At 37.9% G+C, this 71,628-nt stretch overlaps 3 protein-coding genes and 1 long non-coding RNA gene across 10 annotated transcripts in view; 1 reads left to right on the forward strand and 3 right to left on the reverse strand.

Annotated features, from left to right (window-relative positions):
• Positions 1–26,938, reverse strand: part of LOC112161270 (myocyte-specific enhancer factor 2A) — a 47,223-nt gene extending 20,285 nt beyond the window's left edge. For both annotated transcript variants that reach the window (XM_024296336.2, XM_024296335.2), the window contains exons 1-4: positions 26,809–26,938; positions 20,180–20,268; positions 4,943–5,127; positions 1–4 (exon numbers count right to left, since the gene is read on the reverse strand). The exon at positions 1–4 is cut by the window's left edge and continues 200 nt beyond it. In XM_024296336.2, the coding sequence (XP_024152104.1) occupies positions 1–4; positions 4,943–4,996 (58 nt within the window). In that variant the 5' untranslated portion in view covers positions 4,997–5,127; positions 20,180–20,268; positions 26,809–26,938. The remainder of the gene's footprint in view (positions 5–4,942; positions 5,128–20,179; positions 20,269–26,808) is intronic.
• Positions 26,939–31,384: 4,446 nt separating this feature from the next.
• Positions 31,385–58,960, reverse strand: abcc12 (ATP-binding cassette, sub-family C (CFTR/MRP), member 12). Of its 3 annotated transcripts, none has more exons than XM_024295830.2 (32): positions 58,531–58,960; positions 54,160–54,386; positions 53,918–54,069; positions 53,705–53,851; positions 53,391–53,538; positions 50,523–50,759; positions 49,136–49,309; positions 48,813–48,960; positions 47,138–47,286; positions 46,963–47,070; positions 46,718–46,900; positions 46,587–46,658; positions 46,385–46,509; positions 42,966–43,038; positions 41,256–41,459; positions 40,756–40,890; positions 40,584–40,674; positions 40,433–40,483; positions 38,558–38,656; positions 38,386–38,489; positions 37,226–37,435; positions 36,928–37,154; positions 35,789–35,926; positions 35,522–35,711; positions 35,089–35,178; positions 34,822–35,011; positions 34,483–34,642; positions 34,337–34,415; positions 34,124–34,237; positions 32,473–32,637; positions 32,307–32,401; positions 31,385–32,267 (listed from the first exon to the last, which is right to left on the reverse strand). In XM_024295830.2, exons 2-31 carry the CDS (start codon positions 54,289–54,291, stop codon positions 32,309–32,311), a joined length of 4,188 nt encoding a protein of 1,395 aa, XP_024151598.2. In that variant the 5' UTR covers positions 54,292–54,386; positions 58,531–58,960; the 3' UTR covers positions 31,385–32,267; positions 32,307–32,308. The 3 variants fall into 3 exon arrangements, with proteins under 3 accessions (XP_024151598.2, XP_024151595.1, XP_024151596.1); XM_024295827.2 differs by having other exon boundaries at positions 31,385–32,401; positions 54,160–54,216; positions 54,311–54,386; positions 58,531–58,959; XM_024295828.2 differs by having other exon boundaries at positions 31,385–32,401; positions 54,160–54,216; positions 58,531–58,959.
• A 1,967-nt stretch (positions 58,961–60,927) lies between these two features.
• cep89 (centrosomal protein 89) overlaps positions 60,928–71,628 on the reverse strand; it is a 75,751-nt gene continuing 65,050 nt past the window's right edge. For 2 of the 4 annotated variants that reach the window (XM_024295579.2, XM_024295580.2), the window contains one exon: positions 60,928–61,203. In XM_024295579.2, coding sequence (XP_024151347.1) covers positions 60,990–61,203 — 214 coding nt within the window. In that variant the 3' untranslated portion in view covers positions 60,928–60,989. Of the gene's footprint in view, positions 61,204–64,052; positions 64,157–66,802; positions 67,069–71,628 lie in introns of those variants that run through there. The other 2 variants (XR_002921733.2, XM_036211362.1) reach the window with 2 other exon arrangements.
• On the forward strand, positions 63,945–68,884 carry LOC118598611. Its single transcript, XR_004947656.1, has 2 exons — positions 63,945–64,158; positions 67,881–68,884. It is a non-coding gene; the product is annotated as an uncharacterized LOC118598611 (long non-coding RNA).

Here is a 71,628-nt window from a genome sequence, read left to right on the forward strand (position 1 = left end):
TCACCTGCAAAAGCAAAGAGAAAGAACCGCCGTCAAACTGTCTTTTTCAGAATGAACTCCATAAACCAAAAATCAGCCGACTTTTAGTAGATGTGGATGAGAGGAGAGAGTTGATCTTAAGCTCTTTTCCTGACAATCTGGACTGTGATTACCAGGACCCAAACCCACAGCCTGCTAATGAAGAGCCCAGTGCCAGAAAACCCGTTAGAACTCAATTTAAATAGAATGAACTGAATTTTTTGGCTTAAACGGGACAAATAGAAAATGTTCTGAAAGACGTTGATGAAGGTTCTCATTCATTCAGGAGACGTAGCTGAGTCTCTCTTATTGATTCAAGATCAGGCAGGCAGAGTCAGGATCAGGCAGGCAGGGCCTGGGTCAGGATCAGATCAGGATTAGTATCAGGATCAGGCAGTCAGAGTGAGGGTCAAGGTCAGGGTCAGGGTCAGGCTAATGAGCTGACAAAAGTTAGAGAACGAGCAGAGAGATGTTGGAGAGAAGGATACAAAGGGAGCAGAACAGGCATCTAGCTGCGTTTTCATTACACATTTGAGCAAAACTTTATCAAAATTCTAGGAATTCAGAAAAAACACAGTTTCATAATAACAATCAAAATGCAACGTTTTTTTAAATTGGTGTATTTCCATTAAGAGAATTTATTATCGAAAATACAGTTTGCGAAATTTCAGAGTTAATGGAAACGCAGCTTTAGATAAAGTTGATAGCAGTGCAGGAACACTGATAAATGTTGAGCTAAAATATGCAAAAAGTCAGATGAAATTCATTTTAAACCAAAAAAACAAACTAAAAAAAAAACAGAATTTGATCAGAAATAGACAATTTTTTTAAACAAAATGGAATCTGTTCATTTGTTCAGTTTTTCAAAGCAACATCAAGACCAGCAGCTGATCAGGAACCTCGAGGAAATAATAAACTCTCAAACATTCCTGTCACTTTGGAAGTTTGTGAATTAACATTTACTTTTTCTAAAATAGTTAACTTTCATTGTTTGTCATCATTTATTTTTAACTGAATAAGGACTTGAAATTCTGCCACGGCTCTATTGTTCCTGATAAAGTGGGAGGGAATCTGTGATGTGAGTGAATTCTCCCTCCACGATTACAAACTGAAGATGTTCAGCCTTCAAGCATTCAGGGAGGAGGATTTATAGAAATCAAACCGAGCCAGGCATGTGCCGTCACTCCACCGCGCCATTACACAGATCTCAGTCATTCGTGTTCCTGTAAAACAGCCGGCTGGAGTCGGCTGAGTGGAAGCGTCAGCCCACACACCGCTGATCACACGCTCTCAAACTCCCTGCAGTGAATCATCTGCATCTCTCTCCTCCTCCCGTCCTCCTTCCAGAGCTTCTGCACAATCGTCCCGAGGCTCCCGGACGTCTCCCTTCAGAGGATCAGGTGTTCTGGATTTCACGGGTCTCGTGTTTTACTGGATTTCCTGCAGCAGCGCTCTTGTTCAGGGAGCAGTTTGAGCATGAAGTGATGATATGCAAATGATATTGTCTGACATAATTAGATGCAGTGGCAGGTTAAAAAAAAGAAGAAGCAGAGTTTAAAAATTCAAATGTATTTGCTCATTTTTTCATCTTACATTTATATATTAAACTTTTAGTGAATACAATCTAAACTAGAACAGTTGCATTGCCTGTGTTAATGCTAGTGTGAATGTTTTTTGATGAAAGTAGTTGCTAAAGCTTTTTTGCTAAAAATGGTAAAGCAATTTACTTGAATTGCTGAAGGGATTTGCTGAAAATGCAACAGCTATAATTTGCAAAACGATAAATTTCCGAAAAAGACTGGAAATTTTGTGAAAGAATCCTGAAGTTAACCTAAATTTTTGAAAAATTTCTAGTAAAACTGCTTAAAAAACCCTAATACATGCTAATTTTGAAACAATATTTAGTGTGTTGCTTAAATATGAGCTAAACTCCAAATTAGTCACAAAGAAACTTGATTCCAAATTAGCCGAAAAAAAACTAGCTTGTTACTTAAATAGTAGCTAAACTCAAAAATAGCATAAAATTTCTCAGTAAACAAAATTATTCAAAAACGTTAGCATGTTACCAAAAAAGAAGCTAAACTCTAAATTAGCCGGAAAAACCTCAGTAGATAACAAATTAGCCAAAAACGTTAGCATGTTGCTAAAATATTAGCTAAAAATACATTGCTGACTAAACGAACATCTTTAAAAACTCACATTCATGTATTTTCGAAACTCTTTTAAGGAAAAAAAATGTAAAGTTGCTTATACTTCTTCTTCTAGAATAAGGTGTAACACTTTAGCACGATCGCCACCTAGTGGCAGAACAATTGTTGAAGCTTCTCTGTTCGAGAATCCATGTAATGCTGTGTGCTACAAACAATCTCATTGTAATTTTACGAATACATTTTACAGTATGTGAACTGCATCAGATTAATATGAATATTTTCAAAACATATATAGATTATTACTGTATTTCTAAACAAATCTGTCTAAATGTGCAAACTCATAATTTAAGTGAATTGAGTGGATCGAAAGAATCTAAAAAATGAATTGAATTTTATGCTATTTTTGAGTTTAGCTAGTATTTAATCAACAACAATTTTTTTTGGCTAATTTGAGGTTTTGGTCATATTTAAGCAACACACTAAATATTATTGGCAACAACAAGGCTTAATTTATCGTGTGCTCCTGATTCACAACAATATGATAATGAAATACTTAGGAGTGCAATTTTAAGCGTAATTTTCTTCATCAAATGGATAAAAACCCAGTCGGTGTGGGTCTTTAGGTGCAGACTTCTGTGCTAACCGAAGCTTCAACAGCATCATTGATCTCCTGAACATTAAAGGACCTTCTCAGTTCCTGCTTTGCAACCATTTCTCTGCTCTGCTGTATGTTCTGCGTGTTTTGCGGCGCAGAATTAAAAAAAAAAAAAAAAAACAGCTAAAAACAGTCGGTGTGTTTGACAGATGAAACGAAACCACAAGCCAACGTCCAAAAATAGAAGCTGAGATTCTAAAAATACAGCAGAGCCGACCGGACAGCTGAACTAGTGTCTATCTGAGGAAACTCAAATCAACCCAACATCAAATACAAACATTTTCACAGATATTTATTTTCCAGCCACATCCCTAAATCCCGAGCGCGCGCCTTTCCCTCCAGACAGGCTGGTATTTGTTGTGCTGTTGGGGGGGATATATTTAGAGGAGACAGACAGCGCGGGATTCCAGTGGGCAGCCGTGTGGCTGAACGAGGAGACGCGAGGAGACGCGAGGAGACGTGAGGAGACGCGAGGAGACGCGAGGAGAGAAGGCCGCTGTGTGTCCCCAACGCTGACCCACCCTGCTAATCACAGGGTGCTGTCCGAGGCCAGCTAACCCCAAATTACTGCCCTCGCCAAACGGTTCTGCTCGGTGAACGAGTGAAACAGGCCAGGAGAGGCTTTCTGCAGAACGTCAGCGATTGAAGACTTCTGCAGAGCTGTAATAAACCTGTTCAACTACTGCCGACAATCTGCAACGGACCAGAACCAGCAACCGGACTTTATTTTCACACATCAAGCAGAGAAAATGATTAGATGAGCAGCTACACTAAAAATTATTTGATTTTGAGTCGCCAAAAGGTTCAAAGTTTATTGTTTTTGACACCGATAGAGAAAAAAAGCTTCACAAGATGCTCCACGTCTTTCATCTTCAAACACAATGTTGGTGTTTTTTCCTGTAAATTTATGATTCTATTCTCATAATATAAAGACTTTCTTTCTTGTAAATTTATGACTTTAAAAGTGGTAAATTAACGACTTTTAAAGTCAGACTTTCAAACACGCAAATTTATGAGAAAAAAAGTCATACATTTAGCCTATGATTTTTAAAGTCGTAAATCTACACTTTTATTCTTGTAACTCTATATGACTTTTTTCTCATAAATTATTTTTTTTCTTGTAAATTTACGACTTTTAAAGTAATCCATTTATGACTTTAAAACACGTAGATTTATGAAGAAAAAGTCATAAATTTAGCCTATGATTTTGAAAGTCAAAAATATATGACTATTTTTATAATGTAACAGTTATGACTTTTTTTTCACTTTTTTTGTAACATTTATGAGTTTTAAAGTCGTTGATTTCCTACTTTAAAAATAAAATAAAAAATACAACTTTATTCTTGTAATTCAACAGTTGCGACTTTTTTCTCATGAGTTTATGGCCTTTTTTTCTTTAATTAAAGACGTTTTTTAGATTTATTTACGTGTTTTAAATGGGTAGATTTACGATTTTTAAAGTCATAAATGTATTACTTTAGAAGTCTACGATTATGACTTTAAAACAAATTTCCAATACATAAATTTAGCCTTTGACTTTTAAAGTCATAAATATACGACTTCATTCTTTAATTTAACAGTTACAACTTTTTTAATCACAAGTTTACGACTTTAAAGTGGAAATTAAAACAATTTTAACTGCTGCCACTGTAAGAAAATTACACAGTTTTTAAAGAGTTTGGCTAAAAACAGCATAATCATAACTAAAAGACAACTAGGAAAGCTTCTCAAATAGATAAAAAAAATATCTATAAACAGATTATATATCATGATGAACATGTTTAGGATTTATTTGATTAATAGAAGTGAAGTGCCGATTTATTTGAGACCCATTTCCAAAGAAAAAAGTCATTTTTTAAAAGATAAATGTTTCCCTTAAACTTAATCTGTCAAATGCTAAATACAGTAAATGATTTTAACTACAAATGAGAAAAATAAATAAACTCTGACAAGAAGGTGCTGCTCAGGATTTTAGGGAAATCTGATTCACATTTTGGACATTTCCTCAAGAATCTGCTGAACCAACAGTTGGAGTCCAGCGAGGCACAAAACACAAACACGAGTCTAGTACACTGGAGTCTAAATCAACCAGGTGATTTCTGGAGAAGGAGACACTCACCTGTCGGTTCCTCTCGTCCACAATCCGCGTGATCTGGATCTTCTTCCTCCCCATCGCCAAAAACCAGTTTCTCTAACAGCTGATGAGGAGTTTGAGTTTGATTCAAGGAGGACTGAAGAGACGATCTTTAACACATAGCTCCACCATCAGCCGCCGCTCCGCTGGCATCAGCTCGCCATGACTCCCTGAAACGGTGAGCATCAAGACTGTTCAGGAAAATGTTACCCAAAATCCTTGAATAAAATTTAGTTTCCCAAAAATCTGATGACACAAAGAGAATTAAAACATTTCAGCATCAAATTCTTTCTTCTGTGACTAAAATGTGAGAAGAGATTCTCACAGAAACAAGATCAAAAACTTCCAAGTTTTGGGGGTATCAGCGTCTTCTGAAGGTTTTCGTTCCACATGACAGTCTGACAAAATCACAAGAAGCTTTAGATCGTTTCAGAACGTAAAATAAAGACAATCTGACCACTAGAGCTGCATCAGAGAAGATCCGGAGAAGCACCGGCAGAGCCCTGCCATCCTGCCCCTCCGCCGAACCGCCCACCTGCCCCGCTGCCTCCTCCCCTGAGCTCCTTAGCACCATCCTAATCTCATCTGATCTGGGAGGAGGCAGCGAGTGAGACGAAGCCGGGGTTTATCCTAACCCCTCCGGATTATTCCCAGAGATGGAACGGGGACATTTCCCCTCATCGAATGGACATTATTGCCCCTTCTGCTGATTTACATGAAGTCTATCTCCTAATACAGCGCAGAGTCTGTCACATGAATTCCACATAAATAAAATTAAATGGGGAAATAAAAATCCTCTTTTGATTTAAAATGCATCTAAAGCTCCTCTGCTTCCACCCTGAAGCTCTTCTTGGCTTGTTAGGATCTTGTTCCATTAAAGTGATTATTTAAAAGCCGACATTTCATATCACGCATTTTACCCCGTATATATAGTTAATTCCCGCTTTGCCGTCTTCTGAGCAGGTCTCAGAGGAACACGTCAGGTCAGGTCAGAACTTCCTCCTCGGTGGAGGCAGACTTCTTACATTCGACAGATGTGGAGGTCACAGAAACCAGGATGATTTGATGGAAAGACAAAATAAATATTTTAAGGGAGGAGAAATCCTTTCGACCCCTCAGATCGAACACCGATGAGTCTGGTAATATGTCATCACTGTTCCTTAAAAGTAGTTTTAAATTAAAAAACTACTGACCAATTCTACTTAAATTAAGCTAAAATGCTGTTAAATCTAGTAAATTTTACCTTTTTAAAATCCTAATTAAATTTAATTATTTCAATTCTGACTCATTGAACTGTTTTAAGCTTTTACTCAAACTGAAATTTGTTTTTCCTGATCTTAAACTTCCACTCTAAAGAGAAACAAACACATTTTGCATTTTGCTCTCGATGCAAATCATCTTCCATATTGTGCAATATTGTTTTAGTAACTTCAAAATGCAAAAATGAAATGCAAAATCTCTGGCAGAGTCTTTGCACCATTCAGAGTTATCTAAAAAAACAAACGTGGTTAATTAGATCCACAAAGAATCACAGAGTTTTACTGTGGGAGAGACACCGGATTCAGGAAATTTTGTTTTGTTTTTTTAGAGAAAAATACAATTTTAAAGCATAAAGTACCAACACTGACACTGTTATCCAGAAGAGCTGCACATAAACAATCACAAAAGTGAAATCTCTTAATGTTCTGTTGCTGCTTTAGTACGGCAGCCTGAAGGGGCCATGAGAAATCCAATCACAAAACCAAAAGCACTACTTTAGCCTAACAAAATATTTTCTTTATAATTAATTTATTTATCACTCCACTGTTTACCAACAAGCATTTTATATAATTGATTTCTCTAATTACAATTAATCTGCATTTATTTTTTTAAAACTGATCTGAATATGGTGTAATAATTTCTGAAAGAATGTTATGTCTATTTACATAAACATGCTTTTATCAATGTCATGTGATTCATTGATGTTTAAAGATTCTTAATGACCTGAATCTGTGTTGGTAAAGTATAAATATCTGATCAGAAGTTAAGAACCAGATAATAATCATTTTGGTAGAGAAAATAGAAAATTTAAATTGACGAAGGGAGAGGAATTATACAAGTTCGCTTCCTTAAACTCCTTTTCAAGCTATCCATTAAACTTCTTGTGACAATCTTAAGAGTTAATAGTTTGATTGTGTTAAAAGAAAAAAAATGTTTATTTAGGAGTTAGAGTAATAATTACATTCATTAATTAGTGAATGTATGAGTATTCACTCAATTTTTCACCTAATTTTCCTAAGTTGGGATGTTTTTTGAATAGATATCTTGTTTATGCGTTAATCCTTTTAAAATTGCTTAAAATAATTAATTTTCTATTCCATGTTTCTAATGTATATCCTTAGGAATCTCGATTCTTTTTCCAGTTATTCCATTTGAATTTTTCCAGATTTAAGAAGATTTCTGTATAAAAAGTAAAACATAATTTAAAAAAAAGATGAAACCCTTTTTTTTATTTTTATTTGACTTTTTAAAGTGAGTCTTTACCCCCTTACTCACACACTCTCCTGTATCTTCATCAGGAGGCGTAAACCCCCCTTCTTAATCTCATCCGTAAAATCCAATTCCTCTGGATCTCTGGGCCTGTGCGTACGCCGTCACACTTTTCTAGGGATATTGTTTCCCTTAACAGAGTTCACGTCAAAGTAAGTTCATTCAAATTTTCCCAAACTTTTTTTCTTTTTTAAACATAAATTTTAATTTTTTAGGACTAAAAAAGGCTCGTCTGCATGCAAGAACAACTATCTGTTATATTTTGGAACAATTAAAAAATATTTCATCTCTAAAACTAACAAGAAAGAGCTCTGAATCCCAAAAACACGATGATAGATTTGTCTTCAGGATGAAGGAAACTCTTCAAAAACCTTCATCTTCTGTCCAACAGGGAACAAATTCAATCCAGCAACAATAAAACTCACTTTCAGTTTCAATCAGATTGAATTCTTTAACTAGAATTGAGCAAAAACTGAAGCAGCACCCAACTAAAAGAGAATTTTAAGTAGCGAAAAACTGAACTTTTTCTTTTTCTGAGTCTGATAGAAAAAAAAAATAAGGCTGGCAGAAAAAGCAGAAAGAAAATTTGTAAAAAAAAAAAAAAAAAAAAAAAAAGGATTATATTAAATATTCCAGGGCTATAAAAACTACATTTGCTGGAAAATACAAATATTTAAGCTTGCTCCGTCCATCTCATCAACCAAAAATGTCTGAAAATGTGAGACAAAGTGAGAGTTTTGGCCCACCAGGATGTACATTTTACATTTATTTACAGTATTTTTTTAAGGTCAATGGAAATTCTGACAAGAGCCTCTAGTGGTCATTGGGGGAATTGCAACGTTTGACACATCCTGGTTTGTGTCCATTTTAGGAGAAGTCTTGGAATTAACACAATTTCACTTATAATCCCATGAAATTATTAATCTTCCAATATGACAGGAACTCACAATAAATATAGACGAAAAAAAGTTTAAATATATGGTTCTGGTGGCGCTAAAGAACTCTATTCATAGTAAAAAAAAAGTGAAACATTGGATCATTTATAAATATTTGTTTTTATTAAATACAATTTTTGAGTTGAGAAAACCATCAAAATTTCGATTTGATAAAAACAAAAATTTAAATGTAACAAATTACAAAATTTTTGTTGGTTGATCCAATGCTTCATTTCTTCAGTGTAAGATTTTAATCCTCGGCTTCAACCAATTCCATTTAGCTTCACCACCAACCACCATTTCTTGCATTCTCACTTAAATGAAACAAAACAGAAAATCCTCTCCGATGAGTTTCCTTCCACTGGAATGACGTACAATTATAAGAAAAGATTTCTGCATAAAAGCTGACTCAGCGACTCATTTGAGGAAACAGAGACTTTCTAAACGTCTGAGACATTTGGGAAACTCCCTCCCGGCTTTGCACTGCAACATTTCAGCAGCAGTTGCAGCAAAGAGATAAAACATTTTTATACCAATGAAACCGTTCTTTTCTACGTTTGAATACAGTCATGAAACCAGGCGTGTTTCCTGAGATCAAATATTTCAGAGAAAATTCCCTTTATGCCAGAAATAAACTGAAGTTGAGCAGTGAAACAAACAAACAAAAAAACTGTTCAAGGTCTTCATTTGTGATCGACAGATTTAAATTTGAACATAAATGAAACAGAATAGAGATCCAATAAAGATCTGATCTGATGAGCTCTTTCAGAAATCAGTCAGTGAACATTTTTGAGTCAAAACAACCTGTACTCTGATTGTTGGCATGGTTTACATGAATTATATTTATTTTTCATGAGTTATAGCTTTTTTCCAGAATAAGAAGCATAACTTATGATCAGAGCAGCATCATTGTGAGGTTTCAGACCACATAAGTGATAAGATTAGATAAAAATACAGAAATGAAGGGTGTGAGAAGAACTGACTGTATATGAGAACCGGACTGAGTGTCCCCTCCCCCTAGCATTCCAAACAGGAAGCCAAAATCCCAGACTTCTATAGAGAAATAAACAGCTGTTATTCAGTCATTCTGTTTTTCAGAATGACCATTTTTTCTCTAATACTTCTTTGAAAAACATTTTCTTGCTAATCTTTAATTTTTTTCAAGAAATGTTTGTCTGCAGTTTAAGTTACTCAAGTAATAAACTGACCAATCAGATGCCTCAATAAAAGTAGGTGGAGCCTGCTGGTCCCCGCGTCCAACGTTTGAAACATGTGATTAACAGATTTTGTGTAACCCACTTTCAAGTACTAGGGGTGTGGCTTTCCCACAAGCTCCCCCCTGATTGGTGAGAGTGGTTGCCATAGAAACGTTGACTCAGACCAATTTGGGCCAATCACTGCTTATTAACAACATTTGGTTCCAACATGGCGTCCATATCATGAAAAAATGGGGCCTGAATTGACTTAATTTGGCTGGAGCAGAAGGTAAATAATTTTTATGGATGGCGTCACGCAGACTCTGTCCAGTTCTCATATACAGTCAATGGCTCCACCATGTGCTAGGACCCTGGTTGATCATTTTGGTAAGGACTAACCAATCACAGCTTACTGATGATTTCTGGTTCCAACATGGCGACATTTCTACTACGAAAAAAACGAGGACTAAACTGTCTTCATATAGTTGGAGCCAGAATGAAGCCATTTTCTATGAATGACAGCGCACTCACCTGCTCCAGCTCTCATATACAGTCAATGGCTCCACCATGTGCTAGGACCCTGGTTGATCGTTTTGATAAGGACTAACCAATCACAGCTTACTGATGATTTCTGGTTCCAACATGGCGACATTTCTGCTACGAAAAAAAACGAGGACTAAACTGTCTTCATTTAGTTGGAGCCAGAATGAAGCCATTTTTTATGAATGACAGTGCAGGCACTTGTTCCAGCTCTCATATGCAGTCAATGGACGTCAGATGAAATAAAATCAATTCAGTCGCCATTTTTTAAGTAATGTAGACGTCAACATGTAAGCAATGATTAGTCAGTGTCAGTCATCCTTTCTATGGGAACCACTCTCACCAATCAGAAGTGAGATTGTTGGAAGACCACACCCCTTCAGCTTGAAAGCATGAGAATTGATCAATTAAATGTTTTGAATGTTGAAATTCTATTAAGGCATCTCATTGGTCAGTTTATAACTTGCACTACAGAAAAAATTAATATAATGCCTAGTTGTTTATTTTCTGTAGAAATCCGAGGGATTATGACTTTTTGGAACCAGCAGGCACTTCCTGTTTGGGATGCCAGGGGACAGCCGGTCCAGTCCTCATTTACAGTGAGGAGACGTCAGACGAAACAAAGTCAATTCAGGTTCCACGTTTTACAATATAGACGTCACCACTCTGGAGCCGGATGCTTTCAGTAAGCAGTAATCAGTCAGTTTTAGTCATCGTTTCTATGGCAACCACAAAACCAGAGGTGAGCTTTTTGAAAAGCCACACCCCTGCAACTTAAAAGCGTGAGAATTTATCAATCACAAACATTTTGAATGTTTACATTTAGGCATCTTAAAAGTTGCCTAAATTTCCGTGCTCACATAATCATTGTAAACAGAGCAAAAGTTTTGAAAGCTGAAAATACACGGCTCGATAGCTGCTCTTGGAACCAGCAGGCACTGGAGGGGACGACCAGTCCAGTTCACTTATACAGTCAGAGGTGAAAAGTCAAAGATTTACTTTGCTGATGTGACCGGCGTGCCACCCATCCATCCTCCCATCTGCAGAGTGAGGGCGGCCTCTGCGCTCTCAGTGGCGCCCGATCCAAAAGCGTCTAAAGTCAGAAGGCCATCGGCATGTACGTCCCCTTTAACGCCGCGCCACCGACCCCAATAAACCCCAATTAAGAGGCCAACACTTAAAGTGCAAAAACAGCCAATTCTGAAAAACAGCTCGGACATGGAGGACAATCCTTCCTAACCCCCCCTCCTAGGAGTTTCTCCTTTATGGAAAGAATGAACAAAGGTAGAGTTGTTGAAGGTTAATCAGGCTGGGTCTTTACAGCCCCAGGTTGTTATCAGTACAAAGCAGCCCGGAGTAATTGGCAACCCTTTCATCCCCCCTGCTCATTAAAGACCCTGGCTCCATCTCTAATTGGAATGACCCCACCACGATCTCAGCACCAGCCGGCCCAACGGCGAATCAATGAGGCTTCAAGCTGCTGCTACAGTGCACGGACCACTAGTTAACCCGCCCCACCCATCAACCCCGGCTGAATAAAGACACCAGTGTCTCCGGTGGGAGTGGGAGAACGACGTTTTGATCCCGCCGGTGCAGAAACAGCCATCCTGAAATTGATGATTTCCTGCGAGATGAAAGAGTTTCTGTCTGGTTGCTGAAATGTTAAAAGTGATGACAGACATTTGAAGCTCTACCTTCCCTCTAGCTTCACTTTTACCCCCCTTCTATCTGCTCCCTGCGCAGCATCCCTCCCTCCTTCCAGCAGTTTATTTGCATGGTATCCATCATGAGGGAGAGAGAAGCTCGTTTGCTGCGGGCGTAATTAAGCAGGATGATAGAAGATAGTTTTCCTCCCCTTGGCAAGTCTGGACATTCTTTGAAGTTCCTGTAAATGGAGTTTTTGTGAAACTTCTTGGGGGAACGTATGCATGGTAAACAGGCGGGCTGTGAGGTGGACCCGCTCCCTGAGGGAGGAGGAGAGAGATCGGGCTTGTTTACTGGTTGAAGTGTTAAATACTTCCCTGTTTATGCTACCATCCTCCTCACAGGCCGGCTCCTGAATCAGGACGCTCTTTGATGCGAGGAATGATGTTAAACGTGTTGGAGCGACATAAAAGAGGCAACAAAGCTCGTTTCCACGGAGCGGTCCATATAAAACCTACCCGTTAAGACGGACCGAACCGTACCACTTCTGGACTCCAGTTGGTTGGAGGTCCGGCACATTCTCACTCCTGACTCGTCATATATGGACGCATGGTTCGGGCCCCCTCCACGACCCTTGAAGTTTTGGGTGTCCCCAACTCGTCGTTTTTTAACGTGCTGGCTGTTCTCATTAAACTAGGGGTCCTCAAACCTCGAGACACAGTACCAGAACAGTACTGGGTAAGGGTAACAGGACTGGACAGTCTAGTTCAGGTTAGGGTTAGGGACCCGGTACTAGACGTGGAACCCAGTTAGGGTTGGAGTTCTGCTACCAGGTAACTAGTACTGGTACAGTAAACCTAACCCGGTACTGGGTCCCGAGTCTGGGTCCACTGGTATTGGGTCAGGATTAGAGTCACAGCACTCTAACCTGGTGCTGGGTACATTGTAGTGCTGCCACAAACGATTATTTTAGTAGTCGACTAATCATTGATTATTTTTACCGGTTAGTCGACTAATCGGGACATGCATTAAGTGGATGTAAAACACACATTTTAACCAACATTAGCTTTAAGCTAACCAAAGACTGTATATATAGCATTACCTGTGATAATGCTAGTGTGAATTCTGTAAGCTGAATTTGGCCGCTGAGGATGCTAGTGATGATAGCTGAAGATGCAGAAATTGATAGCAAAAAAAGCTAAGTTGATAGCTGAAATTGCTGAAGCTGATAACTAGCTAAAATATTAATTAAATGTCAAATTAGCCTAAAAAGCCGAAACAAATCCTAAATTAGCCAAAACAACTAGCAAGTAGCTGAAATACAAGCTAATCTCCAAATTAGCCTAAAAAAACTGAAAAAAAATCCAAAGTTAGCCAAAACAGCTAGCATGTAGCTGAAATATTAGCTAAACTCCAAAATGGCCTAAAAAGCCTTAATAAATGCCAAAATAGTCCCAAAAGCTAGCATAATGCTAATATAGCTTTCAACTTAACCACACTCTGACTCCATATAATATAAAGTAACGACTAATCGACTATTAAATTAGTCGTCGACTATTTTAATAGTCGATTAGTTGTCGATTAGTCAACTAATCGTGGCAGCCCTAGTTCATTGCATTTCTGAGTATTTCTTTGATCAAGTCGTTGTGATTCAGGAGCAGACAAAAAAAATCTGTTTGCAAAAGCTTGTAGAAGTGATGCAGGCGCTACAGTCGGCAGGCCACAAACTCCCTCCTCTGTTGTTTAATCTGGGAAAAAAGTTTGATTTGATTCCATTTGGACGCATCCACTTGCAGACAAATATCTGTCTGCAAGTGGATGCATCTAACTATTTATATTTGTGTTTCACTGCTAATGCTAGTTTGGGGCTGGAAGCTAGTAGGAGAGTGCGTAAACAGAGGGATAATGGGAAATAGGAGCGGGCTCACAACTGAATGACACATTTCTAATGAACTTCTGCTGCTCTGGAGAAACTATGTCCTAGAAAACGACATCATTTTGGCTAAAAACTTCATAATTAAAAGATGATTTTGGTTGATTTTGATGAGTGGGACTATTTTCTATTTCAAATGATGTCGAGTTGCTACGAGAAAGAAGAAGAACATTGGCGTGACACCCAGCAATGCTCTACTTCCCTGATTAAACAGGCAGCGATTCCTTGTAGAAGGGAAGGGATGCTGTTTTCTGCTGTGGCAGGAACACGCTCTGTGATTAATGCATCACCCAGTAAGATGAGCCAGCCTCTAGCGTGACGCAGGACCAGCGCTGGCCTTTGGCGTTTTGACCGAGACGACGACTTTTCTGCCTGAAAAGCAATAATGAAACTCCTCTACTGGATGGAGCTTCTGCCTCGTCACAACACTTGGAGTTTCTCTGCTAACTGTGAGGCTGACGACCTCCGTGCATGACGCTCCCCGTCTTTCGGCCCAGTAAAAGCTCCACGGCAGAGGTCTGCTGGTTTAATTAGAGACCCGCTGTGAAGTCATTTCATTATTGTGCTGGTTTTATGGGAGCAGAAGTGGGCTAAGATTTTCCTGTCTCAACACAGAGACACTGATGTCATTCCTGCAACACAGACTGAAACAAAAGCCGGCCTATAAAACAAACTTCTGCTTCAATTATCTTCAGAAAAAAAAGCAACAACTAACTGTAAATCCTGAAGCTGTTCTTGCTTTTATTTGTGGTCACGCTTTATTTTATGGAAAAACCTTGTATGAAAAGAGCATGTTCTGAACCCCAACTTGAGATCTATTGATGTGAATATGCATCAACCCACTTCTGCTACAGAATTACCTTCATTTACTATTTAAATGAAAGCAAAAACACAAGAAAATACTTTTGTGTTCATTCCTGAAAATAAATCAAAAGGTCAAAAATATGATTATAGATAGAATAAAATATTGAATCTGAATGTAAGAAGACATTTCTGGTTTAAAATTTTAGCTGTGGACTAAATACAAACAAAACAAATGTTCTTTTTAGTGTTTTTTTGCATGTTTTTTACATATTTTCCTCATAATGGAAGACATATATAAAATAATTTACAATTAAACAGTATTTTTAATGTTTTTTTCATTCAAATCATGTTGGATCAGAAGTAAATGAAAACTCATGGATTGAAAAAGCTTGGGTTTGTTACAGCAACTGCCATGGGCGGGGCCATAGCCTCCCTTCTCGGATATAGTTCTGAAGCATCCACTTGGCGATAAACTAACGTCTAACATTAGTTAGACACCACTAACGTCTTTATTTTCCTCATCTGAGCTGCTGTCTGGCTCCAAACCGTTTGGAAAGCTCCAATATTGCTCGCAGTTTTTTTTGTTTGTTTGGTTTGTGAGGCATTATAAGCTAGCAGGAGAGAGTGTAAACAAAGGGCTGATGGGAAATTAGCGGAATAGTAAATCTTTAATGCCAAAAACATATCTTAAAAAAACGAAAAAAAAGACCACTGGGAACGATTTTACAATAGAAAAATATATAGTCCAAGTGGGACTTTAAAGTTGTCAAATCTCCCAACCTTTCCAAAATACTACATTTATAAGAACTTTTACTCCTACAGAACCATTCAGAATGAATGAAAGCCTTCAGAGAGATGTAAAAATAAAAGTTTTTATCATTAGATATTGATTATTTTCAACCAACACTGTTTACTGTCAGATTTTGCTAGTTAAATTATCCAGTTCTGGATTTATAACATGACTAATAGTCATAATAATCTGATGTTCTCAATCCAATTACTTCTGTGTTCTGATAACCAGATGTAGATTTTTCCTAAATATCAGATCCACCCTGTATTCACCTTTATCTTACATATTTTATAATAGGGTTGGGTTGATAAAATCAATTAACTGGTTATAGTTGATCTAAGCTTAATAGATTAACAATCGATTCATAAAAATATGGCTCGATTTAGCACTTAAAGCTAAAGTCCGCTACCTTGATGCTAACGTTTTATGGAATTTTTCCATAGGATGGCTAATGCTAACGCTCAGTCAACGTGAACATAAATTAATGACTGAATGAACATCTTTATAAACTCACATTCAGGAATTTTCCAAAATATCTTAAGGATTTTTTTTAAATAATCATATGTAGTCTAAGGCACAGTTATTTTTATTAAACAAAAACATGGATAGAAAAAATGCTCATTCTTTGCTTATTTTTCTTGAAAAAAGTCTATTGCCATAGCACAAGCTCCACCTAGAGGCCAAACTGAAACGCCCTCCAGGAGAGGCAGAACAATGTTTACAATGTTAATGATCTGAACATTTTTGTTAAAACTCTTTTTGAGGAACCGTGTAACACTGTATGAAATTAACAATCTCATTATTTCACAAATACATTTTACAGTATGAACTGTATCAGATGAATGTAAATATATTCAAAACATATAGTATATTATTAATGTATTTCATTCATTTCATGTATTGTATAAGTCACATGACCGCAAAGTAGATTTGCGTTGTTTCTTGCAGTAAACAAACATTTTACGTTTATTAGCAGACATTTTAATGAGTGTTGCAGGGAACAGACAGGGGAGGGGGTTCATTCAGAGGGGCGTGGCTCTTAAAGAAACAGGAACTTCACATTTAAATCTGATCATTGATGTTCATGCAGATCAGAATCGTCTGGGGTTTTTTTTCTTCTAATAAATCCAGATTTCTTTGGTTTGTTGCTTTTTTTTTGGTTCGTTCATCCTGAAAAAAAAAAGTTTAAGTCCACCAGGGTGCAGAGGAATGATAGTGGGGGTCATAAAGTGAATTAATAGCAAACAAACTGTCACATTTAGTAAAAACTTTGTCTTCCAAATTAAGTAAATTGGAGAACTAAAGATTTGCTCTGGAGTTGCTCCTATTTCTGCCTTCCTGTTCACACAGCAGGAGCTGCAGCCGACTTCCTCTTTTTTCTCCAAGCAGTGAAGGAAACATCTCCAATGAAAATAAAGTTAGTGGGAAAACTACTGCTGGAGCAATAAATGTTCAATTTGACTGTTCGCCTGCTCAACATCTCAGATCGAGGCCAACGTCTCGTTTTTGACAGATAACTCATCTGAGTCTCACTGCAGATGAAAGTTTGAATAACATAAACTTTGTTTTAAAGTAGCTGAATCTGATTTTCTATTAGAAATAAGTAGCTTTAACCCTTTAAAAACAGGAGCTCCAGTGTTTATGTTCTTTGATGTACTGTAACTTTTCAACCGTTAACACGATAAAAAAAGAGACGTCAAGCCACTTTTCTCCTTAAGAATCTACTGGAATTATTGTGTTAACGGTTGAAAAGTTACAGTACGTTAACATTTAGCGTTAAAATATACATCATAATGTATCAATTTTCCAAACACATGGATGCTGGAGCCTATCCAAGCTACTGTTAGGTGAAGGTGGGGTACATCTTGTATTGTTTGATGATGATGTTTTTTTTGTTTAAGAGGAAAGATGGGGCTATATTAAAAAAAAATACAAGAAATATCATTAAGATGTTGAAAAGAAGTAACTAAAAGGTTCTCACCCCCATACTCACCTGGATCAAACTAGTTTCTAAACTAAAATAAGTCGCATGCACAGCGCTACCATCACCAGAAGTAAAGAAATCTACAAAATAAAGTGTCAGTAAGGCTTCCTGTTTTCAAAGTAAAACAATAAAGTATTTTGTTTTTGTGGTAGAAAAAATTGAGACTTACTGAAATAAGTGCTGAAAAAATCTAATTTGCTTTAACACCTGAGCTTTAGCTCCATTCTTTTGATTCCTGTAACTTTATAACAATTTATAAATTAATTCCAGCAGGTTCTAATGCAGAGAAAAGCAGCTTTTCACCAATATACAATACTTTGAAAGTAAAGTGCTGCAGAAGTTTAAGGATGTCAAAACTGGAAAACATTTTCAGGATTTGCTGTTAAATGATTAAAAACAGCAGTGATGTTTAGGTTTTGTTTACTGCTGAAGTTAATGAAAAAATCTTGTTTAAAGTCACAAATACCATTTCTTTCTGTCTAAATGTTTTTATAAGTTCTCCTGTTCTAAATAAAAGTATAAACGATGGTGATTTAATACATATAATTTTAATTTAATACATCCAGCTAAAAGACATCATAACACGTATTATATTAAAATAAGAATGGTGGTTCGTTGCTTCGTTAAACTCTGCGGGTCCAGATCAGAAAACAGTCTGGGGTCATTCCGGGTCCTGATGAGGGTGTTAATGATGCCAACACTTCATTAATAGAGGCTGCGCATTAAAACAAGTTTATAACGGCAGCTTCCTCGCTCTCCATTCAGGAGTTTGTTGTGCTCATTACTTTTAGGGTTTTTCCACTAGCCCGAGCCGGCTTTCTTTATGTCCCTCATGCTGAGCCGTGTTGTGAGAATGTGCGTTTGTTTTTGCAGGAGATTTCTGCTCTTATTGTCGTTCCACTGCGGTGGGAAAGAGAGAGCCATCTGTCTTTCATCCGAGCTATTTTCTATATGTGCTAAAGCGCTAATGTATCAGGAGGGCTGCACGCCAGACTCAAACGGTGCATTCATTACAGTTTACCGCTCCACCACAGAGCCACATACAGCTCACTCCTGTAGTGAACTTACAGTACAGTCCAAATATACCCCTTTCTCACTATATGCTGGCACACCAGAGTTTGTTTTATTTGGTGAACGTCAAACTCAGATCTACTTATTAACGAGGGTCTGATTTGATTAATTGACTGTAGATGAGAACTGGAGCAAGCGAGAGTGATGTAATCCATAGAAAATTGTTAATTTCCTGCTCCAATGAAATAAAAATATTTCACAACATAGACGTCTCCATGTTGGAGCCAGACATCGTCAGTAATGCTACGTTCACAAATACAACTTCCACCGCCGGATGGGGAGGCATTGGCGAAATCTTCAGGATTCCCTGCCGCCGCCCAATTTTTGGGAACATTTTTGGCCTTGTCATTAATGCAGATGATCGCAGTCAGGCGGCCTTCAGGAGTGCAGAATGGCTCGCTTTTTATTTATGCTACTGGGCGGCTGGTGGCTCTTGAAATGGAAGTCCACCTATGACATTTTTTTATTAAAAAAAAAGTTCTTAGTAGTGTTTTACTATGATTATGATGTTTTTAACCAAAATTCTGCAACCTGAATGTCTTAAAAATCCATTTTTCATGTTGATCTAAAGCCTCAGTTTCAAAAATGTGGTTGCTGTCTAGTAGAGCTCTTTAAAATAAACCCAAGCTACTCACTTAACATCATCCATGTTTTCCATGATGTCTTCAAAGAATAAATTCAACTTTGGCGGTTTCTCCGTAGCCGAGGCGTCAAGGTTATAAGCAGTAAATTTGTTGCACGTCAAAAAAGACTCGGCAGACGCGAATTTGCCCCCCCTGCCGCGTCCGGTGTGAATGCAGCATTATTCAACGTTTCTATGGGAACCACTCTCTTCATTCAGGATTGAGCTCGTTGGAAGTTGATTGGAAGTCAATGAAACATTTTAAATGATGGACGTGGGGCCCAGCAAGCTCCACCTACTGTGTTGAAGGCATCTGATTGGCCGTTTGTAACTTGAATAACGAGCAACAAAAAAAGAGGATTAGTAAGAAAATGTTAAAAAAATAAAGATATCAGAACAAGAATGGTTATTATGACAAATAGAATGAGTGAATAACAGCTGTTTATTTCTCTATACAAGTCAATGGGATTTTGACTTCTAGGAGCCACCAGGTACTTCCTGTTTGGAACGCCGGGGGGGGAGGAGTCACTCGCTTCAGTTTATTATATACAGACAATGTGTGCCATCAGCCACTGTACATAATTTTTTTCAATGACTGAGACATAAACATTTAATCGTCCGTAATGAGAGGGAAAAAACACCAATGCCCCCAAGTTAACTTAAGTTACAGCAGTTTTGGGTTTAAAGTTAAAAAAAAAAGACAGCAGGGAGAAAAAACAACAGTTGATGGTCCTCACTGAATAAAATGTGGGCGTCTTAAAGTCCAGAATGGAGCACAGCTTGTGCAGACCCGCCAACAGCTGAGCGCCGTTCATCTCCTCTGACTTCAAATCTCACGACAGCCACAAATCTAACCACCTAACCATCTAAATATCCGTCTTCAAAGTACATCAAGCGTTCCGAAAGAGCAGATTCTGTGGGATGTTTGAGCAGGAGAACCTCTGTAGCTGACACTCTGACTCTGGTCTGAACTCACAGAGCTGAATCTAGCAAGTTTTTTTAAGCATTTTTGGCTAAATGAATAAAATATTCTGAGCTGAAACTGCTTCTTGCTCATTGCTGTAGACTTGGTGAAATGTGACACTTGTGGTCTTCAGTCGACCACAAACATGAACCTCATGGTTAAAGGGTCAGAGCTCAGAACTAAACATGACATCATATGTGAAGATGTTACCTTGGAGGAGAAGGCTGCAAAAACAAGTCTTCAGATTGGACCACAGAGGCAAAGAAACGGGTCGGTTAGCCGCAGATCCTCCAAAGATTCTGCAACGGAAGAACATGCAGATTGACTGTTTTTCTCAGTTCTGTTGTTTACAGAGTGAAGAAGAGGACAAGCAGCTGGTAAAACGTCATGAAACCTGAGGATTCCTTTGCTTCAGAACATCCTCAAACATGTTGCTGTCCCACCAAAATTCTGTTCTTCAGGTAAATCAGATGATCATCACTTCCTTTCTTCAACTGATCTGAATTTGGACATTTGGATAGTCAAACTGAGAACGCTGGAGTCCTCTCTGCACTCAAACGATTATTTCAACACAGGGTTATGGTGTGTAAGCGTTGCCAGTGACACTTAAATACAAAATCGTTAACATACTAAAACTTTTTAATCGTTAACACGATAATTCCAGTAGATTTTGAAGGAGAGCCGCTTTTCTCCTTCAAAATCTACTGGAATTATCGTGTTAAGGGTTGAAAAGTTCCAGTGAATATAGGAATACAAACACTGGCGCTCCAGTGTTAGAAAGCGTACACCAGAGTTTTGAGATTTAAAACAAAAAACAACAACGACAATAATTTTGTCATTAACTATTAACTTAGTTTTCAACTACTCAACAATTAAATTAGTCGTCGACTATTAAATTAGTCATAGATTAAATTAGTCGCCGAATACTCAACTATTATATTAGTCGTCGACTATTAAATTAGTCGTCGACTACAGAACAAATAAGTTAGTCGCCGACCAAATAAATTAGTCGCCAATCACTCGACTATTAAATTAGTCACGATTACTCGAATATTAAATTAGTCGTCGACTACAGAACAAATAAGTTAGTCGTCGACTATTAAATTAGTCGCCAATCACTCGACTATTAAATTAGTCACAATTACTCGACTATTAAATTAGTCACGATTACTCGACTATTAAGTTAGTCGTCGACTATTAAACTAGTCGTCAACAATTAAATTAGCCACCGATTACTCAACTATTAAATTAGTTGCCAATCACTCGACTATTAAATTAGTCACGATTACTCGACTATTAAGTTAGTCGTCGACTATTAAACCAGCCACCGATTACTCGACTATTAAATTAGTCACCGACTACTCGATTATTAAACTAGTAGTCGACTATGAAATTATTCGCTGACTACTCAACTATTAAATTAGTCGTCAACCATTAAATTAGACTAACTTGATAGTCGATTTGGTCGTCGACTAATCCTGGTAGCTCTACTCTGGCACCAGCCTGTGTCCGCTTGACGGACTGTAAATTGACCAGAAAAACTCTGTCACTCATGGATTACTGCAAAAAGTCCCTCAATAAAAACACACAGAGCGGCCTCTATCTCTCAGCACAAACGGAAAAAGTCAGAGCTGCAGTCATTTCTGTCAAACCACAATCCAGAATATTCCACCTTTAGAGGAGGTGGGATTAAAGAGGAGAGCAGTGGGGAGCATGCAGAACCCACACAGGATTCATGGGCCTGCTTTTGTTATTTTACCCTCGGTGTAACCACAGCGGTTTTTATGGCTGGAATATTCAGAATAATAGTGTTTTAGTTGCAGAAGATGAAATGCATTTATTTCTGACAGAGGAAACGACATGCAAGAAACTTTTGATCTTTAAAATCCGCATTTCATCCATTTAGATGGTAAACGATTTATATTTATTTAGCGCTTTTCTACCTTTTTAGAAGGTTCAAAGCGCTTCACAGTCACAGTCCCGTTCCCACACACTCCACTGCCAAACATCTGTAACCACCAGGACTAATGTGGGGTTCAGTGTCCTGCCCAAAGACACTAAGGTTGTCTTTCCATTACACATTTGTGTAAAACTTTTCTAAATTCTAGAAATGTTGAAAAAACAGTCATTTAACAATTCCACTACCTCCATCAAGTCATAATTATGTAAATAAACACAAACCAAATCACACATGAAATATAAACAAATCTTTGATTTACAGCAGATACATTCAAATTCCTGCTACAGCACTAGCGCTCATCATCATCTATCAAAGGAGATGACGGCGTCTTATTCAGGTCATGGAGCGGGAGGCTACATGGGAGGGGCTACGGATGAAGAGATTTGGGGAAATTGTGGTTTTACAGAGGAGCTGTGGATCCAGCAATTCCAAATGACATGCTCAACTTTTGATGAACTATGTGAGGCTGTGGGACCTCTTGTGGCGCCTCTGGTATCCATTTGCTGGTCATGTGACTCATTAAAAGTGTTTCCATTGCAGTTTTACAATTATATCAATTTTGATACATCTCAAAAATCCCCCCCCCTTTCTTTTTTCTAAACTGACATGTTTCCATTTGGCAAATTTAATATCACAAATCCAATTTACAATATTTCATAGTCAATGGAAATGCAGCTACTGACACATGGGTGGATAAAGCGATCCTTCAGTCAGAGGTCGACCACTCTACCTCAGCACCATGGCCGCCCCAAACACCAGAAGCTAACATCAGACTGTATATGACAACTGGACTGAGTGACCCCTCCCACCTGGACAGTAATAATATCAGAACTCAATTGTAGAAAGCAGGTAAAGGGATTAGTATATATTTGTATTAACCATAGACTGTATATCACTGTATATCACTGGACCCCTCCCCCTGTCGTTCCAAACAGGAAGTGCTGGTTCCAAGAAGCCAAAATCCCAAAGACCTCTATGGAGAATTAATGACTCAGTTATTCTATTTGTCAGAATAACCATTCTAGCTTTTTGTAGCGTGTTCTTGATAACACTTATCTTTTATGATTTGTTTTTTTCTTTACTTCAAGTTATTCATGTAAAACTGACCAATCAGATGTCTCAATAAAAGTAGGTGGTGCCTGCTGGCCCCCACGACTAACGTTCAAAGCGTTTGACAAATTTTGTGAGGCCCGCTTTCAAGTGTTAGATGTGTGGACTCTCAACAAGCTCACTCCTGATTGGTGAGAGTGGTTGCCATAGAAACAATGACTTTGACCCATTCCTGTTAACGACATTGGGTTTCAACATGGGAGCGTCCGTATCAAAAAAAAATAAAAAAAACGGCGGCTGAATTGTCTTCATTTGGTTGAAGGTGAAAGTAAAACATTTTCTATGGATGACGTCACACTCACTCAGTCCAGTTCTCATATACAGTCAGTTACTCCATCTGTAATTAGGACGCTGACTGACATTTTTGATAAGGACTGGATCTCTGACATTTGCATCTGATCACATGACATTTGGTAATTTAATTTCTTGCTGCATATCTGAAGCAGTCAGAGCATAGATAAGCGGAATTCCACAACAGTAGCTAGAAGTGAAGAAGATTTCAGATGAAACAAACTCTGAAGAACTGAATCCTGTGATGAACCGAAAGATCACTTTTGAACAAAAAAAGGGAACAGAACTCGTAATAGAGTTTCAAAATGAGCTGAAATGTTTGATTGCTGGTTCCATGAGCAAGGCACCTAACCCCAGAAAGTTCACCGTTGACTTAAAACACATATACTAGTGGTAAAAACATTGACAAAAAGACAAGAGGCAAGACTTCAAAACATGGATACTAATACAAAAAGTTTAAACATTTTCTGCTAAAATCAAATAACATGCAAAAAATACCAATAAAGTGAGTTAAGTTAAAGATTCTGGTTTATTTTCCGATATAGTGAAAATACTGCAATTTATATTTAACAGATTTTTTTATTCGTCATATAAAATCAAGAATATGTACATCATGTTAGAATTTTTTATTGACCAAAAATGTGTTTATTTGATGATGAATCTGCATTACTTCCTGTTATTCCCATAGAAATCTAATTAAAAAAAACTCTGAATGCTACATTTTTTCATTGTTGTCAAGTTCTTTTGTTTGCTGATGACAGCCTGTAATTATTGACAGTTACTCCAACCTGTGTAATGTTGCTTTCCGTGGACTTTTCTGCAAAAGCGTCAGTCAGAACAGAAATACACAAAGCAGAATGCACGGGAGCTGGGTGACAGATAACTGGCTGAAGACGGGAGAGTTCTTCATGCCATATGCTCCTCGTGGTCTCAGCAGACTGACAGGGTGTCAGTGTAACCATGACCTGATTACCTGTCCCCTGAAGCCTGTAATCACTAAAGCCAGCAGACAGGCGATGTTGGTCCTCTGACAGAGAGGATAATTGAAGCTGATGGTACAAGCTGCAAGCCCTTCTAATGAAATATGAAAACAAAGCGCATGGATGGGGCGAACAGACAGCAAATGCATCCACGACAAAGCCTGTATGTCCTGTAAAACACAGACTTACTAGGATTTTTGGAAAAGCGTGGACGGTGACTCCAAAGAGAAAGATTTTTTTTTTAAATAAAATTGTTTTAAAAAAAGTTGATAACTCATCCTGTTTTTCTAATTTTTTTTAGCAAAAAAAACCCCTAAGCTGCTGTAGACCCCCCATCTCTGAGAATACAATTCAAACAACACTAAAAACAATGAAAAAAACTAAGATTAAAAATGAAAAAAGACAAACTTGTAATTTTTTACAAAGGAATTTCACAAGACTCTTGGAAAAAAATTGCAAAAAAATATCTTGTATTTTATTTTTGTGACTTTTTTCAAGTGTTTGGATCTGACATCCGGAGCGTTTCTTCATGCAGAACAACTCTCACATGCTGCCTGAGGGCAGATCAACTGCAATCAGCGCTTGGATTAGCAGAAGCTGCAGCCCTCAGTGAAGGCATCATGCAGGAGAAAAACCCAAACAGGATGGTCTTCATTTAGACCTACAAAACTCAAATTTCTCTACTTAAAGAGTGTTTTCATTATTTTTCTGATTATAAAGGACATATATTAAGAAAATTAAGCTTTAAATGACATTTATTTATTTAAAAAAATAATAGACAAAAATAATGGGGATTAAAAATAAAGATTGTATTTGTTACGTAAATACGCTGGGTGGTCCAAAAGCTTCCTGCTTCGCTCCATTCTGATGCTTGTAGACATATAAATCCATGTTTTCCTCATCCTGGAATCTGGCTCAAAACTGTGCAGCTGATAGCTCTGATATTGCTCGCAACTTTTGTTGACCGCTAACGTTGGCTTGGGAGTTTAATGGGCTGTAAGCTAAGGAGAGAGTATGTAAACAGAGAACTCTCAGTAACAGAGAGTAGAAAAAGAAGAAATGTACTCATAGGGCTGGGTATTGATTATAATTTCCAGAAACGATTCGATTCCCCAAAGCCTGGATCGATTCAATTCTGATTTTTTTTCAATTTTACTTCAATTTAATTAAATTTTGTGTTTACACATTTAGACATATTTGTTTAGATATATATTAATAATCTACAATATGTTAATATACTGTAAAATGTATTAGTGAAATAATAATGAGATTGTTAATAGTATACAGTGTTGCATAATTTCTCAAACCAAGAAGCTCCAACAATTGTTCTGTCTCTCCTGGAGGGCGTTTCAGTTTGGCCACTAGGTGGCGATAGTGCTATAGCATTATACCTTATTAGAGAAGAAGAAAAAAATAAGAGTAAAAACGACATTTTAGACTAAAATGGTAACTTTAAAAAATATTGGGAAAATTTCATACCTGTGAGTTTATAAAGATGTTCATGTAGTCAGCAATGTATGTTTATGTCGACCAGGCGTTAGCATTAGCCGTCCTATGAGAAATTCCATTAAACGTTAGCATCAAGCTAGCGGTCTTTGGCTTTATGTGTTAAATCGATTCATATTTTTAAGTATGACCTTAAAAAAACTGTCAGAGTTTCGATACACATCACAAGTTATCTTAAGCTCTGTAACAATAACAATAACAGCGAGGCTAATAGTGAAAAAACGTCTAACGCAAGATGGTTCTCGCGAGATTTTGTTGTTTTGGTGAGTGAGCTGTACTCCCAACTAGCAGTAGGGGCTGTAAGATGCTAAACAATATGTTTTATTATAAGTAAGTATCGTCCTGACAGTATTTTAAATCGATACGTATCATCCAATGAAGTATCACAATATTTTATTAAATCGATATTTTTCTACACCCTTACTAAATGTAATAATTAAAGGACCACACTTTGAAAATAGATCTAAAGATGATCAGAGTGGGACTTTAGGGTTAAAAAGCTAGTGGACACTAAAATAATGGACTTTTGTTGTTCTGTGACCCCAGAAGTTAATATTCATCATGTCTGATAACTGGTTAATAAAGTTAAAATAGTTCTAATAAAATTTTGATTTAATAAAAAAATTGTTTACAATTCATGGAATGTCCTGAAATAATAAAACTTCCAATGGAAAAACTTTTATAAGATCAAATTATTATTTAAATAACTATTAAAGTCATATGACATAAATGTGTTTCACTAAATAACAACATTTGTTGACACATTTCTCTCTAAAAGCTGTAAAGTGCTGTAAAGTGAAAGTACCGGATCGGTGTCCACCGTCTTCAGCCAGTCTCACGCGCGCGCGCGGACCCACAAGTGCAATAAAAGGACATGATCAAAGCGCCGCCCGCAGAGTTTCGACTCCTGACCCGGCTGTCATGCGCACTGGGAGCGTGAAGAGCGGCAGAACGTGCAGACATCCGCGCGGACGGAGCCTCCATCCACTCACCTCTCTGTCTGTCCGCCTCCCGCTCCTCCGGTCCGTGGTGTTTCTGTCCCGCAGGCTCCAGACTGAAGAGCTCCGCTGTTTGAGGAAACTGACAGACGGGACGAAGCCCCTCCCACCGGAGCGCGCCTGCGCAGTCGACTGCGCGCCAGCACAATACTCCCTGGTGTGGAGTTCAGCACCAAAACAAACCTTATATAACATAAAACCGCAGAACTGTGTCAAGATAATTTAATTACTGTTGAAGAGAGACTTTATTTACATTTAATTTAGCTGCTGTTCCTCGTTTGACCACTGGGGGCTGGTTACAAAACAGAACATTTTCCCACTGACTTCCTGAGAAGTTTACCAATTAACACATGAACAGACTTTTTAAGTTTAAAACTTTTCAATATATATTTATCTGTATTTTTTTCACACTTTTTCTTTCTTAGTGAGCAAAAATGTCACCTCCGTCAGATACTCGAAAAATCACCAACATTTGCACAAACCTGGTAAGAGCAAATTTTGGATTGTCCGAATCTACAATTCCGTCTCAGAAATGTCCCAGAATTCTCTGCAAAAAAGTAGTGTGCATCGATCCTCACTAGTTTTAGGAATATGGACCACAATGCCGTCCGTTTGAACAATTTTTACAAAAAAAAATTTTTTTAATAAACTATGAAGATTTTCATCACCAGAATATAGTGGATTGATAAATAATCATCATCAAATGCTTGTGTTGTGTTGAATTTCACTTTGAAAAATCTGTGACAACATATTTACAGTTATAAAAAAGTAGTGAGCATGGTGTCCAATATACCTTTAAAGGGGCCAAACCATGATTTTTGTAAGCCTTTTAGAGTAATCTATATCCAAATATATGATCATATATTACCTTTGGAGCACTAAAAACAAAGTATTAATGAAATATTAGTTATATTTCGTGAGTTTTTTCTACCCGGAAGTAAAACAACTTGATTCCTGAAGCTCCGCCTGCCGCTGCATGTGTGGGTGACGCCCCTTTCATGATGTCATCCCAAAAATAAACCATATCCAAACTTCACAGAAGCTGGGATTCATAGAACACGGGACACAATTGGAAGATATACGGTTTTGTGCATTTAAAATGAAAGTTTTTGCTAATCACCACTAGCTCTGTGGAGAAATTGGGTGTTGGGGAATCTCAGGGTTACTCACGATACGATGCGATTCACGATACATGGCTCACGATACCGATGTATCTCGATATGCCAAACATTGCAATAATCAATATATCACCTTTGTAATCTTTGATATATAACTACTTTTAAAATAACTATATATTTTTATTTTCTTCAAAACTTTCTTTTAGAACAATTTAAAACAGTATGTTAATTTAGCGCCCTTTCCAACTCTAAAATAAAATTAACAGTAAATAGGAATGTGTCTTTTCAATAATAATTTATATTTAAGGGGAAAAATAAACAAAACATGTGGAAATACAAATTTAAAATGGTGCATTTAAATCATTTTGCATTTTTATGTCAGATAATTTATAATTTTTTAATTAATGTTCTCCCTGTTAATCATTGTTTATTTATCCCCCCCCCCCCACATGCGGAAAAGCAGCGGTGAAAGACAGAAAAGTGCACCCTGTAGCTGGATAAAAACGTATCCAGGATTTAATGTCTGAAACCTTTTAGGTATTTAGGCTAAAAACGTGTTTGTCCGGTAAAAACTGATCACGACATCCTTACATTTCACTGTCGTGCTTGCGTGAAGTGCCCCCTGGTGGACTTGTTTGGTATGATTGTAAGAAACCGATGTAGGAAAAGAGAGGACCGGAGTTGAAATATCGCGATAGTTCACCATACCGATATTTTGTCTCACGTCTATTGGGGACGGTGCTGTCAGAGCAGACTCTTCCTGAAAGGGGCTGTCTCACGCTGTGATGTCAGATCGGGAGGACCCACCTGTTGACAGCGCAGGATTTTAAAGCAGTGGTTCCAAACCACCTGGTGGGAGACCAGTGCTGGTGTTGTGCCAAAGTACGTCCCTTTAGCACAACACCTGTGTCTCTAGAGCTTTCCAAAACTTAAAACCCGAGCTACTCGCTCAACATCATCCATATTTTCCATGATGAGGCTACAAATGAAGTCCAGGAAAGCGTTGGCGGTTGCTCCGCAGTAAATTTGGTGGCATCAAAATCAATTTGATGCACGAATCCTGTCCGGTGTGAATAAAGCTTTATTGACACTCCGTCTTGCATGTATGACAAAATTTCTAATATTTATATTCATAATTAGCTTTATATGTTTAACTTTTGAGTAGCTAAATGATTGTAAAGTTTCCAAAAGAAGTGAGTAAAGAAACTTCTGAAGCTATTTTAAAAAGTCGTCTCACTGAACCATTTGGTTAAATCTCCTTTAGGAGTTTATTGTCAACTTTTTGACTTTGGTAAATTTTGAATCCTTTCATCCGTGTTCAGGTATTTTAGCGTTGTAGATTTATCATTCACTATTTTTCCCACATTCATATCTGTGATGCTCAAACATGATAACACTGATGCTGCTCACAGAGCAGGATTATGTAATGAAGTAAATTAAGATTTTTCAGAGGAACATGCAGCATGTGAGCGGCTATCATCCCCGTCACAGCGCAATAACCGACCCATTGATGTTCTCCTCCGTCTCCGCCTGAAGGCGGAGGGGGAAGCTTGTGACTCAGAGGACACTGGTTCAAATCCGCAGAGCAGCTGAGGAGATCCGCTCGGAGCGGGCCTCCGTGCAAACGGAGTTCATCAGTGAAGCCCCGTCTGTTCCTGTGCTCCTGGGGGGCAGGTTTCACTGACACAGACATGTTTGCTCTGGAGTTAAACCTGAAATCCTCAACTCACTTTATTTACACAACACTTTCAAACGGAAGCAAGGAGGACTCTGCAGGAAAAAGAACATTCTCATCAGTTTATGATGAAATATTTCACATCTTCACTAAAGAAAAAGCATATTTATAGCTTTAAATCATCTTTTAGATAACACTATATTTTTTAATGATTTATGCTGGAAGATTTCCACTTTTGAAAAAAATAAATCTAAAAACTTTTGGAGAAACAGATAAAGTAAAATAAAACATTGATGCTGCTGCATCTGTATTCAGTAGCTTTTGAAAAACTGAATATTCAGAGGCTGCTGTCTCTTTATTGGAAAAATAAATTAAAACCACAGCTGCAGCTTGCACCTTCTCAATGAAATTTGGAATAGTGACTGAATATGTGCAACTGGCTGAATACGAGTACTTTCAGCGCTTTTTATTTCTGACACCTACCGTCTTGGTCGGCCCCGTGGCGTCGGCTTCTGTCGGGGACTGTAAGATTTTTGACCTTTTGTCATTTATGTCCCCAACCCGCAGGCCGCAGACCGGTACCGGTTCATGGGTCACCTGGTACCGGGCCGCAGACAGAGAAAAAGTAAAACATGCGCTAACTTAGATGATTTCTCTTTGGTTTATTTCCTGATCTTGAAGGAAGTTTTATTTTGAAAAACGGGCAGATTTTGTTCACAACATCCGTCTTGGTCATGTGACTTAAAGCAGCAGCTAGCTGCATGGCCAACTGGGTTGCTAAGCTAGTAGCTGAAAGCTAAATACAAAAACCAAAAAATAAAAAGTATTTGGAAAGTTTCTTCAGAAATAAAAGATATTTTGAAAAAAAAAAGGGTTGTGTCATTTTTTTTTGCTTTATTTATCCATTACACCTTTAAAGTCGGACTTAGCTGAAGTTAGCGTCTGGTTCTTAGCCTCCACTTTGACGTTAAAGGGAAAATCTTCATCACAAAGTTTAAAAGAACAGCTAACTTTTTATGGAGAGTAAAGATTGAATCAAATAAAGTTGCTGATTTGAGGAAACTTGTTAAAGAGACATTTGATCATTTTCCTACAGCATGGCTGAAGGTTCAGTACAGAAAATGTTCCAATAAAATACCCAATAAATGAGGATTCATGTAAAGACAAAATATGATCAATTTTTTTGTAAATTGGAGTCTGGATTCAGTGTTAAAATGGCATTCTATGTGAGAAAAAAGTCATGAAGTGTTTCCTTTAAGGATTTTTTTCAAATCAGAAACGACTTCTACAAATCAACAATGATGTCATTGAATCATCATCTATCAAAAAAAATCTACTGATATTTTTAGACTTCTTTAAACAAATTTTCTTGCAGCAGCATTTTATTTTGAAAATAAATTTTCAGAAACTGGAGGCGTAAAAATGCGAACTTCAGCCACATCGGACAATACAGTGAAAATATTGTCTAATTTAAACCGGTCCGAGGCTTGAATAAGGTCGGGGACCATTGGTTTACATGAGACACCATCAAAGCCGGAATATATTGTTTTTCTTTCATTAGAGAAACTCAATTTTAACCATTTTAATCAATTGTTTTATGAAAAAAACATAAGAAACTTCAGCGGTTCACTTTCTCTGGAGTTTTTTTATTAAAATTCAAGTGAAAATTCAAAAGTTTCATATATTTTTCAAAAATATGAAAGTGACATCTCTTTTTTGAATTTGTACCAAAGACAGTTTTTAAATCTTTATTTTGTTACCGTCCGTTTTTTCTGATTTCAACACTTTTTTTTCGCTGTACTGTAAGTTTACTTTTCTAATAAATCTTTTAAGTGCATCTTAGCTTCAGATATTTTAACCTATAAAAACATAAAACTGTTTCCAAAATAAGCCATCATCTTTATCCTAAAGTCTTTTTTCTTTCTTTCTTTCCTGCTGAGCTTCTCAGCATCAAGGAGAGGCAGAAAACTCCCGAGTTCAGCTCCTAACAAGATTTTTCAGAGGTGAGTCATCCCTCTCTGTCTTTATCCTCCACAGATAATAAATATCTGGTTAAGGCTTATCCAGTGTGGTTTGCATGGAGGGTAGAAGGAGTGAGCAGAATGGGTGGAGAGCTGAGATAGGTGGCGGAGGACAGGACGTCTAACGGTAAAACAATAACCAAAGATGCAGAAGTTTAATGCGATTTCACAGCAGGAAAAGCTTTGCGTCCGATCAAAATGGCTGGGTTTAGAATACATGAAAATCTTTCTTAAAAGAGACAACTTCTGCAAATTTCCCAACAATCTGTTCTTGTGCCTGAGAAAAAACGCCCCCCAATTTATTGCTCAAATAAATTTCCACAATGTTTTAAAATGAAATATTCCTATTTATTGCAGTCGGTAAATGTAGTATCGGATGTGTCCACAGATTCTTGTTTGCGGTTTCTTCCAAAGTACTGCACGTATCGCGCAGGAAGCCATGCAAAATAAATATTTAAATATACAAAGCAGATTCAGTAGGAGGTGAAAACCTAAAGAAAACAAGATAGTCTGTTTGTGACAACAGATTAGAGATTTGAACACATCTTTGTGCACAAATGTGCAATAAAATCTGATTCTTTGTACTCAGTTACACCACAAACAAGATTATCAATCCAGATTACAGTAACTGTGGTGCCGGTTGAAGCGGCACGGTGTTGAAGGTTTAGTGCTTTTCCGCATCACGTGTTTACAGTGTTGGCTGCAGCGACGAGTGAGGAGAACAGGGAGTTGGGTCTCTGCCTCAGCACCTCCGGAGGGTCCAGTTCTGCTGCCTGTTGACCAGAACGCCGAGTCAGCCCCGGTTCAGAATGACATGAACTGCGTCTGTCTGCGGTGTGGTTACCTCGCCTGTGTCCATGACCAGGATCCGATCCGAGTGCATGACGGTGTTGATGCGGTGCGCGATGGTGAGCATGGTGCAGTGGTGGAAGGCCTCCTTGATGGTGTTTTGGATCAGAGCGTCCGTTTCTGCGTCGATTGAAGCCGTCGCCTCATCCAAGAGGATAATCTGACGGGCAAAGGAAACGGAGAAAACAAGAAAGCTTATTTTATGACTGAATTTTTACACTCAGGAATATTTTTAAAATACCATCAACTGATTTTACTGGAGAAATTTGCAAAATGAAAACTGTGTTTACTGAGAATATTTGAGTTGAAGTAACCGTGTCATGTTCAAGCACGATAGTGGAGGAATTATGGTTTGGGCTATTGTGCAGCCATCAAACCATCTATTAAGTTTTTATAGGATAGATTCATAAAAAAGGTAAAATAACGGCAACATATGCAATGAGACAAATCACCTTAAGAACTAAAGTATATATTGTATTTTTTAAAAACTATTATTAAAATCTTAAAGACCTATATTTTAAAGATTTCTTTAAAAAAACAACAACAAAAAAAACTACAGCTGCTTATGATGGAGTATCAGGGCTAGTTTACAAATATATTTACTTTATTACATTACGACTTTAAATCTCGTAAATTTACAAGACTAAAAGTCACAAATTTAGAAGATTAAAAATAAAAACAATTGTAAATTCACAAGATTAAAATTTGTAAATTTACAAGAAAAAAACTCGAAAATTTATGAGATAAAAAAAATTATAAATTTACTAGATTAAAAATCGATATTAGAAAATTAAAAGTCGTAAATTTACAAGAAATAAACTCGAAAAATTGACGAGATTAAAAATTGGATATTTACGAGAAAAAAACTCAAAACGTTTGTGAGATAAAAACTCATAAATTTACAAGAAAAAAAATTGAAAATTTATTAAATTAAAAGTAAAAAATGTACTAGATTAAAAGATGCACACTTACAAGATTAAAAACAAACATTTACTATATTAAAAGTCGTAAATTTACTAGATTAAAAGTTGTACATTTACGAGATTAAAAGTCAAATTTACGAGAGTAAGTTATAAATTTACAATATTCAAAATCGAGATTAAAAATAGCAAATTCACAAGATTGAAAGTTTTAAATTTACAAGAAAAAAATCTCTAAAATTTACTAGATTGAAAGTCATAATTTCAAAAGGATAAAAGTCTATCTAGATATCTAGATATCACTATCTAGCTATTAAAGGTTTTCTAGCTATTTAGATTTCTGTCTAAATATCTATCTTTCTATATTTGAAAAGTACACTTTGGATAATTGGTAAACCATCTGCTTCTACTTTTTAAGATTCATTTTGTGATTTGTTCAGCCTGCTCTGAACTCTGATCTTATTTTGTTTTCTCTTTGTCATTTACTGTTCTTTTTTGTTCATTTTTTCTGTCTATGTATCTTAGGTTTTGTTAATAAAGTTATAAAAAATATCCAACTTTCTACCTAGCTGTCTAGCTACCTAGCATAGTCTAGATAACAAGACAGACAGATAACATGGACTAGATGGATGGATGGATTTTATAAGAGTGTCTTAATGGTTTCCAAAGAAATCCTCAGACATCAGAGGTTAAACGGCGTGCTCGTGGCTGCAGAACTGGAAGTACCTTGGAGTTGCGCAGAAGTGCTCTAGCCATGCAGATCAGCTGCCTCTCGCCGACAGAGAAGTTCTCTCCGTTCTCCAACACTTTGGCCTGCAGTTTATCCTCCAGCCTGGAGATCTGAGGGAACATCATATCCATCGTTAACAGAGTTCAGGGTTCTAAAAATGATCTATAAAAGAGAGTAAACACAGTCTTAGAATCCCACTGTTGACGTACCGAGTCCTTCATGTAGGTCTTCTCCAGAGCCTCCCAGATCTCCTCATCAGTGTAGTTATCAAAGGGGTCCAGGTTGTATCTGTGAGCAGGTCCGGTTCATGACGGTTCTGCCGTGTCTGTGTGTGTTTGTGAGTCAGCAGTGTTACCTGACTGTGCCGATGAACAGCACGGGGTCCTGCGGGATGATGGACAGTTTGCTGCGCAGGTCCTTCAGGCCGATAGCTGAGATGTCCACGCCATCGATCAGGATGGTTCCTGCGGCTGGCTCCACTATTCTGAACAGAGCGACGCCTAAAGAGGACTTCCCTGCAGAGCAAGAATCAAAGGGAGACGATCAGGATGTGTGTTTTACCTCAGAAGAAGTTTGGAAAATATCTGTAATATGTAATTTACTTTTTAATGTTTTTGTAATCATAAGTTATTGTGTTTCTGTGATGTTGTGTATCTTATGTCAAGCGTAATACTTGCACTAAACTGTACCTTACCTGAGCCTGTACGTCCCACAATGCCAAGCTTCTCCCCAGGTTGGATGGTGAAATCGAGCCCATTGAGAACGATGGGGGTGTTTTCTCGGTACTTCATCTTGTAGTCTTTGAAGGTGACGGAGCCGCTTTTGGGCCAATCCTCTGGGATCTGAGCGTCCCTAATGTGCCTGGGAGCCTCAGACTTGCAGTCCTGAAAACACGTAACCGAGGAGGTCAGGGGTCATTTGGCGCCTGTCCTGTGAAGGTATCAGCTGCAGGAGGTCTGACCGTGATGTATTCCAGGAGTCGCTCCACTGAGTTGAACCGGGCCTCAACCTCTGTTGACTGTCTCACAACATACTGGAGCAAACCTGTTAACTGAACCACAAAACACACGCATGAGGAAGTGTATGGAGTAAGATGTTTACCCTAAACATGCTCAATTTATTGGTAGTTCTACCAGACCGTCTACATCAGGAGTCTGCAACCTGCGGCTCCAGATCAAGCCACAATTATTAATTCATGATCAATTTTAATACTGTTGTCACTGAAGTCCCTGATTGGTCAAAGTTTAATTGGTTTAACTTTCAACACCAGTTCAATTGTTGCACATTTTGTACATAGACCCCTAAAAATGTTGCTCATTTTTTGCCCGTTGACATCCCGTATCACCAATAAGGATTTTGATGTTGTAGTGATGTTCTGTGCGGGTCACACTAACCTGTATGGTGTAGGAGATTGCCAGGCCTTTTAAGGTGGGATTAATGACTTCATTGCTACTAAGGACCACAAACAGAGACACCAACAACGTCATGGTGCAAGCCATGAAGTCCAGCCAGAAGGAGAGCCACCGAGTGCCAGAGTGAAACAGTAAGAAGTGATTTGAGTTGATGTCGTTGAGGGTTTTGAACCTGCATGACGGCACAGACAGGTCAATGAACCATTATGAACGGAGAGCAGAGACGGTGCTGGATCTTCGTGATCGTACAGTTTGACGTGACTGTCTTTGGTGTTGTAGGCGTGGATGGTGCTGAGGCCCTGCAGGGTGGAGGTAGTGAGGGAGATGCACGGAGATCGACTGACGTTCTCCATCTTCTTCATTTGACGGATGCTTCTTTGGAAGATACTGTAAGGCACATGAGTCAAAGTCAAGGCCCGGGGGCCGGATCCGGCCCTCCGGGTAATTCTGTCCGGCCGTCAGGATCATTTTGTTTTATTGTTATTATTGGCTCAAGGTTATCTTGCGCTCATTTCGAATTTGCATAATTTTAACCAAAATATATTTTTATGGAGAGTAAAATATTGAAAGTTATTTAATGTTTAAATTGATTTATTCTGGAATAATATTCCTGCCTGTTTTTATTCATATTTATGTTAAAAAGTTATGTTTTAAAAGTTTTAGAAATGGGCCTTCTGCTAGTTTTTTGGACTATTTTGGCATTTAGTAGGATTCTTTTAGAGTATTTTTGAGTTTAGCTAATATTTAAGCTACATGCTAGCAGTTTTGGCAAATTTAGGCTTTTCTTTTTGGGTTTTCTAGGCTGTTTTGGAGTTTAACCAATATTTCAGCTACATGCTTTGGCTAATTTAGGTTTTTCTTTTCAAGTTTTTTTTAGGCTGTTTAGAGTTAGGCTAAAATTTACATGCTAGCTGCTGTTAGACTTTTTAAAAATGTTTTTTTTTTAGGATATTTTGAAGTTTAGCTATTTTTTTAACTACATGCTAGCTGTTTTGGCTAACATAAGTTTTTTTAAGACTAATTTGGCATTTAGCTAATATTTTAGCTAGCTATTAGCTTCAGCGTTTTTAGCTATCAATTTCAGCATCTTCAGCTATCAGCACTATCATCTTTAGCAGCCAAATTCAGCTTACAGCATTCACAGTAGCACTATCACAAGTAATACTATATATCTAATTCATAGCTATGTTAAAAAGTTATGATTTTAAAGTTCTAAAAATTTTGTTCAATAAATGTTTATCCTGTTCGGCCCGCGACCTAAGGTGTGTTTTAGATTTTGGCTCCTTGTGTGATTAAGTTTGACACCCCTGCTGTAAGGCATGGACAACACCCAACAAGTCAAAGGGTTTTAAAGCGCATGAATCCAAAGATGTTTAGATCCGACTCACAAGAGGATGATGGTGAACAAAGCTCCTATAATGACCACTGCCACCAGCATCAGCGGGAAGACTGCGGAGATGATGATGATGGTGAATGTGACGAGCAGACAAAACTGTAAAAAAGGGTCCATGTGGATAGGAAGGACCGTGTCCACCTCCTCTTGGTCTTTGGCAAAGCGGTTCAAAATGCGACCAGTTGGTGTTGTGTCAAAGAAGCTCATTGGACTCCCAATAATCTGTGGAAATCAGACAGTCAAACATCTGAGATTTGTTATAAAAATCGCTGAGGTTCAGGTGAGGGACATACCTTCTTAAACATGGAGTTATGAAGCTTGCATGCAGCTCTTAAAGTGACGTGAGTGTAAATGAAGCACTTAAAGGTAGCAAGTATCACCATGACGATAACCATCACGCCGTAAATGGTCTGGTAGAAGTGCAGATTTGGGTTTTTGGAGACATCGCCCTGGTCTGAAGAGTAGGAGACATTGTTCTGGTCTGAGGTGGAGTTCAAAGCAGACTAAGAAGAACAAAAATGGAGATTTTAGGAAGATATATTTGTTTAAAATGTAAATGCATTTGTAAAAACTGTCACCAGTAACGATAATTTTAACTCAATCGATGAATCGATTTCTATCCTACTAGCCTTTTTGGCGAATTTGGCATCTACTGAGGTTTTTATGATTAATCTTGACGTAAGCTAGTATTTTAGCAACATGCTATTTACCATCTACTGAGGTTTTTGGGGCTAATTTTGAGTTAGGCTAAATTTTGGCAATGTGTTAGCTTTTTAAAGCTAATTTCATATCTAAAGAGGCTTTTTGGGCTAATTCTGAATTAAACTCGCATTTTAGCAAAGTGTTACCTTTTTTGGCTAATTTTTAGCACTCACTGAGGTTTTTTGGGCTAATTCTGAGTTCCTAATTTTTACAAATTTTTCAAGCAGTTCTTCAAATTATTTGTGCACTTTCTGCAACTTTAAGTCCTTTAGCAACTTTTGCATTATGGAAATAGCTCTAGCACTTTCAGCAAATCTCTTCAGCAATTAAAGTAAATTTCTTCAGCAAAAAATTAGCGACGACATTCAGCAAAAAAACATTCACACTGGCATTATTTCAGGTAATGCAACTTTTCTAGTTTATTAAATTTAGTTCTCTGAGCTTCTGTTTGGTGCAGTGTGATTCATTTGTTGTTCCTCCGGGGGAGCGGGAGAGATTTCAGATTGCTTGTGGATTGTCTGTGCTGCTGTTTTTGGCTGTCGATACCAACATGAAATTCTGCATGAAGACGTCTAAATTCATTTCAAATCTCGAAACCAAAAGAACAATCTCTGACATGCAGACGGAGATAAAACACTAAACCGTTTCCTGCTGCAGTTACATTAATGGAATCGTGACATACGGCTTAGAAGAGATCGGCTCAGACAGTTTTTTTTATTTTATTTTTGTTATTTGCAGAAATGTTCCTCACCCCGTCACCCTGTCCCAGCCAGTAGCTCAGCCACCAGTTGCTGAAGGCAGTGGAGCCGATCATCAACACGATGATCAGGATGGTCAGGAAGGTCATGAAGTAACCTGCAGCGAGCCGGCAAACATCCGTCTCAGCCGGTGAGGTGAAGTTATGACAAATGATGGTGCTTTACCTCCAGCTGCCTGGCAGTACTGATGGTAGATCCTCCAGGAGACGGATCCTTCCGATGAGGACTCTTGACTGACCAGCTGGTCACCGTTCTTCACAGCAGCTAAACAGGGGTTGAAGAAGGTTTGAATAAAGGGATTTTAGCTCATATCAGGTCAGTTTTAAAACAATTCTGACTGAATCAAGAAGAAGCAAATAAAATCAATAACATTCAAGAATTATCGTGACATTTTGATTAATTTAAAAAAACACTGAGAGCACTAAAAGGTGATCGAAGTGGAACTTTAAAATAACTATTTTATGGCTCTCAACTGTACTTTGAAAAATTACAGAGGTCTATGTAGGTCGCACTGCAAACTCGTAGAATATCTGAATTTTTAAAGTCTGAAAAGTTTGGTTTGGTTACATAATGGTGAGAAAAACACTATATCGTTTAAGAAAGGAACAAAAATCCAAAACAATGACTTTATGGATCAACACAACAGCTGAGCATCACTGTCATGCTAAACATTTTATTTCCTTTTCAACATCATCTGAATCAATATAGAATTATGTGCCAAATTTTGTATTAAAAAACCAACATTGTTTGGTCTGAAAAACAGTTTCCAAAGAATTATTCATCTAAACTAAATATTGTGTGACTTTTATAAATAAAATTAAAGATTTTTACATTTTAAAAAAATTACTGAAAGCTTTATGTGGTGCATGAACCTTCAGAGTTCAGGGATTAGAAAGTTGTTTTTAGCTGGTAATGTTACAGCTTTGTATGCCTTTGTTCAACAAGCTGCACTTTAATTTTAGTTTGGATTTTAGATTTTTTTTTAATCGTTTTATAGTTTTGATGCTGTTGAGACTTTTTATTTTTATCAAACTCTTTGTAGTTTCTTTTTTGTCTGCAGTTTCTTCCCTGTGTTTCTGTGTTTCTCCACTAGAGGGCCTCAGTTCACTGCTCCTCACTTCAGCTTGAACTTTAAATCCACATTTCCACTCAACTGAAAAGATACATTCCTGTTTAGGATTGATGGTTTTTTAAATTTGTTGATAATAAATTTAAAAGTAATCAAATTTAAAGTGAAGAAAATGGTTTCTGCCAGTTTCTTTTATTTTTATAACTTGACAGTTTTTTAGATTCTAAAAAAAAAAGAAAAAAAAAGAACACGTTTTGGTTTATTTTGGTAAATAATTAGCTTTAATCTGTTGTATTGACATAAAATGTTAATTATTTTATATCTTAAACAGGAAATATTTGCTTTGAAAATTTTACAAATTTGGGATTAATACACACAGCAAATATTACTTCATTTTTTTATTTTATTATTGCATTCGTATTTGTCTTTTTTATCTATTGCTAATTGATTTTTGTTTATTTTAGTTTTTTTAATTTGTCTAATTTTGAACTTTCTTTTATTGTGAAGCACTAAATAAATAGATCCATCCATCCATCCATTCATATTTCTATTTTGACTAAAGATAAAGTTAAAGAAGCTCACCAGCCTCTTTGGTCTCTTTGGTAAACTATTTTAAGTTTAAATGCTTGATTTGGCTGAAAATTGTGAAAAAAAAAACATAATCTGCACTTCATTTGTTTAAATTCAATTATGTTTTTTTTTTTTTTAATCAGAGTCAAAATGTCTTTAACTAAAATTAAAACTAGGTCCAGATGACTTTTTCTAAAATATTTTTTCTGCAATTTTAGGTTTTGGTAAATTTTCACCAGAGAAATAAAAAAAAAAACATGTTTAAAGTAATTTTGTTCAAACTTATTTCTAATATTTTCTCTGATGACATCAGTGATTCACCACAAGATACAAATATGTAAACATGTTAGAGTCAAAATCCTAAAAACACAAAGGAAACTTTTTTTAACCTTCACACTTACAGTTCTGGTCAGCAGCCTCGTCCTGATTCTTCTCGTCTGACATGTCGAAGCCTTAAAGAAAGAAACAAAATTCAATGATTTAATAAAATGTATTATTTTTTACTCATTATGACAACAGTTTATGATTTTATTTGTTAAACAGTTTTAGTACCTGGATTAACGATGCCGCTGTCTGCACGCTCTCTCAGCTCCGCCTCCTTCAACTTCTCAGCATCTTCAGACGGATCCTCCTCCTTCTGCGCCTACGAGATGAAGATGTAACAATAAATGAGCTGAAACGGCATAAAGTTCCTGTTTTTAAAGGAAGACGAGGACGCTCTTACTTTAGACTTCTCCATTTGGTAGTTGCTGATCAGCTGAGTGTAGCGGCCGTCGGCGTTCATCAGGTTCTGATGGTTCCCCGCCTCCCGGACCTCTCCGTCCTCCAGCAGCAGGATGTCATCGCAGAACTCCAGATACTGGAGCGGAAGAAAAGACACAGAGTCAACCCTGCAGATGGACGCCAGCGTGCTGAGAAATCTGTAGTTTTTGTCAGGTTAGATTAAATAATCCTGCAGGTTTTCAGATTATAATCCAGCAACTGGTAAATCTTTTTAGATTAGCAGGTAAATAATTCCTCATAAATAAAATGTGAACACATTTTCTGGTAAAAATAGGTTTGAATTCCTTTACAAAGATGGAAGGAATTCATATCTTAGAGAAAATAAAGTGATTTCTTGTAAAAATGCAGTTTTTTTTAATTTTATTTTACTCTGATATGTGATATTGCACTACTTTTAAACAAACAAACCCATCTTTTGTTCAGTCTTTTTCTCTACGTCACCTGGAGCTGATGTGTCACAAGTATGACGGATTTTCCCTGCAGCTCCTTCTTGATGCATTCCTCAAAGATGTGTTTCCCCACGTGAGCGTCGACGGCGGACAGCGGGTCGTCCAGCAGGTAGATGTCTTTATTGGAGTAGACGGCTCGGGCCAGGCTGATCCTCTGCTTCTGCCCCCCTGACAGGTTCAGCCCCCGCTCCCCGATCTGACAACACAACCAGAGGAGACGCGCTCACACGGATGGATGGCACGCTCGAAGGAAGGTTCATGGAAAAAAGGCCAAAAAGAAAATGGGCTTCTGGTGGTAAGAAAAAACTTTGTGTCAAAATAAATAAAAAAAAAAAAACAGAATTTGAAAATAAATATTACACAAAATAAGATAAGACAGATTTTATTCATCTTAAATTTTTAAAAAATGGGCACTAAAGGAACATTTAGGGTTTGAAAGTAACAAATAACTGAAAATACATTGAATATATTATAAAACTTGACACACAAAAAAGTTTAGGAAAATTCAGAAGAAAATTTCGCAAAACTTTCTAACTCTCTCGCAACATTTTACATGTTTATATGAAACTATTTAGTGTTACACGACAAAATGTTTATTAAATTTGGTGAATTAATCTAAAAAATCCCTAAGTGTATGAAGGAAGAATAGACTCTCCTCAATCTGTGTGTGTGTGTATTTCTTGATTTGTAACTTATATAATACATTGACAAACAAATACAAAACATCAAGTTTCACCAGATAATATTCACAGTCTAAGTTTAAAGCAGCTGATAGAAAAAGAACTGACGACTCAGCGTTCTAGCAACATTTAAACGCATCACTTACGAAGAGTCTCACATCAGATTTATGAGGCAAATCTCTTTGTGATTTTGGGCTATATAAATAAAACTGAATTGAATTGAATTGAATTTATGTGTAAATGCAGTTTTGTGAGTGTGCAACAAGCAATTTGTGTGTAAGTTTTAGAGATTTGTGTGTGAAGTTAGTGTCAAGCTGTTGTCATTTTAAGCTTCATGTGTGTAAATTGTACTTTGTATTTTTTTGAATTTTATAATTTTGGGACAAATCAGAAATTACACACAAATTAAGAATTGCAAATGCACATATCCAAAGTTATGCAGAAATCGAGAACTAATCACAAATAAAGAATCATGAAAAAATCAAGAATCATGAAAAAAATCGTGAAATACGCACAAATCAAGAATTAACGCACAAAGCAAGAATTTTGCAAAAATTAAGAACTACACACAAACTAGGAACTACACACATATCAAGAATTCTGCACAAATTAAGAATTCTGCACAAATTAAGAATTTTGAACAAATGAAGAATTTTGCAAAAATCAAGAACTACACACAAACTAGGAACTACACACATATCAAGAATTTTTTCACAAATGAAGAATTTTGCACGTACAAATCGGGTTAAGTCTATTTTCTCTCCATTTGTGAGTCAAGTTGAGACATTCAAAGGAAAAGTGAAACCTTATTTGGTCATCAAACACATATATGAGACAGAGAAACAGAAGCTTGTTTTTATCTAAATCCTTTTTAATGACTTTATTACTTTTACTTTTAGTGAGTAATGTTAAGTTAGAAAATGAAGAAGAGATTCAGATTTGATCTCAGTCTGATTAGAGCATCAAATTAAACCAGCATAAATGAAGAGATTAAATAATGTGTGTTCATGTGTTGCACCGACCTCAGTTTGATCACCAAACGGCAGAATCTGCAGGTCGGCTCTGAGGCTGCAGACATCCAGAACCCGCTCGTACCTGCAGGGAACAACGCAGAACTGCTTTTGAAACAACCTTAAAAATGACTTTATTAGATCTCTGTCATGAAATCAGACGGAGTTCACTGTCCAACTGTGTCCAAGTCATGCAAGAAAACGTCTCTCACTTCTTTAAGGTAAAAAAAAAATTAATTTAAGACGGAATTCATCATCGAGAAGGTTTATGATGTGAAAATATGCTTGTAAAAGTACTTTAATTAACCAAACGAGAGAAAATGTGGTCTGTTTGTGGATTTTATCACACAGTAGCAGAAAGCCCTTATCATGACACTCCCGCCGTGCCCACTGGAGGAGCTGCAATCGCAATATTAGTTTTTCTTTTTTCCATAAAGATTAAAACCCTTTTCATAAATATTTTTTATTAAATGAAAATTTTACTTTTCCATTTTGTGTTTTCTATTTTAAATATATTTTTTATCACAAAGTCGATCTCTATGAAAAGGGGAAACATTCTTTTTATTCAGAAGTGATTCTATAAAAATCGAATTCAGGAAGATAATTAACGTTTGTGAAATGTTCTTTAGGTTGAATTAAACTCAATTTAAACCACGAACCCTCAGACTTCATAAGGAAGATTTTAGGAACATTTTTAAGGTCAACTAATGACCCAAATATCATATTCTTTTTAAAAATGTTTTGCTTAGAAGTTGAAAAGCCAAATAAATATAGATTAATTTAAAGAGGATCAATCTTTAATTAAATATTATCAAAATCTAAATAAAATGAATTAATTACATCCATTAATGAAATATAATTATATTTTTTATCACTTAAATAATTTATTAGGAGTTCATCACTGCAAATAAACTAATAATTCATATTTTTAAAGTAATCCTCCGCTTTTTTTGTAAAATACATGGACTATATCCTATTTAATAGTAAAAATAATTAGTTACATGGAAATAAATATTAGTAAAACTTGATGTGTTTTCCCATCAAACAAAGTACAAAATGTTAAAAAAGAGCATTTTTATAAATGATTGAGGTGCAGATTATTATTTTATTTTCCTGTTGATTCTCAAAAACAAACAGGAGATTTTTTTTAATGTTTTACTCCTGTTTTTTGTTGTGACGTTCTCCAGGTTTTATTCCAGTTATTGTTGTTAAAAATTAAATTCTGAATCCTGCCCGGATCCTTAACTCTGCAGCAGTTTTCCTTTCAGCTCTTTAAAACTGAATCTCATGTGGAGCTAAAGGTCAACGAACTCACAAACCTGATGTGTCCCGGTCCTAAACCTGATAAGTCCAGTAAAAAAAGGCTTTTATGGACACGCCGGATCAGATTTTACGATTTTGAATCATTTTGTTGTGATCTGCAGGCCTGGAGGTTTTATGAGGTCAGAGGTCAATCTGAGTCTCTCTTTAGGAAGTGACTTCCAAAGATAACAGATAAAGACGGACGACCTCCGACCCCATTTGACTGCTGAGGTAAAAGCAGAAACAAGACACTTTCTCCTGGTTAAACATTCATCTATGGGACGAGAAACACGATAAACTTCATCCTCAGAACTTCCTCTTTCAATCCTCAAAGTCTGTCCAACTATTTAATATTTGCAAAGATCTAAAACTTGACCTGATTTTAAGCAGTTTTGACTCCTCTTTGCTCCTCTTTCTAATATTTTTGTCTCATTAAGATCTGGGATCCAGAAATGGGGAAATTATTTGTTTAAATGAGTCAAAATCCTTTTGCTCCAAACTCTAAACAAAAGTTTGATTTGGGACTCAAAATAAAAAAGAAAAACTCAAATTGCTGAAAGTAATAAGAAGTACAGTAATTTTTGGTCCAATTGTTAGGATGTTGATTTAAAGTTCAATAAGTAAGGCAGAAATTCAATGAGATTGTTTGTGTCAAATTTACATTTGTATATTTGTGTGTAAGGCTGAGCAGCGAAAGTGAAAAGTAAAATTTTAAACTGAAAGTGAAAACAAAGATAAAAAACTGAAGTTGAAATCCTGAAGCAGAACCTTATTTTTCACTCACAGATTTAGGTTTATTGTTTTTTTCTTTTTTAATATTTAGTTCAAACTTACGGGAAAAAAAAGTTTTTTCTTTAAATGCAAAAAATAAAATTCTGGTTACTATCTGGTCTGCACAAGATAGCAACTGATGCACATCAGACAGTAAGTGAGAAAAAAAAAGTTTTTCTAAAAATTGGAGTAAAAAAAATATTTTTACTCTAGTTACTAACTGGTGCAAACCAGATAGTAACTGGAAAATTTAGTTTATTTTTTTATTTAAAAAAAAGTGTTTTTTATGTTTTCTAACTGGTGCACACTAAGTAGTAACTGGTGTCCACGAGTTACTATCTTCTACTACCTGTTAGTAATCAGATTTTTTTTCTTAACTTCAATTTCAAGATTTTTTTTTTATGTATTACTTCAATGTCTCTTTAGGGGCTCTGTAAAAATTTACAATATTTTAAAATTCTTATTTTTAAAATATTTTTTAAATCATCAATGTCTCTTTAAATTAAAATTTTCTTTTTCATTTAAACATTTTATTTTTATAATTTGCCATATTTTCTTCATGTTTTTTTTTTTTTTAATTAACAATGTCTATTTTTTAACTTTACAGTCTGTTTTTTCATTCATGTTAAATTCGGACTCCAACTATACATATTTTCAGTACGTATTATAAAATGGTCTTCTAAATCTGAATAACCAAAATCAAAAATCCTGTCATTGAAGACGTTTTCCTGCAGACCAACAGTCTGAGTTGTGGGCGGGACTGGTAGTGGAAGTTAGCCTCAGCTCATTTCCCATAAGCCTTTTGTTTACACTCTTTCCTGTTAGCGAGCTGAACTTCACGACCCCAAGCTAACATTAGCATAGAATCCAGATTTCCAGATTTCAGCTACAACGAGGAAAACTCATTGGAGTTTGTCTTTAAACTGACCCTAATTTGGCCTCATGTTTAAAGAATAAGAGCTGTTTTTAGTGTTTTATTATGATGAACTAACTTGTACTAAGATCAGATTCTTGTTTTGTTCACATTTTGTTTTGAAATGAATCATTTCCACTAATTACAGCAGTTTTTAATCACTGTAATTAAAATAAACTACAGTTTGGTTCACAAATATTAAAAATACAAAGTATTTGCTTAGAACTATTAAAATAAGTGTTATTGGGTTGTAAAACATTCAATTTGAAGACATTCGGTCAAACATATTTTTAGCATATTTTTCTCTTTTTAAAGCTCGAGTTGAACTCCTCGTTTCTAGATTCTGATATCTTAAACTTCATTCATGGAAACATCATTTCCAGTGATTTCCTTCTTAAGTTGACTGTGATATTTTTGGGGCTGTACATTAAGGCGTTTTCATTACTTGGTCTGATCCATTGGCTCCCCCATCAGAATGTTTTCTTGAACTGATCCGTGGAAAATCCAGGCCTGCTGGGAAACGTAGGCGAACTTCCCGTCCACTGAGATGGTTCCCTGCAGGAGGTGCATCTGGAAGATCAACAACAATCAGATGATCTACAGAAACACGGAGGCTGGAGGTCAAAGGTGAACCAAAGATGAAGAACCTGCTCCAAAATGCTGGAGATCAGCGAGCTCTTTCCGCTCCCGACGTTCCCGCAGACGCCGAGCAGGTTTCCCTTCAGGAGACGAAACAGATCAGAGGAAATCCGTCTTTGGAGGAATCAGGTGACCTCACCTTCGGCAGCGTGAAGGAGATGTTCCTCAGGGTCGGTGGGGCGTCCATCCCCGTTTGATGCTCCGCCCCCTCGGCGGGCTCCGGTTTGGTCCAGGACAGCGAGGCGTCTTTCATCACCACGGCTGAGCCGCTGTTCTTCTGCTGCAGCAGGTACGGCTCCGGGTTCTGGATCAGGAGGATCTTCTGGAATGAGAAGAAGGATCCGTGGGTGTGACTGACGCCGCGAGGAGAACGTGCGGACGCACCTTCAGGCGGGAGATGGACACGGCCGCCTCAGCCAGAGACTTCACCGACAGAGGCAGCAGAGCCAGGCAGAACCTCATGGAGTTAAAGATGGCGATGGTGGTGAAGGCCTGAGAAGGAAGACGAGCGCGTGAGCTGACAGCCAAACTGGCCGGACGCCGCTGCTTCTCCACTCACGTCTGAGGCGTTGAGCTCCAGACCCATCAGCGTGTGCACCAGGAAGGTCGCCACGGTGGCCATCGTGGGGACGATGCTGGTGACGCTGGTGTTCGTGTTCTGGACGTAGCTGAACAGACGAATCTGCTTCTTCTCCGTTTTCCTCAACTCTAGAAGACAGAGAAGATTTCAGAAATGAGTGTGCACAAAAAATGAAAATAAACTGGAGTTTCAAGTTAGAAAATGTTTTCTTGTCTTGTTCTGGTTTAGAGTTTCCCTTCGAATCTCAAACAATCTTCAAGTTTATTTATTAAATGCCACCAAATCTGTTGCTTATTGGGTCCTACGCCACCACTTCCTGCTGGTTCCAAAAATACATTTTGCTGTTATCCATAATTAAATTAAATTATTGCCTAATCTGCCGCTGATTACCTGGATCAGGTGTGTCTAGACAATTAGGAGCTTCAATAGCAGCTTGGTTGGAAAACATGTAGGATACTGGCCCTCGAGGCCTGGATTTGGGCACCCCTGGTTTATAGTGAACATAATAATACATTTTATATGAAATAGGTCCTTTAATCTCCTTAATATGGGCCACATGCTGGCACAGTGGTTAGCACTCATGCCTCATAACAAGGAGAGGTCATTTCTATGGAGCCTGTTCTACTCGTTCTACATGCTACACAGGTATGGATGAGTGATTGTGACCCTGTCTTTGCCCCGTAGCAGCCGGATTAGGCTCTGAAAACCCCATCACCCCAGAAAGAGATAAAAGAGCTTTAGGAAATGGATGGATTTTCTCTATATATGTCCTAAATCACCAGAAAAATGCTACAAGAACAAGTTAAAAAACACAATTTTCGTCAGTCTTTAAAAACATAAACAACTTTTTATATTTTTATATACTTTTACTATATTTTTATGAATTTTTCCTCTTTTATTTGTGGTTGAAGATCATCTATAACCGGATTCTCTTTACTGAAACTAGTCTCTCTTTAACTTTAAATGGAGGTTTCTTGAAATTACAAAAATGTAATAACTGTATTTTTTCACATTTATTTTGTATATTATCAGGTAAACATTTATGATCCACTTTGTCTATCTATTTTAAATAACATATTTTACTAAATCTGGGAATTTATTTAAAATATTTAATTAAAAAAATCATAAGAAAGGAGGTTCTTATAGTAAATTCCAGTGATTATTATTATTACTGTTGTTTTTCACTTCTGTCTCGAAGTCGAGGATTTATGACAGTAATCTGGTAAATTCTGTTTGCACAGGAATATTTTGGAAGCATTAAACTTAAATAAAGTTTGTTTCTCAAATTGGATTAGATCAATCAGAAGTGAATCTGTTTGTATTCCTCTGGGGAGTTAATATGATGTTAATATAATGACATGTCAAATCCATGACAGTGAAGAAGGATGAGGGCTGAACTAACGGAAATAAACACAGCATTCTGGATGTTTTTTTTTTTTTTTTTCATTTATATTTAGTTATTTAGCTGAATTTTTATCCAAAGAAATGTATTCAAAAAATGGATCAAGTTAAAAAGTAAAAAAAAAATCTCAGTTGTGAGAAATATCTAAAGCTGCAAACGGTTCTTTTGCTTTTACAAATAAAAATTAAACTATAAATATATTTTTTCCAGTCTTCTGCACAGTTCAGCCTGGATCTCGGAGGAGCGTCTCACCTGCGATCTTCTCCTCGAAGGACTCCTCCCAGGCGTACATCTTGATGAGTTTGATGCTGTTGAGGATCTCGTTCATGGTGCGAACGCGGTTGTCAGTGATGAGGATGGCTCTCCAGCGGAACTTATTAATAAGTTTGGCCAACATAAACTGCAACGAGAGAAAAATAAATCATTAAGTTTGGATTCAAGCTCTTTAATATTAACTAAATGTCAAAGTTCAGGTGAGTTTGAAGTCAAAGAGCTCAAATAATTCAGAAGCTTAACTGACACTGGTGGTAAATGTGCCAACAGTTCAGACAGGAAACCACTGTGTCTGAACTCACCTGGACGGGCACAAAGATGAGGTAGATGCAGACGCCGGTCAGGGCGGTGTAGCCGAGGATGTAGCAGGCGTAGACGATGCAGGCGACGAAGAGCACCGGCGTGGACAGAGTGAAGCTGCCAAACAGAACCGCCTCAAACAGTCTGTGGCCGTCATTGGTTAAGACGTTTATCATCTGAAGAGAGAGTGAGAGGAAGAAAAGGATTATGGGTACAGACTATGCAGAAATGCAACCATGAGAGGAAAACAATCCAATTCCTGAGTGTGCTGGTCCCAAGTCCGGGTAAATACAGAGGATTGTGTCAGGAAGGGAATCCGCCGTGAAACCAAAGACAAATCAATCATGCAAATAAACAAATAGAACTTTCATATCAGATGAGCTGCAGCCTCAGTCAACAACATCCACCATCGTCGGTCTGCTGATCTACAGCAGGGTGTCAAACTCAATCGCACAGGGGGCCAAAATCTAAAACACGCCTTAGATCGCGGACCGAACAGGATAAACATTTAATGAACTCTCTAAAACTACATTTTAAAACGGTAAATTTTCAACATAATTATGAACTAAATATATAACATTACCTACGATAATGCTAGTGTGAATACTGTAAGATGAATCTGGAAGAGTGAAGATGCTAGTGCTGATAAGATGCTGAAATTGATAGTTTAAAACGCTGAAGTTGATACTTGAAAACGCTGAAGCTGATAGCCAGCTAAAATATTAGCTAAATGCCAAATCAGCCTAAAAAACTGTTAAAAAAAAAAGCCTAAATTGGCCTAAACAGCTGGTGAGTAAATATTAGCCTAACTCCAAAACAGTTTGAAAAACTTTTTTTTTTAAAAGTCTAAATTAGCCTAAACAGCTAGCATGTAAATTATAGCCTAACTCCAAAACAGCTTTCAAAAACTTTAAAAAAAGCCCAAATTAGCCTAAACAGCTAGCATGTAGCTGAAAAATTTGCTAAACTCCAAAATAGCCAAAAAAAAAATCTTAGTAAATAGCAAAATAGTCTGAAAATCTTGCAGAATGACAATTTTTAAGCCTTTAAAACCGTAACTTCTTATGTTTAGGGTTCAGATGGTGGTGGCTAAAAGAATGGAAATGTCAGTAGTGAAGATATGTTTCCATAAATGAAAGGAGCACAGGGAGTCGATTGGAGGAAGGAGAACCCAAACTTATTAGATCTTCTGCAAACGTTGAAAAGTCTGAAAAAGATCAGAGGCTGTAAGTTTTGGCTGGGAAGAAAGCAGCCTGACAGCAGAGGATGGTGGTGAGGAAGATGAAAAGGACAAAGGTAGAGCAGACGGTCATGCAGCTAAAGGAAGGAAGAACGGGATGTTTCATCTGAGAACATCAGATTAGTGTTAGTAAGGAGTGTAATGTTTACCTCTCCCATGGAAACGTCGCTGTGAACCCTCAGAGAGATGGCTTTCTGAAAGGCCATGGTGGAGAACGCCCCTTTGAGCCTGACGGCGGTGCGCAGGTTGACCGCCCACAGCAGAGAAATGAAAAAGGCTTTGAAGAACTCGGAGGTGAACAGAGCCACGGCCAAACCGACGCCGAACGCCACAGAGGAGCCGCCTGGGTTCTCGATGTACTTCAAGATCTCGTTGACCAGAACGGCCTGATGGAGAGGAGGAGGAGACACATGAGCCGGACAGACCAGGAAATTAGCTCGGATTTGTTTCTAGTTTTTAGGAAGACAATCTGATAGTTGAAAAAGTTTTTATTTTAGTTCGTGAAACTTTTAGGTTGTTGAGATTTTAAGTCAATTTTTGGGCTCTAAGTACAAAACGTGCACATTGATAGTTATACCAAACTAAATTTGACCAATCGGGAACCTTAGATTTGGTAGTGATGTATTCACAGAAGCACCAATCGTTTAAAAATGGATCATGAAGGTTGGGCAATAAAACAATAACGATACATATCGCAATAGAACTTTTTATCAGTTGAAAAAGAGTAAAAGCAAACAGTAAATCAACTTTCTTTCTGTTTACCTGAATAAATGGGACTTCAAAAATACTTTCATTTACCACATTTTTGACCATTTAAAATAAAATCCCTGAATTTACTGCTAAGCCAGAAACTGTCTGTGTGCTGCCCCCTACAGGTTGAAACAAGGTATTACAGTTGAATTTTGTGATTGGTCAACTGGTGTAAGTCCAACATCATTTCAGACGTTTTACGTCATCATGCTCTGCAGCTCCAGTATAAAAGCCCCGCCCATCTTTGATTCTGTAAAGGTCGGACGTTAGCATGTTAGCTTTAGCATGGCTCGTTGGTGTTTTGCCTTTCCAGTATACTTGGAAGTTAGCCACCAGTGGTAGACTCCAACTAGTATTGAATCCAGCGAACTCCGTCCTGGATGGATTTGCAACATTTCACTTGGGATTGTTCGTTTAATACATTAGCCTTTATTAGCTATGATGCTAGCAGCATTTTACCAATACTGCAAACCCTCAGGTGTGTCCTCTAGCATTGTTGATATGCTTTGACATATTTGGTTTATATCGTGATATATATCGTTATTGTCTGAAAAAACAAACTATATTGTAATATAGAAATCTATATTGCCCAGCCCTTTGCGAAGGAGAAATTAATAATTGTCTTTTGTCTCCGACTGGAGTTATATGACACCAAGTTTTTCATATATCGGAATACTGCTGTGAAGAAAAAAGATGAATGAGATTTACACCGCTTCAGCATTTCATACCAAGCTTCTTCCAACTGTAGACTGTAGATGTCCAACTGTGGACATGCGCTAGTAAACAGCAGAAGAAGCCCCTCCTTGCTTGACCAATGTGAATACCATGGGCTAAACACATAGAATGCATTTTTGAATGTGCACTATATGTCCTGTGTGTATGTGGAGCTTAAGACTTAGTAATTGAAAGAACGGCCACGTCTGTTGATTTCTTTTTCACTCATTTTCTTGAGATGACAACCTCATGACTCGTTAAAACGAGATAACAACAAATGTTTCTAGAGATAAGGGACGTTTTTAAAGAAAATGTGGCGATGAGTTGTGTTCTCGCCCTGCAGCAAACTTACCCAACAGTAGTTGGGAGGGATAGGCTCCAGCAACCCCATGACCCCAAAAGGGATTCATAAAATGGATAGATGGTGTGTTCTCAAGGTTTTTATTTACTTGGGATCACTGAATACATGTTTTATAGTTCAGCATAAAAAATCATCTGTAACTAATCAATTCATCATTGATTACTTTACTCGTGGTTTAACTCAGGTGGAAATAATGTCGAGTTTGTTGGTGAAAAATAGATTTCACATCAGCCATGGTAAGTTGAGAAGAAGATGAGCAACATTAATTCTAATGAAAATCATTTCTATTTTCTCAAGATCACACGTTATTAATCTCTGGATTATGAGCTTCAATTTACTCTGCTAAGAGAAGTGTTCATTTTCTGGTGATTACGAATTATTATGGGCATATGTGACCTTGGTTTCCTATTATTAATATTATTATGACAAAATTATATCTTGTTTGATCAGGACTTTATCCTTCAAATAAAATCGTTTTGCTCATAATAAGCAATCACTACTTGATCTGTGATTTTTTTAAATGATTTCTGGAATAACCTAATGATTTTTAATGTCTTTAATGATTATAAAAACTATGTAAGGAGAACAAAACGTAAGTAAAGTATGAAAGGTTATATAAATACAATAATAAGGTATAAATTTACTTCCCTTTACTCCTTTTCAAGCAAATAACTGAACTCGTTTTGACAAACTTCATATTTAATAGATTTGTTGTGTCATGCTGTACTCTGGCACGATATATATGTGTATATATTCTTCTACTTGTGTCTTTGTTTTTCCCATCATGCTCAAGTTTGATGTGTTTATGGAAATACAGTACAACTCTGCTGGTTTTCATCTTTAGTATTTTTTATGTTTGCTTGAAATAAATAAATTCTAAATCTAAATATTCAGTTTCATTTCTGAAAAAAATAAAATAAAATAAGGCTGCTTGTCGCCTCTTTGGTCAAGACTTTGTTTTTTCATCCAGCAATAATCTGTGGTTAAACGGTTAATCGTTACCAGTTTAAGATTTTTCATTGAAAGCTAAACCTACAGTTTCTCATTTTAAATTTTAACTTGTTATGTAATCTGACTTTTTACCTTTACAACAACCATTTAGGTTAAGATTGTTTCTTTTGTTCTTCAGGAATTATAGTCAAAGACGACTAAAATGTTTATTTTCGTCCTGTGTGGATAAAGGAGAACTCACAGGGCCGATGAAGGCTGCAGTCATGACCAGGATCCCGATGATGACCGACAGGATCAGTCTGGTTCTTTGGAAGCGAAGGACCGCCCGAATCAGAGAGGCTTTCTGCAGACCCTTCTGCTCCACCTGCTGCTCCCACAGCCTCCACAGTCTGCACAACAGTCATCGTGACTCCGCAACAGTATTTCTTACGTGGAAACCAACAGAAGCAAACATGTGGCCTAACTAATTTGGCTCTAATTAGCCTGAAGAATCCTGTAAAATATTTTATAAACTTTTTTCATCAAAGCTGCAGATTTCGCTTAATCTCCTGATACCTCTCTCCGCTGGAGTCTGCGACGTCAAACTGAGACAGACAAAGCGAGGAGAAGTCCAGCCTGTTCCTGAACATGGCCCACATCATGGGGGTCATCCAGGCAAAGGTCACAAAGGACAGGAAGCCGGCGTTGTCCACCGGGTTTGATCTGAACACAGGAAATGATCAGCCACACTTTGGCAAAGCGAGTCTTCTCCATTTGAGCGTCACTGACTGTGAGGAGGACCAGCGGAGCGGCTTCAGGGTCTGAATGCTTTGGTGGTATTTCCCGAACAAACGGTGGCGAGGTCTGCCATTGTCCACGTCGGGGGTTTGTTCGGGGTAGGAGACCTCGGATCCGGTTCTCCACCGGAAACCGTCGTCTGTCTGGAGAGTTCAGAGGAGGGAGGGAGGATCAAAGAGCGGGAGAACACAGGATGGAGGTGAAACAATGGTAACAGCTTCTGTTTTACTCACAAACGAAGCTCGTCGACTGCTGTTCTTCTCTAAGGCATATTCTGTCTTCATTTTGCCCTGTGGAAAAGAAAAAAAAAAATTAAAGCCAGGAGTGGCCCGCAGATACCCTCCCCGCCCAGCTCTACGTATCATCGACGCCCTCAATGCTCACCTTTAACCGAGCTCACTTGATAAGCAGCCACTATGCACCCCTGAACGCCCCTCCCTTCTCTTTCTGCAAAGCTGGGCTGAGATTTATGGGAAAAATTGATAGAAAAAACACTTTTTTAAAAATGGCGGCTTTTCTATTGATTTTATCTCCATAGCAACCACTTTTTGTTTTGTTCACCTGAGGTCACCAAACATATTGACATTAGTTTCGTAAGAATCGGCAACAGTAAATTTTTGGATTTCCTTAGCAACCGTGGTTATTTGCTATCCACGCACACGTTCCTTATATGTTCATATCCTATTTTATAATAAATGTTACAGCTTCAGCCTGGGATCAACATATTACATTTTCATAGTAATCCATTAAAATATGTGGGTGTATTAAGACTACGCCACTTTTGCAAGCTCGCCACGTGCACGCCGTTCAAAATCTACAACTTCTTATAGTAATTTTTTTCCAAATTGCTTTCCAATGATGTCCCAAAAGTTAGGAAACGACTGATAAAAATCCCTAGAATGAGTTTTTGTTTGTAGTTGGTACTAAAACTCTTTTTCTTTTTTTTAATTCAAGATGGCGGCCACTTCCTTAGGTCAAAGGTCAACAAAACGTAAGGGGTCGCTGTAGACTTAAGGGATCGGCACAAAATTTTGTGAATATCGGACAAACAACAATGATCAAATGTGAAAATTATTAGGGCTGTCAGATTTGTCGCGTTAATTACGCGTTAATCTGACATGTGCATGATGCCGACAATTTTTTTGACGCATTAATCGCGGATTTTCTCATACGTGTCTTTCCATACCGCACGCGGGCGTCCCGCCCTCCGGCTGCTCTCGCTAGATCACGGGCGGGTCTCCAACCACCGAGCTAAAACCGGCCGGCGCTAGAACCTGGAGAGCTCCTGCACTCTAACCCGGCTCTGGTTCGCGTCCAGTACCACGTCTAGTGGTACCGGCTCGCTTCCGGCGCCGCGTCCCGAGACCCCCGACGTTCCGAACAGCAAGCTCACCGGGGGACGTTTTAAATGTTCTGGAGGTTTAAGCGTGATCCAGCCCCAGCATAGCGGTCTGTCTGCCGGCATATTCATGGCGTGAGCTCCGCTGGACACGTCGCTGCATCGAGCTGCAGCCAGAGAACGCGGCGGCAGTAACAGACTGTCAAACTATCCACAGTGTATCCCGCTTTTCTCAGTCTTTAATGTTTTAAAAAACAAAAGTTCATTGGAAATGATAAATCTCTATTTCATTGATTACTGTAGTTCAGCAGAGGAGGAAAAGATTTGGTCCTGACAAAAAATGAACATGAAAGTGTTATGGAAATTTTATTTTTTATGTTTTTTATTTTATTTTACTGAACGTTGATTGAAGTGTTGAATTTAAAATGCCCTTCACTTGCACTTGGGCTTTTGTTAGGCATTTTATGTTACAGCCTTTTATTGTTAAGAAAGTTTATCTCAATACAATGTTACAAAATAAAGTATTTCTGATGAAAACTATTAATTTTGCCATTCTTGCTTTCATAATTAATGTAGAACTGTTAAATTCCATGAAGCACACATTTTTTTTCCTAAAAAAAAAGGCCAAATGTAAATTTGCGATTAATCGCGAGTTAACTCTGGACAATGCGATTAATCATGATTAAAAAATGTAATCGCCTAACAGCTCTAAAAATTACTAAATATTAGATTTAGAAACAAAATGGCTGCAAAGCTGTAGGTCGTGGAGCCATCACATAATTTCAAATCTTACTTTGGACAAATCTGACCACCGTATGTAGGTTTTGTTCGTAGATTCTGACGTTTTCTGTTTTTTTTTTTTTGCATTCTGAGTGAGCACTTTTTTTTTTTGTTTTTTTAGTATCGAGTTTTCGGCTTAAAAAGAACACCGAGGCTTCAGTTAGCAGCTCAAGGATGCGGTGAACATCACACCGAGGTCAGGTAAAGCTCCTGGTGTGCTTCTCTCTTGCGTCATAACAAATACAAGAAAACACAAAGTCAATGAGTTACATGAGGAGTGCCCCCCCACATCCCTGTTTACACTGTGCCAAAGTTCCTCCTGCCCGTCTAAACGCAGATTCATGGTGATGAGTCGGCAGAATTGCTCCAACTGTAAACTTTGGGAAGTTTCTTTTATGTTCATGTTTTATAGGGAACACAGCTGTGTTTATGTGTTCAGAACTCACAAATCCATTCAAAGATAACTAGATTTATGACTAAAAAACAGGATTTATGTGACGATTTCATTCATGAAGAGAAAAATCTGCCCTAATCTGAACAGATTACTGTCGAACATGTTTAATATATGGAAAATTGAGGAGACGTATCAGGAAGTGACGGCGAAGGCTCTGGCCTGATTTCACGATTGCTGGAGGTAAAACATTTCCTATGGACCTCAACACTTGCTATGTCCAGTTCTTATAAACGGTCTATGGTTGGAATTCCTTCACTTCTCCCTATACAGTGCGTTCCCCATTTTCTAGTGCTGTCCGAATCTATAGTTCCAAAATCAAGTGCCCTAGAAATTTCCCAGAAGTCTTTGTGGAAAAAAGAGTGAGTATCGATCATCACTACATTGTCAAATATAGACCACAATGCATTGCGTTTGAACGATTTTTGCCAAAAAAAAGTCTTTAAATGTAATTTTTATGATGTATTTTTGATTTCTCCATTTATAATTTGTATAAGTTAGGCTCCGGGACCCCACGACCCCGAAAGGGAAGAAGCGGACAAGAAGATGAATGAATGAATGAGTATTCTGACAAATAGAATGACTGAGTAACAGCGGCTTATTTTTCTATAGAAGTCTGAGGGATTTTGGCTTCTTGGAACCAGCACTTCCTGTTTAGAACCTGAGGTTGGGGTAACTCAGTCCAGTTCTCATATACAGTCAAAGGCATATATTTATTTACTATTATTTTGGCTAAAGACGACTGGAAATGCTCTTAAAATTAATTAAAATATGATCGAAGTTTGACTTTAAAGTCTAGAGAACCAACAAAAATATAAAAACATTTCAACAGAAGGACTTCAAAAAAACCAAAGAAGGTTCCAGGAAGCAGAAGATTGAAAGAAGTTTACATGACTCACACGTACGGTCTAAAATAAGGACAGTTCCTCCAGCCTAAATAAACGCAGTAGTTTCATGGTGATGACTCGGCAGAATTCCTCAACTGTAAATGATGATGAAGATACTTCCTTTATGTTCACGCTCCATAGAGGACACAGCAACAATGTCACATCAATTCATCATTAAATCCACCATCAAATAACTAGATTTATTGTAGAACGCAGGATTTATGTGACGATTTCATTCAAGAAGAGAACAAATAATCAAACCTGTTGAAGAGAAGCACGTTTAAAGAAACTAAAGTAGAACAGACATTTCTAAAAATATGAAGAGAACCAAAGTGAAACCATCATCCACAAATACAGACACTTTAGGGGAGAATCTTCCCCAGAGCCTCAAAATTAGTCCAAAACACCAGAACTCTTCCAAGAATTCACAAACGCAGCAGCAGAAGACGGAAGGAAGTGACTCTCGGGAAAGGTCAAAGGTCATGGTTCTATAGTCAGAAAGAGACTTTTGGACAAAAACGGATCAACGGGAGAGAAAAAAAATTGAACTTACAACTTATAAAGTCAACAGGCAAGCATGGAGGTGGTAGTGTGATCATGTGGGCTCTAACCATAAATTTTGTGCCCCTCCAAAAAAAACCTAAAATAGTCTAAATGTACTCAAAAATTGTGTCGTATTGTTTAATAAAGAGAAATGATTGAATTTATTCCAATTTGAACAATTCTACCAAGAAAAGCGACACTAAAATAATCCTCATTTCTCCGTTATCCGTGGATTTAGGTCAGACGGTGAGGGTAAATATAATTTCTGGAACAGTCAAACATGTGCCGCCTGTGACACGGCGGGTCAAAAGTTGGTAAGTTCATCCCAAACCTGCACTGATGCCTCTGGGGGTCATGTAAACAGCATCAGCTCAAGGCTGCTGGGACGTGTGGAGCAACAAAACAAGTCAACCCACAAACCCTTTAAAACATCTCTACATGATGTGTGGAAAGTTCAAGTTTTTTGATTAGCATTGACTCATAAAATCTTCACAAACAGGACTGAAATAATCTGATTACACCAAACAAACAGAATAAAAAGTGTTAAGTAAAAAGAGGGATCAGTTTGACCCAAAGAGAGCAGAACCTGGAAGCAGAACGGTACCTCTGTGTGGAGGACGGCGACGGCGCTCCTCACACTCACACCGACTCCTCTGGAACCACCGGAGACAGAGACTCTGCCCGGCTTTATGGAGATCAAAGGTTGTCCTGCGCAGAGGTGAGCGCTGCCTCAGTGTGGTCAAAACCAGCTGATGCGTGCGCTCAGATCCCAGCCTCACTTTTCCTCTGAAATTGACTAAGAGACGTCTCACACGTGAAAAAAACCTCAGTTCCTGTGGAGTTCCAGAAACCGATCGGGTAAAGGGATCAAGAAGTAGTTGCTCATGAAACAGATTTAAGTGAAATTGGGGAATTGTCCTTCAGTTTGCAGCATCTTTATCATCTGAACAAACTGATCAGGTGTTGAAGAGTTTTCTGAGAGGAGGACTCACCTGGCTTCAGATCTTAAGATCATGTTTTCTTGGTTTATTTTTTATTACATTTTTTTGGTAAAACCTGCAGAAGAAGAACATAAAACCTGAAAAGACAAAAGTACTGACAGAGTATTTTACATTTCTATGAAGGACCATATGACTTCATAATGATTGATTACTGTTAATATAGTTAATTTGTATGAGAAACACAATTTTTAAAAGAATACAGAGAATCAGAGACCAAAAAAAGAACCTGAGGTCAGAAAGACACAACAAGACTCACGGCTAGTGTGAATAAAAGACTAAACTGTCTGTTTAAACAGTCTAAGAATTTGTCACCTTAAGATGTTTAAAATGAGTTTAGCTTGTGATGATAAAGTATTTATTTTACCTATTGCTTTATAATCCAGTGTTTTTGTTGCACCCTAAAGCCTATTATCTTTGGACATCAACAGGAAATCTTTTCATTTGCCGCAATTAGCTGCAAAAACTCTAGAAAATTTAGAAAAAAATCAGAGCTCTTTAAGGAAATACCAGTAAAAACATGATCTAAATGAGGAAATTCTGACATTTGTGTCAGAAGTTGAGACTTAAAATTAGGTATGTACCGAATCAAATCATGATAAAAAAAATCCGGCCCATATGATTGATTACTGATCAGTATCAAATACTGTCTCCCAATCAGTAATGGATATTTAATTAATCCTTATTATGATCCACGCATTATATTTCAAGGTTATTATTCCGGATAAATACTCCACTAGAAGTCTGAATGTCATGAACAGATCACTACATGTTAATTCAGTAAAGTGCAGCAGAATACAGTATTTATACCATATTAATATAAAATATATCAACTACATTTAAATACATCAACTAAATGAAATCCTTCTATTTCCATTTTTCACAAATCAAATAAAGTTTTCACAAATCAGAATCTGTGTTTAATGTATTCTTTACTATCTAAAGCATAATTTAATCCAGATTTGAGCTTTCTCAGTATCAGCAGATACTTAAAATTAAATTAATCGAATAAAAAAAAAAAAAAAACCTGATAAGAACATTCCTAGTTAATATGGACTTGCAGAAAAAGAGACTGACCTTTTTTCCAGATCCAAACAAGAACAAAAATGTTCAAGTTTTATGTTTCTTCAGTTGTTGCGATTGACGTCTCCTCTCCTAAAGGTTTGTAAAACCTGACACTTACTTTCACCTCACTTCTCAATCCCTGAAAAACCAAAACTTTGTTAAATCAGACCAAAAGTTTTACAAAATGTTCTCTCGTTCTTTCTCCGTTTTATTATTTATCGTTATAGTTTATTTTTCACGTTTCTTCATTGAAATGTGGAATCAAACCTGCTCCAGTCTGAGTTGTTTTTCAGAAGATCCCCACGTGCTGGACGCTCCCCTATACTGCAAGTGACAGCGCGCCTGCGCAGTGGAGCTGCGGACGGCTCTGACTCCGTTTCCTGCGCAGACTTCAATCAAAAGTCTATGGTTTTCACACAAGATCGAGCCTCACAATCTGTAACGTCTCTCACTGATCTGCTTATTATTATCTAGAATTAAACTTCTTTTTCAAACTTTAACAGCATTAAAGCGTTTTTATTCTCGAGTTTAGATAAAGGAGTGTACTCACGTGCCTCTGTCTTTTCAGAAAAGGGAAGTAAAGTGATGCAGGTTTGCATAAAAAACAACCTTAAGTCAAGAGGATTTCACAAGTGAACCAAGTTGTGAGGAAGACATTTGATTACAGTCAGAATTGTAACAGACATAACATAAAGGACCGAAATTAGTCACGTGACAATAAAGATTTTTATTTTTTGTTTTTAACACATCTACAAAACTACAAAAATATTTGTAGAAACCAACAATTAATCTAAGTAGTAAAAATATTTTTCTTAAATTGAGTGCAAACTACGAGTCTCCACTAGATGGCACTGTTTCCTCATAAGGACAGATTAAATATGACATGAAATATTGCAGCTTTCCTCCAAGTGCATCAAATTTATACACACTCAAAGTTAGTGGTTTCACCGAAGTTTTAATAAACACACTAAGTTCTTCCTGATTTTGAGCTGATGTGGTCTCAGCAGTAAAAGTCCAGACCGTGCTTGGCTGGATGTTGAGAGGATGGAGGTCCCTCGTCTGGAGCAGGGGAGGGGCAGCCAGGAGAGGCGCCGTCGCAAAGCGTCCAACCTTGAAGGTCCCTGGTGGTTTCTGACTCCACCAGAGTCTCCCTCATCACCCGGTTCTCCCTTGTTGCTGCCTGCCACAGCATCTCCAGCTCCTCCTCCACCTCCCTGGAGGAAAGGAACATGGCTGATTAATGAAATCATATTTCTTCTTTGGAGATTCTCACTCAGCAGTCTGGCTGTGATTTTAGGAGTGTTCATTTCTGAACTTCAGATGGAGGGTTTGGCCTTGGAGGAAGCTGGAAGGTTTCTGCTGATCCCGATGGTGAGGACGATGCAGATAAGATCGACCTTGACAGATTTGGAAAAATGAATTGCAGCAAAAATTTAAAAGATTTATTATTACAGGAGTTTTTTCAGAAATAATTATAGGAAAACATCAAGGTTTTGATGAGCCAAACGGCGTCCCTCCATCACAGAACAGTGCGAGGATGACGAAGGAGCAGCTGTAGGACGGCACGTCTGCAGCATCCAAACAAAACCACAATCCTCTCTGCGGACTTTCAGCCAGCAAGGACAAGTGGACCCCTTATGGTTTATAAGTCGGCAGAAAATGTGGCCCCGATTGGGTTTGTCTGCATTATCTGTGGTGGTTTCGCCTGTGTTTACTCACATTAGCTTAAGTGGACACTCAGTGGGTTGTCTCGCTATGCTAGCCAGCCGCCTGGTGGGCATCGTAGCATACTAGCTAGCTCCTCTGTAGCGAGCTTGCAAGCTCTGCAGTATTGAGCTAGTGAGCTCCACTGTAGCGAACTAGTGAGCTCCTATGTAGCGAGCTAGCAAGCTCCATTGTTGCGAGTTAGCATGCTTTGTTGTATCAAGCTAGCGAGCTCCAATGTAGCATGCTAGTGAGCTCCTCTGTAGCAAGCTAGTGAGCTCTGTTGTATCGAGCTCTGTTGTAGCATGCTAGCAAGCTCCACTGTAGTGAGCTTCATTGTAGCGAGCTAGTAAGCTCTGTTGTAGCGAACCAATGAGCTCTGCTGTTGCGAGTTAGCGAGCTCCGTTGTATCAAGCTAGTGAGCTCCACTGTAGCATGCTAGCTAGCTCATCTGTGGTGGATTAGCCAGCTCCATTGTAGCAAGCTAGCAAGCTTTGTTGGCTCAAGCTAGCAAGCACAACTGTAGCCTGCTAGCAAGCTCCACTGTAGTGAGCTCCGTTGCAGCAAGCTAGCGAGCTCTGTTGTTGCGAGCTAGTGAGCTCCGCTGCATCAAGCTAATGAGCTCCACTGTAGCATGCTAGCGAGCTCATCTGTGGTGAGATAGCCAGCTCCATTGTAGCAAGCTAGCCAGCTTTGTTGTTTCGAGCTAGCGAGCGCCACTTTAGCATGCTAGCAAGCTCCTATGTAGCAAGCTCCATTCTAGCAAGCTAGTGAGCTCCCTTTTAGCGTGCTAGCGAGCTCCTCTGTATTGAACTACTGAGCCCTGCTGCAGCAAACTACAATGTAGCATGCTAGTGAGCTCTGTTTTAGCATGCTAGCGAGCCCCTCTTTGGCGTGCTTGTGAGCTCAGTTTATCGAGCTAGCGAGCTCCTCTGTAGCTAGCTCGCAAGCTCCGTTGGAGCGAGCTTCTTTGTATTGAGCTAGCAAACTCCGCTGTATCAAGCTAGTGAGCTTCACTCTATCAAGCTCATGAGCAGCGAGATAGCGAGCTCCGTTGTAGGGAGCTGCCCACTGAGTTCCCACTTAAGCCAATGTGGGTAAATGCTGGTCACTAGGCCTTGCTGGCTGGGCTAACGTCAGGAAAGAAACTTTGTAGATACATTTATGTCTTCATCAGTAGCCTGTCGAACTTTTGGGTAACCTTTTGTGCAGGTTCACACGATCAAAAACTTCCTTCCTCCGACAGTGTTTTCATGCAGAACTACATAAACAAGAACTTCTTCAAAGGCAGTAGATTAGTCCCAAACAGGAAGGATTCCAAACATCTGACGGTTTGAAATCCTGCAATATTCATTCAAATACCTGAGATGTTTGATCAAAATTCTACAAATAAAATATCAAAGCAGTCTCTAAATATGATTTTTCCACATTATGCACATTTTTTTCTCCCTAGAACCACAAATGAACCAATAGATATTTTAAAGTTTCTTCAAAACTCAAAAATAATTTTAATTAGAAATGATCCTCATAAATTGTTCAGTCTGTTGGATTTAATTAAAACAGAATCTGCTTCATTAAATAGCAGAAAAAAAAAACAATCTCAGCTGGGTAATTGTTTTCTGTTTTCTGATTTTAAATTTAAATATAAACCCAAATAAGATAAAAATAGATTTTTTTTGTCTCTTTTGCTGCAAACTAAAAAGGTTTTTACTGCACAAACATCACAGTCAATTTTTTTGTTATTTAAATTCAAATTTTCTATAATTGGGTTTAAAATCTTCAAAATAAAGTTTCTTTAACCCTTTAAAATGACGCTTAAATACAAAATCTTCAACACACTGTAACTTTTCAACCATTAACATGATAATTCCAGTAGACTCTGGGGTAGAAAAGCGGCTCGTCGAGCCGCTTTTCTACCCCAGAATCTACTGGAATTATCATGTTAACCGTTGAAAATTTACAGTAAATCAAAGAACATAAACACTGACGATCCGTTTATTTAAATGAGACACTTTGTAAACTCAGCAGATTGTGCTGACCTGTCAGTTCTTATTTCTGAATATTTTCATCTGATTTTAGTCACGAATCTCCCAAATTTCAGCTACTGAGCTGTGCAGAAACGGACTTCAGTCAAATGTTCTCATTCCTAAAAACAAATGTTTCTGTTTTTGTGACCACACTTTGTCCTCCTGGAGGAAAAAGCCTCACACATTGTCTCCTGATCACTTCCAACCTGAACAGTAACCCGTGGCAACCGCTCTCGCTGCTGCATCTTGAAGCAGGATGCAACGATTAACATTGCTGCGATTAAAGATTCAATAGACGAGTGCAGATGTGTGTTGCGCGAGGATGAACACACACGCATGTGGAACGGTCGAACTTCCCACTGGATTTTCCCGGGAAACATGCGGCTGCCTCGTTTGATCCGTCGCTCACGTCAACTCATTCCTTCTCTGCCTCATCCTGTAAGTACAAGCATTAATAACTGATCAATTATTGTCTTCTAATTATTACTTTAATAAATGTCTTGGAGTCTAATTTTTTTCATTGACAAATTTACAGAAAAAAAGTAAGAGGTTAGTAAAAACCAAAAAGTTTGTTAGTAAAGAGGATTAATCAAATTAAAGGGAAGATTTGAGAATAAAAAATATATACTTAAACCCAGCTTAATTAAAACATTTACTTTTTTACAGAATTTTCCTTTATTGTTTAAAACAGGGGTGTTAAACATACGGCCCGCCAGATGGTTTAATCCCGTTCAGACATGAAGAGAAAAACCTACAAGGATATTGGGAAAAAAAAGCAGCTTTCTGCTGTATCGAGGTAGCAAGCCTCACCGTAGCATGCTAGCAAGCTCTTCTATAGCAAGCTAGCAAACTGCTGTAGCATACTAGCAACCTTCTCTGTAGCATGTTAGCAAGCTACACTGTAGTAAGTTTCATAGTATTGAGCTAGCGAGCTCCACTGTAGCAAGCTAGTGAACTTCTCTGTATCATGCTAGCGAACTAGTCTGTAGCGAACTAGCAAGCTTCATAGTATTGAGCTAGTGAGCTCATCTGTAGCATTCTAGCAAACTTTTCTGTAGCAAGCTCATCTGTAGTGAGCTAGCAAGCTTTGTTGTATTGAGCTAGCAAGTTCATCTGTAGAAAGCTCTGCTCTAGCAACCAAGCAAACTCTGTTGTAGCATTCAAACGAGCTCCCCTGTATCGAGCTAGCGAGCTCTGCTGTAGCATGCTAGCGAACTACTCTGTAGCAAATTAGCAAGCTTCGTAGTATTGAGCTAGTGAGCTCATCTGTAGCATTCTAGCAAACTTTTCTGTGGCAAGCTCATCTGTAGTGAGCTAGCAAGCTTCGTTGTATTGAGCTAGCAAATTCATCTGTAGAAAGCTCTGCTCTAGCAACCTAGCAAACTCCGTTGTAGCATTCAAACAAGCTCCCCTGTAGCGAGCTAGCGAGCTTCGTAGTATCAAGCTAGCGAGCTCATCTGTAGCAAGTTCCGCTTTAGCAAGCCAGCAATCTCCGCTGAATCGAGCTAGCGTGCTCTGTTTTAGGGAGCTACCCACTGAGTGCCCACTTAAACCTATCTGTGCAAACACAGGTGGGTTACTATGGAAATTGAAAAAAAAGCAAGTTTCTAGCCCATTCCTGTGGCGAGTTATAGTTTTTAAAGAAATGACTGCAATTTGCAATTCTCCCACTAGGAGGAGCAAAGGAAACACAAGACTGGCATAACAAGAGATCAAGAAATCAACATAATAAACAATGTAATGATAAGTAATTAGGCTACTGTTGGGGTGGGCAAACTTTTTCAGACATCGACCAAAAGGGGTTCTAAGATTTGACAGAAGGGCCGGACCGAAAGGAGATCCGGGGAGTGTTTTTACCTCATTAAGAATACGTCAAATCTGGACGAAAACGGGTTTTAATTTTGATTGAAATTTGACATCAAAACAAAACATTTTGGAGTTTTTATTTTTTTTAAAAATTGGCTTTTGTTCTCATTTTAGTGACAATTACACCAACGGGCTGATGTTCTTGAGGGACAAATGCAAATTTAGAGGAATCATTTTGTGTTTTAATGATCGGAAAAATGACTGTCCGACTTGGAAAACGCACATGAAAGTCAGGAAAACAACACATCTTCCAACACCACATGTATTAGATTATAGAGTAAAGAGTAACTTTCTGCACCTATAAAAAAGTCAGTGTGTTTGTAGTCCACAATCTATGAGGAGACACCAGAATTACTGGGAAAATCAAACATTATAAAGGATTATTAACATAGTTTATTCCAGTTTGGTGGCCCAGATCAAAGGGTTTGAAGGGCTGCAAACGGCCCTCGGGCCGTAGTTTGTCCACCCCAGCTACTAGGTTGGTCGAGGAATTTTTTCTGATTGAGCAAAAAACAAAATAAAAACAAAGCTACACATAAGTTGACTGACCATGGGTTATTTTTCTGGTCCGGCCCACTTGAGATCAGACGAGTTGAATGTGACCCCTGAACCAAAATGAGTTTGACACCCCTGGTCTAAAACCAAGAAGAGACATTTAAAAACAGTTTTTGCCAGAAGTTTGCAAGAGGATCCGGTTGCAGACATGATGAAAACTGAACATCATTAGCCAGAAGTGGAAATTCCAAAAGATTTTTGAGTTGTAGCCACTTTTATTAAAGCTTTTCAATGAGAATAATCGGTTTAGTTTTAAGGATTAGTTTAAAATGTGTCAAAAGAGGGTACACGAAGTTACAAAGCTGCTAAATTAATTAATTATGGAGTGCCACAGGGATCTGTGTTTTACCCACACGCTTTCCCTGTTGCAAACATTTGCAAACAAAAGACTCTGTATTGACATATGACAAAATAAAACTTTAAAACAGACAAAAATCTGGATTTACAAGCAATAAAATACACCAATAATAAAGGATTAAACAGTAAAGTCTTTGAAAAATGTGATAAAAGATGAGGCCTTTTTTATCTCAACTCTGAATCCACACGGAGAGGAATATTGATGAAAATAAGACTTTGTGCAATTCATCACTTAGTGAATTTATTATTGTGTCTTTGCATGTCATCCATCATGCTGACATTTTGTGAATCATAGCAATTATGTCTTTTCATTCCATTCTGTGGGAGCGTGATTGTCTGCGGAGTCTTTCGCTGATTTGTTTGTCTCTCCTGATGAAGGTGACGTGCTGGAACGTGAACCTGGTGGGTGGTCGGTTTGGTCTCTTTTTGGACTCGAGTCCTTTTGTTCTCCTCGGTTTTTGTGGTTCACCTTGCAGACCTCAGCAGTAGAGGTGTGGATCTTGTCCGGTTCTCCAGGGACCCGCCATCAAACTCAGTACATGTAAGGGGTTCAGTCAGCTGATCAAAATTCTGCAATAAAAGCTTTTCTTTAAGGATTGGAGACATAGTGTTTCTTTGTTTATAAAAGCTTTCAGCATTTCCTTTCAGCTTTTTATTCCATAGTCTGGAAGTAAACTCGATTTTGATTGACTGCAGGGTTTCTATTAATTGGGCTTTCTAGTGTAGGCTTCTTTAAAACAAACTTTTGCTTCATCCTCTGGACAAAAACAAGTGATAAGAAGTGAACTTCCACTTTGAAGTGATGCCTTAGGACTCTGAACATGAAGTTTAGCTGATGAACAACTTTCCTCCGCTGGTTAGTCCTCATCAAACTGCAGCAGAGCGGGGTCGGTGCAGGTTTGGTAGCTGTCTCATCACAACGTGTATCAAAATGATCATATTGCAGCTAGAATGTGGTATTTTGGTGTATTAAACAATAACAGAAACCTGTCCATCATCCGAACCCGCTGAATCCCATTTGGGGCCATGGGGTTGCTGGAGCCTGTCCTGTTAATGCTGGCAGAAGGCGGGGTTCACCCTGGACAGGTCACATGTCTATCGCAGGGCCATTTAGAGACACCAATTACGCTATGAAGCATGTTTTTTTAGATCTGAGATCTCACAGAAACCCACAGAAAAGTCAAAGCTAGGATTTGAACCACGGCCGAGGCGTGAGCGCCACCCACTGCACCACCAAAACAGACACTATATAACTTAATGTGAAGGAGACTCCATAATGCTGTTTCTCATAAAATCTGTTGGCTACGCATTAATCCTTCACACTCAGAACAAATCCTAAAGCTAAAGCTGTTACTAAACTACAAACTCCATTTCTTTGTCAGGAACCACCGGGAGCTTAAAGAAAAGGGGAAAACTTCTCACTACAGAAGCTGGAAACTACAAAGCCAGAAGCCGGGCGGCATCGACAGCCTCCTCCGTCTCTCTTCACCTCTTTTTTTACTCAAGTGTCTTTACGTCTCTGCAGGGTTCTATGATTTATGTCAGTTTTGTTAACTGCACGTCCTCCTCAGACACTGCTCTTCTGGAAAAATCCGATCCTGTCTGGAATGCAGGAATAAACCCACCAAAATGTGTTCATTTGCTTTCTTGGCTTTAACATTTATTATGTATGAGCTCCATTAAAATAAAGGACCGTCAGCGATTTTATTTGCTGGTGTGAAAACAGCAGAGATGAAGCAGCTAACAGCTCGACAGCAACAACGACATTTGGATCCGATTTCTTCTTGGTTTGAGAGTGCAGAGAAGTAAAGGTGGTTTTGGAGAGTGGATCATAGAATCGCTTTTAAAAGTGCCTTGACATAATCACGCCTCTTCCTTTTGTAGGTAATGGGGGAGGTATTTGGAGAGAGTTCCCCTCCCAGAGCTCCTGAAGTCGGTGCTGCCTCCCCGGAGGCCGGGCAGAACTCAGCTGGCAGGCGGCGATCGGAACCGATCAGCATCTTTGCTGCAGCGATGTGGACGGAATACAAAGCAGCGGATCAGAGGAGAAACACCGAATTTTCTACAGCTTGAAGTTAGTCCTCAGATGAGTGGTTTTGAAGCTCCACCGGAGAACAAGCTAAACTCTTCTCAAACCGTTTTCACCCACAGATAATGTGGAAAAAGTCGAAATACGCTGAAACTTAAGACTGTTAAAAACAAAGTAAGAGCTTATTAAAAAACGCCGAACAGAACTCATGCTGGCTCTCTTGAATTACAGAGAAATAATGAGAGGGTGAGTTAAAGAACAGAGTGGGATGTCGAATAAACCAGCTCTGAAATTCTGCTTCATTCTCTGCTGGAGTTTCAGCAAAAAAACAAACTTCCTCTGAAAAATTAAAAAAAAACTTAAAAAAAGAAGAAAATCTGCAGAGATCTGAACAAATAATCTCCCTTTTTTTGATTTTCTTTCTTTTATGCATATCTATCATTTTAAATTACATTATAAATACCTCAAGTTAAGAAAACTGATTTAAAATGACTTAATTTCATAGAAAAGGGATTCTTTAACAAGTAATTAAGTAATTATCCACTGCTGACAGAATAAACCTTTAGATTATCCCCTTCATGAATATTTTCTGTAGATAAAAAAGTTTGGAGGTAGAAACCAGTACACCTTCCTGCTCTGTCTGCTATAGTTCATTACATGGACATAAGTAATCGGAATAAACGCCTGACCAGAATAAAAACATGTAAACAAGCCATTCTGAATACTCTGACCCGACTGGATTGAAAATTTCCTGATTTCCTGCTGATTGTTAGATAGTTTCATTGAGTGTCAGGCAGATTTTTTCTTGTAAGAAACTAAATAATAGTTTGAATCTGTATTTCGTGAAACACATTTTCTGCAGACTTTTGTAGATTTCTCAGGATCTGAAATCGTTCATAGGTTACCTGTCTCCCTGTCTGGCCACACTACACTTCCCATCAGCCCCTGTTGTCTCTCCCAGAAGCCCCATTTTCCATCAGCAACCCCTCCCAGCAGTGTTTAGTCAGTGCGAAGTCTTGTTTGTGCCACCCTGCCTGCATCGCTGAGCATTCTCATTCTGACCCTATCTTCTGCTTCGTCTTCGACTCTGATTGGTGGCCGCCTGCACCAACCCTCGCCTGGATGCTCTCTAATGCCCTCATGCTCGTGTTTGACCTCTGCCTGCCTGACCCGGATTTAGCTCGGTGGACTTTTAGCTGTGCTTCACTCCTGTTCTCCTGCTGCACTTGGATCCTGCTGGGATGTGACACTTGTCCAGGGGGTACTCCATCCTCACCCAAGAGTAGATGGGATAGGCTCAAGCAACCTTGTAACCTCAAAAGGGATTCAGAAAATGGATGTATTGATTGAAGTGTCTGTACTTTGAGCTAACCACTGGAAATTAAATTTAACTGTGTGTGAATGTAATTGAATTTGATAATTGAAAAGGGAACAATATAAAAGCCCTGATATACAACAAGCCTGTGTTATAATGGTTTTAGCAGAAGCAAATTTTTTGACAGCTTAGATTACTCATTTAAGAGTTAATGTTGGTAACAAACCATGAATGATTGCTGCTTCGTGCAGCTCTGACCCTGAACAGCGTAAAGAACTTTGTCTTCTGTGATGTTTGATAGGCTGACTGTCTGTTTGAAGGACTAGAAAGGGAAATGTAAGCAGAGATTTCTCAAAAATGTACGTAAGGATGTTCTCGGATGGTTAAACTTTTACTGGCTCATTTTGAAAGAGCTCTCCGTCACCATAACAAACTCCTTTTATGTGTAATTTAAAAGGCTGGCAGACATGGACCAATTAAACGGCTCATACCGCTATAGAATAAATGAATCAAATCCTGCCAGAAGCATGAAGGACCTCGGTGGGATCAGGTAAAGCCAGAAGGGCGGTGATGTTGGTGGCGATGTGTGTGACTCGTCATTTAGCCGCCCTCCGGGCAGAGCAGGACAGCATCTTCCAACAATTTGATTAGCTGGCTTTCATTTGATAGCAGCAGGCAGCAGGCCCAGAGATCGGGCTAAAAACAGATTGGCAGAGGAGCAGAGGGGAAGGTTTTTGGGGATTCAAGGAGCCAGACTCCTTGTTCACCGGCTCAAAATAACAGACTGTTTTGAAGCGAAAAATGTGGAAACTTAAGCATTTGAACCGATGAACTTGAGAATTCAATCAGTTATAGATCAAAAGTATTGTAGTTGGGATTGTTGATGTGAAAAACTGTGGTTGCAATAGAACTTATTGTTCTGTTATTTTTTATTTTTAACAGTTTTATGATAAATATTCTTCAAAATCCAGATTTACCTCATGGTTTTAATATATGGTAGGAGTCATTTCATTGGCTTTGATTTAGGTTTTGTTGGTTATATTTATGAATTTGTGGCTGAAATGCACCAGAAACAGTAAAATATTCATTGATGAATTTAGACTTTCTACTGCATTTGCTGCATTGACGTGATCCTATGGTGTAGGATGTCTTTTATTTTGAAAGGAAGTCATGCAAAGCTCTGTCAAAAGTTATATTTCATTAAATTTTAATTAATTTCCAATTAAATGTATCAAGTCATTAGCAAAAACATAAATATAAATCAGTATCTTATTTTTCTAAAAGGTGAGTGAAGACTTACTGAGTTTTGGTTGGTGAGAAATCGACCCGCATGGCTGTCTAAGTGTTGGAGGTTGCAGACTTCTGTTCTGGTCTTTGTCTTTTTCTTTTAAGTTTTTCTCTTGTTTTGTTGTTTGAAGAAAACACAGTTGTAATTTAAAGCGTGTCGACATAGGAGCAGCAGTTTAATATTTATATTATCTGAGAAAAAGAACCCAATGAATCAACACAAGTCAAGAAACATCAAAATTGCTTGCAGATTTTCAAAATAAAATATATATTTTTCCACCCATTAACACCAGCGCTTAAGTGTTTCTGTTCTTTGATTTACAGTAAATTTTCAACCATTAATAGGATAATTCCAGTAGATTTTGAAGGAGAAAAGCTTCTCAAGCGAAAGCCAAGAAAGATCAAGATTGTTTGCAGATTTTCAAAATAAAATATATTTTTTAACCCTTTAACACCAGCGCTTTAGTGTTTATGTTCTTTGATTTACTGTAACTTTTTA

The sequence above is a fragment of the Oryzias melastigma genome, linkage group LG3 (genome assembly GCF_002922805.2).
Source record: "Oryzias melastigma strain HK-1 linkage group LG3, ASM292280v2, whole genome shotgun sequence".
Taxonomy (NCBI): Eukaryota; Metazoa; Chordata; class Actinopteri; order Beloniformes; family Adrianichthyidae; genus Oryzias; species Oryzias melastigma.

Excerpts from the sequence above, each read along its gene's own strand:
- abcc12 (XM_024295830.2), bottom strand. The coding sequence starts at position 54,291 with ATGATACGTAGAGCTGGGCGGGGAGGGTATCTGCGGGCCACTCCTGGC. Across the intron at positions 35,012-35,088 it reads GACTCCTGGAATACATCACG|GACTGCAAGTCTGAGGCTCC; the intron begins GTCAGACCTCCT and ends ACGTGTTTTCAG. Across the intron at positions 32,402-32,472 it reads TGGTCATGGACACAGGCGAG|GCAGCAGAACTGGACCCTCC; the intron begins GTAACCACACCG and ends TCTGGTCAACAG.